The sequence below is a fragment of the Cannabis sativa genome, chromosome 5, assembly GCF_029168945.1.
Source record: "Cannabis sativa cultivar Pink pepper isolate KNU-18-1 chromosome 5, ASM2916894v1, whole genome shotgun sequence".
In the NCBI taxonomy this organism is placed as follows: Eukaryota; Viridiplantae; Streptophyta; class Magnoliopsida; order Rosales; family Cannabaceae; genus Cannabis; species Cannabis sativa.
Window position 1 is genome coordinate 58,172,242 of NC_083605.1, and position 72,089 is coordinate 58,244,330.

The 72,089-nt window shown below is 35.5% G+C and overlaps 2 protein-coding genes across 4 annotated transcripts; both read left to right on the top strand.

The window, feature by feature from the left end:
• The first annotated feature begins 14,210 nt into the window (after positions 1-14,210).
• LOC115710784 (protein FAR1-RELATED SEQUENCE 5-like) lies at positions 14,211-16,535 on the top strand. Its single transcript, XM_030639132.2, has one exon. The coding sequence runs from the start codon at positions 14,211-14,213 to the stop codon at positions 16,533-16,535; it is 2,325 nt and encodes a 774-aa protein (XP_030494992.2).
• A 7,387-nt stretch (positions 16,536-23,922) lies between these two features.
• On the top strand, positions 23,923-50,926 carry LOC115711423 (uncharacterized). Of its 3 annotated transcripts, XM_030639758.2 has the most exons (17): positions 23,925-24,143; positions 24,350-24,422; positions 24,893-25,018; positions 25,208-25,289; positions 27,266-27,419; positions 32,743-32,860; positions 33,413-33,689; positions 33,888-34,071; positions 35,175-35,276; positions 35,374-35,700; positions 35,821-35,904; positions 35,993-36,151; positions 36,896-36,979; positions 38,028-38,165; positions 39,065-39,177; positions 40,086-40,207; positions 50,348-50,926. In XM_030639758.2, the coding sequence occupies exons 3-17, from the start codon at positions 24,988-24,990 to the stop codon at positions 50,455-50,457; spliced, it is 2,085 nt and encodes a 694-aa protein (XP_030495618.2). In that variant the 5' UTR covers positions 23,925-24,143; positions 24,350-24,422; positions 24,893-24,987; the 3' UTR covers positions 50,458-50,926. The 3 variants fall into 3 exon arrangements, with proteins under 3 accessions (XP_060971778.1, XP_030495618.2, XP_030495619.1); XM_061115795.1 differs by lacking the exon at positions 24,893-25,018 and having other exon boundaries at positions 23,923-24,143; positions 24,350-24,412; XM_030639759.2 differs by lacking the exons at positions 23,925-24,143; positions 24,350-24,422; positions 24,893-25,018; positions 25,208-25,289; positions 27,266-27,419 and adding an exon at positions 31,818-31,983.
• The last annotated feature ends 21,163 nt before the right edge of the window (positions 50,927-72,089 follow it).

The window sequence follows — 72,089 nt, forward strand, 5'->3', positions numbered from 1 at the left end:
ATCCACTGAATAGGTAACTTTCACTGGTAGAAAGTGAGCCGACTTTGTGAATCTGTCCACGATAACCCAAACAGAATCATACATTCCCGTAGTTCTAGGCAAACCAGTTACAAAGTCCATAGCGATGTCCTCCCACTTCCATTCTGGAAGGACTAAAGGTTGCAATAACCCTGCCGGCCTCTGATGTTCAGCCTTAATCTGCTGGCAGGTTAAACACTTGGACACGTAGTCCACCACATCTCTTTTCATGCCATACCACCAGAAGTAGGGTTTCAAATCCTGATACATCTTGGTGGTTCCCGGATGCAATGAATAAGGCGTGTTGTGAGCTTCATCAAGTATCTCTTTCTTAAGCTCATCCACACTAGGAACACAAACTCGAGCTTTATATAGCAACATTCCACTGCTCGAGACTAAAAAGCCTCTAGGCCGATCAGCCACTACTTCATCTCGAACTTTAACTAGCTCGGGATCTTCCAGTTGTGCCTTTCTGATTCTCTCCAACAGATCAGATTGGAGTGTTAAATTATGTAATTTCCCGACCACAAACTCAATCTCTGCACTGACCATTTCCGAGGCTAGTTGAGGGGCTATCATAACCATAGTACACACTTGACCGGGACCTTTTCTGCTCAGCGCATCGGCCACAACATTGGCCTTCCCGGGGTGATACAGTATTTCACAATCGTAGTCTTTAACTAACTCCAGCCACCTTCTCTGCCTCATATTCAAATCTTTTTGGGTGAAAAAGTATTTAAGACTTTTATGATCAGTATAAATTTCACACTTTTCACCGTAAAGATAATGTCGCCATATCTTTAAAGCAAAAACCACAGCAGCGAGCTCTAAATCATGAGTTGGGTAACGCTGCTCATAATCCTTCAATTGACGAGAGGCATAAGCTATGACTGCGTCGGCTTGCATCGAACACATCCCGGACCACTGCCGGATGCATCACAATACACAACAAATTTCTCTTGATCTGATGGCAAAGCTAACACCGGAGCTGTTATCAAACGCTGCTTCAACTCTTGAAAACTTGTTTCACACTTATCTGACCACACAAATCTATGATTTTTCTTGGTCAATTCGGTTAGGGGCATAGAAAGTTTAGAGAATCCTTCGACGAAACGTCGATAATACCCTGCTAACCCGAGAAAACTTCGAACTTCCGTCACAGATTTGGGCCTCGGCCAATTCTTCACTGATTCTACCTTGTTTGGATCGACCATAATTCCATTCTTCCCAACAATATGACCCAGAAAGGACACCTCGGACAACCAGAATTCACACTTTTTGAACTTGGCATACAGCTTGTGATCCCTAAGTCGCTGTAACACCATTCGAAGATGATGCTCGTGCTCCTCTTCTGACTGAGAGTATACAAGAATGTCATCGATAAACACTATAACGCAGTTATCGAGGAAATCCTTGAACACCCTATTCATGAGATCCATAAAGGCCGCAGGAGCATTAGTCAATCCGAATGACATTACCAGAAACTCATAGTGCCCATATCTGGTTCTAAAAGCAGTCTTCGGTATGTCCTCCTCCCGAATTCTGAGTTGGTGATAACCCGACCGTAAATCAATCTTTGAAAACACCGTCTTTCCCTGAAGCTGGTCGAACAAATCGTCGATTCTGGGTAACGGGTACTTATTCTTAATCGTTAGCTTGTTAAGTTCCCGATAATCAATACACATTCTGAGGGAACCATCTTTCTTTTTCACAAAAAGAACCGGAGCTCCCTAGGGCGATACACTGGGTCGAATAAACCCAATATCAAGCATCCCTTGAAGTTGCAACTTAAGCTCTTTGAGTTCTGCTGGAGCCATCCTATATGGAGCTTTAGAAACAGGTTCGACTCCAGGTGCCAAATCAATAACAAACTCAATCTCTCGCTGTGGCGGCAATCCCGGCAACTCCTCGGGAAACACATCAAGAAAATCTTTCACCACCCGGACTACCTCAGGCCCAAATGTTTCAGGTCTGCTGGAGTCAAATACTACCGCTAGAAATCCTACACAACCATTGCATAGTAAATCCCTAGCTCTCAGCACAGAAATAACCGGGATCCGAGACCCCTGAACCGATCCAACATAAACAAATGGATCTTCACCTTCCGGCTGAAAAGTCACCATTTTACGCCTACAATCTATACTGGCCGAATACTTGGATAGAAAATCCATTCCCAGTATAATATCAAACTCAGTTAATTTCAATTCTATGAGGTCAGTACTCAATTCTCTATCTTCGATCCTAATCGGCATAGACCTAATGCGCCTATTAGAGATAACCAATTCCCCGCTACGCATTAGGGTTCCAAACCCTCTTTCTAAAATATCACAAGGCCTACCCAAAAGATCAATCACTCTTGTAGCCACATATGAACGTGTAGCTCCCGAGTCAAATAATACTGTAAATAACAAGTTGTTGACGGGAAGCTGACCTGTCACAACGAAGGACCGGGCTGCAGCGTCAGCTTGGGTAATGGCAAACACACGAGCAGGAACCGGTTTCACCTCAGCTTTCGGCTCCTCTTTCTTTGCCTGGGGGCAATCTTTCTTGAAATGCCCCACCATGCCACACAGGAAGCATGTCTTCCGGTTACACTCTCCCGGATGATGTTTCTTGCACCTTGGACACTCAGGATAAGAGTAACCCTGGCGTCCCCCTCTGCCTTGGTTCCCACGGAACCGCTTGCTTTGCCCCGAGCCACCAGAAGCTGGAACAACTTTTCTTTTCTGCTCGGTGGTGGAGTCACCACCATCCCTACCATAAACAGGAGTAGGAATAGTGGGGGTTCCACCAACACTCGGAGTCACCCGGGGCTCCTGAAGGAATTTTACCGCACCCTCGGCTCTCAAAGCCTTTTCAACCATCTCCGCATAAGTGATTGCCTCGAGTAGTAATAACCAGATCATGTCTAATTTTTGCACTCAAACCCGCCAAGTATTTTTCCTTCTTACTGAAGTCAGTTGGCACAATTCCCACTGCCAGCTTGGCCAACCGGTCAAACTTTGTCGTATATTCAGTAACCGACATTCCCTCAGTTTGAACCAACTCGGTAAACTCTTTCCGCTTTGCACTGCGGACCGCTTCGTTATAATACTTGGAGTTAAATAACTCCTTTAATTCTTCCCAGGTCATCAGCGTGACGTCCCGAGTGAGGGTTATCAACTCCCACCACACGAGAGCATCTTCCTGAAATTGGAAAGTGGCACAGGTCACCCGGTCATTTCCAACTACTCCCATGAAGTTGAGAATACGCTCAATCATCGAAAGCCACTGCTCGGCCTTCATCACATTAGGGCCTCCCAGAAACACTGGAGGTGCCTGTTTTCGAAATCTTTCGTACAACGGTTCCATACGGTTGCCAACAGCAGGTTGTTCTGCTGGCACCGCGGGAACTGCAACAGCCTGAACCACTTGAGGAGGCACGGCAGGAGGACCCTGCTGCCTCAATCTTTGGATTTCTTCATCTTGCTGGCGGATTCTATCTTGCATCTCCGCAAATCTTTGCTCCCAATCAGGAGGGGCTTGAGGTGGATTTACAGGGCGACCACCCTGAGCTCTGCCACGGCCATGGCCGCGACCACGAGGATTTTGAGGATTCCTCTGACCGCCTTCGGTCTCAACCATGCCACCCTGACTTCTTGAATTTCGCGGGGCGTCCATTTAATAGGACTTAGCCTGTGAATCCATAAGCCAGGCAGGTTAGACAGCGATCAAAATTAAAACCGCTCTTAATAACTTAAAGGCAACACACTTTCTTTTCTTTTTTTAAGAAAATATATTTAATTTAAATCTAATATGCTTCCTAACATGCTTTCACATTCACATTTATTTAAGGTACTAAACAAGTACAGGCTTACTGAACCGTCAACCGAGCTTTCTCTGATGAAGATTGTACATGTCATAGCAAGCTTCGGTAGACAAACCTGGCGGCTCTGATACCAAAATTGTAACGCCCTAATGCTAAGGCACGCTACAGTGCTTTTTCAATTATTGTGCAATCTTTGCTAATCAAAGAAATTTCTCAAAAAACGTGTCAAATTAAAACTTTTGCATTAAATACTAAACTTTGTAATTTAATAAAATATTTACAAGTGCCGGGATCCCGATTTTTTAAACTTTACAAAATTTACTTTTCAAGCATACATTCCAAAATACACAGAGTTACAGGTCGCACAACGACTTTCAAAATACAACTCCCCAGATTTCCCGAGACCGAACACTCCAGGTCGCGCCGCTTGACATGTACAATCTCACCCGAGCTCAGGTTCACTCCTGTTCAGCTTTCGCATTTCCTTTACCTACACATGGAAGCAGAAACTGTGAGTCAACAGACTCAGTAAGAAATGCATATAACATATCACATAATTTCCGACCTGTAAATAGGCGCCCATACACCTACTTACAGAGCTTAACAGATGTGTATGAACGTTCTAACTAGGACACGACCATGTACCATGTACCACATGCACTCATTATACCTTCGTATTAGTGTAGGTAAGGTATGACCGCACCTTGAGTACTATCTAGTGTTGTACCACAGACACCTTGTACCTTCCCGTACAAGTGCTGGTAACACTATGATGTACTTCGAAACTTCATACACCTTACCAATGCACTCCGTACCACAACCGTACAAGTGTTGGTGGTGTATGGATCACAACAAATAAGCATGTATACATATTAACACATACATACATTCAGATAATCACATCATACATTATACACAGTTCTTACCTGTTTTCCGAATTCAAGTGTGTTGGCCGACCTGAACGGAATTCTCGTGCTAGATGGATGCCCTAATCACATATTGAAACCGGGTAAGCCACATGATTAAAACCCTAATCCCGGTGAAATTAAACCAAAACCCTAGGTTCTGCTATACTCTAAAGGGGTTATTCTAACTCTGGAAATGGGGAAACACCCAACCGAGGCACCGAAATGGCAAAAATTGAGAAAATGAAAGGCCCGGGGAACCCTGCCAAAACCGGCTAGCCGGTTTTTGTGGCACTGCAAACCGGCTAGCCGGTTTGCACCAGTATTCCCCAAGCTTTACATTTGTTGCTCAATTCTTCACCAATTGCCATGAAACCTTCCAGAGCTCCTATTCAATGTACAAACAATATAATCCAACCAGTAATTCACAGAATAAAACAATAAATGTCAACTTGCCATTAAAGCTTAAAGCTTGAACTCAAAGCTTAGAATTTGCACAAAACTTACAACCAACCTCAAAACCAGCTGCTAGGATTTTAAAACAGCTCAAACTAAACTAAAATTCGAACTCCAAATAACCCTAACCCTAACAGCTCCTAAAACTCAAAATCAACTCTTGAAACTAAATAAAACTTGAGAAAAACCATAACTAAAGAGCAACTAGGGTTTACCTTGATTAATTCCTCCTTCAATCTCTGCTGAAAACACAAAATCCAGCAATGAATTCACCCTTGGTTGGCTGGTACGAAAAGAGAGAAGAGAAAGAAAGGGTTTTCTCTTTTTTTTTTAACTTTTTTTCTTATTTTCTCTAAATAGCATAAAGACTAGGAAAACTCCTTTTTCCTTTGCTGAATATTGCTTGGCTAGGTGTCAATTAATTAGAAAGCCACCTATCTATGACTTAACAAAAAGTCCAATTTGCCCTTTGACTCAAACTTAGGGTATTCACCAAAACTAGGGGTAAAATGGTCAAATTCCATAACCCCGCTCAATCCCGATAAAATATTTTCTCTAAAATATTTCCCACTATGAAATAAGGTTCTAAACTTACCCATGTGATCAATCTAGCCATCCATCGCATTTTCCGTTGTCGCCGAACAAAAATTACAAAAATAACATATTACACATATAAGCTAGATAATACCCCTAGAGTTTAATAAAATCTCCGGAATTGAGAAATTATAACTCTAATATTTATTTCTAAATATTGGGGTCCACAATTAAATTAATTCACAAATAATAATAAAATAATTAAAATTAGTGCTAATTGCCTTTACTAATCCATATACTAGAGCGGTCATTACATTTTCGGACCCGATTAATTTCGTGATATTAAAGTATATATTTTTTCGTGTTTTTGTGCATACAATCTATGTGGATCTCTTTATTATTTGATTTAGAACCATTTAGATTTGAAAACACGCATTTTGGTCGTCGGAAACACAATTTCCGATCGGGTTTGGGTCGGGTTCGACGGACCCGCGTGCAGAAAAACGGGTCAAAATCGACCCGGTTTGGCTAAAGAAGACGACGCAAACGACATGTCCTTTGTCAAAAAACGACGTGTCGTTTGCCCAAAAACGATGTGTCGTTTGCCCAAAAACGACGTGTCGTTTGTCAAAAAACGACGTGTCGTTTGTCAAAAACGACGTGTCGTTTGAAAGGCTTCATTTCAGCTGTCGTTTATAGTAAACAACATGTCGTTTTTCACACTGTGAAAAAACGACATGTCGTTTTTCGTCTTTATAGGAGCCTTCAGAGATAAAAAACGACGTGTCGTTTTTCCCCTTGTGGAAAAACGACGTGTCGTTTGCATGCATTTTCAGCCCCTTCAAATTTTGGAAAAACGACGTGTCGTTTTGCTTTTTGCAAAAACGACATGTCGTTCGGCAGTATGGATTTTTCAAAAAAAAAAAAAAAAGAAAGAAAAAAAAGGGAAAAATTCCGAATTTTTTTTATAAATTTTTATTTATTTGGAATATTAATTATTTTCCCATTTCAGTGTTAATTTAGTCAATAAATTGCATTTAGTTAATTTTCCATTTTTGTTTAATACATATATATAGTATAAATTGAAAATGGAAATTTGTTTAAATTTGGTAATTTATTACATGATTTATTTAGGCATGTAAAAATTGTGCTAATTTGTGCATTTAATTATATATTACCAAATTTCTGCAATTTATTGTCTAAATTAATTTTGAAAAATCTGCCATTAATTTCATATTAAGGAATTTGCATTTAATTAATGATCATACATTAATTGTATTATTTTCTATTTAATTGACAGATTTATGTTTAATGCAATTAATTTAGATTTGTATGATTTAAATGCTATACATAAATTCCTTTTATAGTGCTAGATATATTTAGAAATATTCAAACATTAAGATAGGTTGAATATTTTATTTAGCAATTAAGTTTCATAAAACTTCATAAAATTATTCATAAAATATTCATAAAACTTTATAAAATGAATAAAATATGAATAAAACGTAAGTAGTTTTGTGGTTTGACATAAGAAAACATGAACCTGGGACAAATGCTCATATCTAGAACGGTTTTTAATGATCTTCGGACGACCACACTAGGAGCACTAATCTCAGTGATTGTCTATTATGTTAATAACGAAATTACTTTTAGGTAGAGCCCAATACCTAATGTCTAAAGTGAAAATATAATTTTTTATAATTAGGGAGTAGCCACAGCATCTTTAATTATATAAAATTATATATTAATTAAAATTCACCTTAATGGACAAAACTTGTAATTAATTATTTGGATATAATAATTTTACCCCACAGGGATTTTATTATATTTTTATAATTAATTAGGATAATATATTAAGTTAAATTCTCTTAATTTACCCCACAGGGAGTTATGAGGATTTGATTTAATAGTGTTATCACAAATTTTAATTAAAGATAGATTTCATTCCTCCATTAATCTAAATTAAATATTTCATTAAATCTATCATAAAGTTCATATAATTTTATTAGATTTAAAATTTAGCCCACAGGCAATTTTAGATTTAATAAAATTTTCATCTTCATCATGTTTCTACATTGGTAAAACATGAATTCATTAAAGCCTCAATTCTTTTAACATCTAAATTTTTGTAATCCTATTCTTGCAGCTATTTCATCCACCTCTAAATATGCTGAAATCACTAGTGAAATCCCTGAGCTTAGGAGTGACAACTTCAAAATCTGGAAGGAACGAGTTCTTCTCCACCTAGCTTGCACTGACATGGATTATGCAATAAGGAAAGATGAACCAGCTGCTATCACTGATACTAGCACTGCTGCTGAGATTGCACTGCGTGAAAAGTGGGAGCAATCTAATCGTCTCTGCATCATGTTCATTATGTCCAGAATTCCTATGGGAATGCGTGGATCGGTGGAGCCACCTGAGAAGGTGAAAGACTTTATCAAAGTTATGGATGAGCAGTTTGACACTTCAGATAAATCCTTGTTCATCAACCTCATCCAAGAGTTCTCGTCCACAAAACTCACCGGTGTTAAAGGAGTTCGAGAACATATTTCTAAAATGAGGGACATCACTGCTCATTTGAAGAAACTCGACGTTATCATTCCTGATACCTTCCTGGTTCATTACATCCTTCACAATCTTCCTCCACAGTATGGGCCTTTCAAAATTTCCTACAACACACATAAAGAAAAATGGACTATCAATGAATTGATGACCATGTGTGTTCAAGAGGAAGCCAGGCTCCTACAGGAGCAAGGAGAAAGTGTTCACCTGACCACTCAACCTAAGAAACGCAAGCCATTCAAGAAGAACAAAGGGAAAAAGCCCATGGCTCCCAAGGCTGCCATAAAGAAAGATTCCATCAAATGTTTCTTTTGTAAACAAAAGGGACATGCGAAAAGGGAGTGCAGCCAGTTCAAGAAATGGATGGATGACAAAGGTAATCCAATTTCCTTAGTATGTTATGAATCTAATATGGCTAATGTTAATCTTAACACATGGTGGATTGATTCCGGTTCAACAATTCACATAACAAATTCCTTGCAGGATATTCAAAATCTAAGGAAGCCAGTGGCAAGTGAGCAAAGCATCTTATCTGGAAACAAGATGGGCTCACATGTGGAAGCTATTGGAACATGCAATTTAGTTTTAAGTAATGGTTTTGTTTTAAAGTTAGAAAAGACCTTTTATGTACCAAGTTTCTCTAGAAACTTGATTTCAGTTTCAAGACTCATACCCTTTGGTTTTTCCTTTACATTTTCAGACAAATATTTCAATTTATATTATAAATCTGAATGTGTTGGAAATGGTATTTTGTCTGATGGTCTTTACTGCCTTAATTTACAAAATAATACCACTAATAATGTTATGCATGTTCACGCTGGCACTAAAAGATGTGTTATGAAAGAGGATTCCTGTACATTGTGGCACCGAAGATTGGGACATATCTCCATTGATAGAATTAAAAGGTTGGTAAAAGATGGGGTACTCAATACCTTAGATTTTACTGACTTTGATACTTGTGTGGATTGCATTAAGGGAAAGCAAACCTCCAAGTCTGTCAAAACTGGTGTCCATAGGAGTTCTGAAATATTAGAAATCATACATACTGATATATGTAGTCCAGATATGGAGTCACATGGTCAGAAATACTTCATCTCATTCATAGATGATTACTCACGCTACATGTATATCTACTTACTTCATAATAAAAGTGAAGCATTAGATGTCTTTAAGATATTTAAAGCTGAAGTAGAGAAACAATGCAACAAGCAAATTAAGATAGTGAGATCAGATAGAGGAGGTGAGTATTATGGTAGATACACAGAAGATGGACAAGCACCTGGTGCATTTGCGAAGTTTCTTGAAGAAAATGGGATTGTTGCCCATTACACCTTGCCCGGTACACCCGAGCAAAATGGTGTTGCAGAAAGAAGAAACCGAACATTAATGGACATGGTGCGGAGTATGCTTAGTAGCAACTCTAATCTTCCTAAATCCTTGTGGACTGAAGCATTAAAGACATCCGTGTACATATTAAACCGAGTTCCAACAAAGGCAGTCTCAAAAACTCCTTTTGAATTATGGAAAGGTTGGAAACCAAGTTTGAATCATGTACGCATTTGGGGATGTCCATCTGAAGTCAGAATATATAATCCACAAGAGAAGAAATTGGACCCAAGGACCATAAGCGGATTCTTTATAGGGTACGCTGAAAAGTCTAAAGGGTACAAGTTTTATTGTCCATCTCATAGCACAAGAATTGTGGAATCAAGGAATGCAAAATTTCTTGAGAATGCCTTGATCAGTGGGAGTGATCAATCAAAGGACTTAGGTCTTGAGAAAGATCCTTCAGAACCTTCCACTTCAAAAGCAAGATTGATAATGGTTAACACTCCTGTAGTTCAAACGATTGTTGAACAACCATTACCAATCACTGAAGATCCACAAGTTGGTAATGATAATCCAGTAGATCAAAATGTTCAAGAGTTGCCTGCAACTGTTGAACAACCTGCTGAACCTGCTCCCCAAGAGCCTATTGGTGAAGTCTTAAGAAGATCTACTAGACCTATCAAACCAAAGATTTACAAAGACTATGTTGTGTATTTATTAGAATCTGATATTGGAATTGGTAATGATCCAGAAACGTTTTTACAAGCTATGAACAGTAGAGAATCAAAATTGTGGTACAATGCTATGGATGATGAAATGAATTCTATGAGGTGCAACAGAGTCTGGGAACTTGTAAAGTTGCCTAGTGGGGCGAGAGCCATTGGCTGTAAATGGGTCTATAAAACTAAGAAAGACTCATTAGGCAACACTGAGAGGTACAAAGCGAGACTTGTTGCTAAAGGATTCACTCAAGAGGAAGGAATTGACTATACGGAGACTTTTTCTCCTGTATCAAAGAAAGATTCCCTCAGAGTCATCTTGGCATTAGTTGCTCATTTTGATTTAGAGCTGGAGCAGATGGATGTAAAAACTGCTTTTCTGAATGGTGATCTAGAGGAGGAGGTATACATGAAACAACCAGAAGGATTCTCCTCTAGTGAAGGTCAGGATTTGGTATGCAAGCTCAAGAAGTCCATCTATGGATTAAAACAAGCATCCCGTCAATGGTATTTAAAATTTCATGATGTCATCTCTTCCTTTGGATTTGAAGAGAATGTCATGGATCAATGCATATACCTGAAGGAAAGTGGGAGTAAGATCTGTTTTCTTGTTTTATATGTGGACGATATTCTTCTTGCATCCAATGATAAAGGGTTGCTACGTGAAGTGAAACAATTTCTTTCAAAGAACTTTGAGATGAAAGACATGGGTGAAGCATCCTATGTCATAGGCATTAAGATTCATAGAGATAGATACCGAGGTATCTTAGGTTTATCTCAAGAAGCCTACATAAACAGAGTTTTAGAAAGATTTCATATGAAAGATTGTTCACCGAGCGTTGCTCCAATTATGAAGGGTGATAAATTAAATTTGAGCCAGTGCCCAAAGAATGATTTTGAAAGAGAACAAATGAAGAACATTCCTTATGCTTCTGCTGTCGGAAGCCTAATGTATGCTCAGGTGTGCACAAGACCCGACATTGCTTATTCTGTCGGAATGTTAGGAAGATTTCGGAAGTAACCGGGGATAGACCACTGGAAAGCTGCAAAGAAAGTAATGAGGTATCTTCAGGGTACTAAGGATTACAAACTGATGTTCAAACGAACTGACAATCTAGAAGTAGTTGGCTACTCAGACTCAGATTTCGCTGGTTGCAGTGATTCACGTAAATCTACATCTGGTTACGTGTTTATGTTTGCTGGTAGAGCTGTGTCCTGGAGGAGTAACAAACAAACTTTGACTGCTACTTCTACTATGGAGGCTGAGTTCGTTTCTTGTTTTGAGGCTACATCACATGGTGTATGGCTAAAGAGTTTCATTTCAGGCCTTAGAGTGGTTGATTCCATTGCAAGGCCGCTAAAGATGTTCTGTGACAATTCAATTTCTTGTTTTCATGGCTAAGAACAACAAAAGTGGAAGTCGAAGCAAGCACATCGACATTAAGTACTTAGCTATTAGAGAACGTGTTAAGGAAAATAAAGTGGTCATTCAACACATTAGCACTGAATTGATGATTGCCGATCCTATGACAAAAGGCTTGCCACCTCATAAATTCAAGGATCATGTAGAGAACATGGGACTTGGTTCCCTTATGTATTTGTACAAATAAAGTTATTATTAATGAAACTCTTATTTTGATTTTTCTCATATTTATGCGCATCTTAATTTTACATTTGAGAAAAATTTCAGAGGACCTGAATAAACATAAGGTTTAGGGTTTATTCACTTAAGTACATTGCCACATAAAGTACATTGTTATATAATAAATGTATTGTAATACATGGAAGATAATACTCGATTCATAATGAGGACATGTCGCTATGATTCGTATGTTTATTATATAATGAGGAACGTTGGGTTTGAATATTTTAGTTTAAATGCTAACCAAGTGGGAGAATATTAGAATATTTTTATTTTTGAAAATTATTTTCTAATTAAGGAAATGATTTTCTATTTGAGGAAATAAATAAATAATTGATTTTCTGATAAATGAATATTTTATATTCATTGAATCTGGACAAAATCAATTATGTAATATTCTATATATGGTCAGATTTCTATATTCATTACCTGATTTGATTTCCTGAATTAATTGTCAAAATATTCTGACAATTAATGTGGCGCAGATACTGATGGAGTATCTCACCTATAAATATAGGGTCTCGGTCCCCGAGCTCCTCACTCATTCTGAATTCATTCAGCAAATTCCATCTAAAGAGAGTTGAGAAAGCGAGGAAGCCCGAACTCCAATACCGAAGCTATCGCAGGGATTGAAGCTCAAAGATCAATGGCTGGAGGTACATCGATCCTTTCATTGCATATATTATTGATATGATTACAGTTTATTTTCCGCATTTCATATCATTTGTATATGCTATATTACATACACTATATATATAGTCTAACAGAAAGTTTTTACATTTTCTCTTATTTTTTGTTAATTTCATATACACAAATATTTATATGAGTATAAATTTTCATGCACATTATCAACCATCCACTATTAAATTATTATTTTGTTGATAACAGTAAAAGAATACCAAATAATATACTGCAAATAATGTTAGACATTACTCAACAAACAAAAACAAAAATAATAAGGCCCGGCCCATACTAGTAGCATAACTACTCAAAAAATAACTTATAATTTACAAAACTCTAATTAAATGACATTTATGATTACTTGTCAACTTATTAAATTTTTACCTTTTTTGTTTAAAAAACAAAACAAAAGACTTGGCAACCATGTAAATGATATTTATGATTCTTTTTTTTTTCTTTGGCATGTTTCATTTACGATTACTAGCCAACTAAAAAAAGTTATCATATATTCAAGTAAATCTTCATTAATTAGCATTTATAATACGTGAGAAGACCAACCCTTTATATTAAACCTAGCAAAGAGATATACCATTTAAGTTTTCAACTAACATAACATTAAGTTTATTCACCACAAAAAAATGAGAGTTTTTGCTAATTAGCAAAGCATGAGAGTTGGTTGATAAAAAAAATGAGAGTTGAACCTAAGTATTAAGGACCAGAGATTCTCCTAACAAGGTTAGTACAACTTATTGTTTTAAGATTATTTTTTCTTATCACTGTACATATTCTACTAGTTGGACATAATGCAACTTTAATTAATTAGACATATGAGAAGGAAAGACTATAGAAATTTTTTGAGACTTTTATGAGATAAGAGAGATATAATTAATTTTGCTGCTAATAAATTGTTAATATTATTTTACACTTTCTTCCTTCATAATTTTCTTTATTTTTTTTTAAAAATAATATGAAATAACTGCACACTTCCACCCATCAGTCTATAAACGTACTATTTAGCTAATAAATTACATAATATGATATTTTTTTTATAGTTTAATTAACACTACTTTAAAAATCAAACTCAAATTAGGTGTTGAGTTCAAACACAGCAAGAATAAATTATACATTTTTTTTAAAAAAAAAAAAGAAAAAGAAAAAGAAAAAAACCATCATACAAAATTAACTAATCACATTTGAATCTATTATTAAAAATCTAACATTTTTTCTAATTGTCCAACTATTATTAAATCATACTTAATTTATATTTAATAACATTTTTATGATATGACATTTAAATAATAAATGACATTAATTCTTTTAATAACTTCTTCTAACGACATTTTGTTGTAGTGTATGTATATAAATTATTCACCATTTTTTGTTGATGAGGGAATAAATCTGTATACTAATTACCATATATAAAAGATAGAAGATCATTTATAGGCAAGAACATAAATTGGCTTTACTTTATATTATTTGATTATCTATAATTATTGTTATCAAAGTGATAAGATGAATGATGCATTTACACTTGTTATTGTAGGTGTTATAAAATGACAAATGTAGATCCATTATCATTTCCAGAGTGGCCATCAATTCTTGAAGCTTTAGACATCCAAACAACACTTGACAAGATTGGTCCCAAAGATATTTTGGGGAAAAAATTAGAGTCAATAGAGAAATGGGATATATTCTTTCGAACTTATGCAAGGTACACGGGTTTCAGTGTTCGAAACGAAGATGTGAGGCGGGTGGATAATATTATCACAATGAGAAAATGGGTGTGCTCTAAAGAGGGTTATCGAAGAGAAAAGTTCATAAATATGCAAGACAGACAAAGAACAACCAAGCCAATAACAAGAAATGGTTGTAAGGTAGCCTTAAGAGCAGTGCATACTAAGGACGAAACCTCTTACATTGCAAAAGAATTTGTGTCACAACACAATCACGAGACAGCTTCCATTTCGGAAATGAACTTTCTAAGATCCAATCGAGTTGTACCGGACGGTGTAGTTGCTCAAGTAATGTCTATGAATAAGGTAGGGATAAAGACTTCTAATATAGTCTCGCATATGGCATTACAGTCTGGAGGGTTCGAAAATATCCCTTTCCAACTAAAGGATGTTTACAACAAGGTTGGGGAACAAAGAAGATTGGAAAATTCAGAAACGGATTCAGAATGGGCACTTGGTTACTTTGACGCCGCCATAAGGTTAGATCCCTTCTTCTCCGTCGAGTATCAAGTGGATGAAGACAATAGATTGGCAAATATATTCTGGGCAGACGAGAAATGTAGGAGAGACTATTCTGCATTCGGCGATGTAATTGCTTTTTACACTACATACAGAACCAACAAATACAACGAACCTCTTATAATAATAATAGGGGTTAACAATCACTTCAACAGTTGTGTTTTTGGTTTTGGGTTGCTCCTCCATGAGAAGGGAGATACATTCCATTGGATACTGACAAAATTCATCAAATGTATGGACGATAAACAACCTTCTGTTGTCATAACTGATAGCGATCAAGGAATGCAACTTGCAATTAAGAGTGTCATGTCAAATGCATTTCATCGCACATGCACATGGCATTTAAGCAATAACGTCACCAAAAATTTGAAAGATCCAAATTTTACCCGTGCATTCACTCGTCTAATGTACAAGTACATGTCTCCAGAAGAATTTGAAATAAAATGGAGAGACTTAATCGATGAGTTTGATCTACATGATGTAGAATGGTGTGCCAAAGCTTATAGTTCTAAACTCATGTGGGGAGAAGCCTTTGTAAGAGGTCATTTTTGCGCTGGAATGAGAACAACACAAAGAAATGAATCTATGAATGCAACTTTGAAAAAATTTCTCCTGGCGAGCTATCCCCTTAGAGAATTTATCCAATGTATTGATATTGGTGTCAGTAAGCTACGCTACAATGAAGCCCAAAAGATGTTTAAGAATAAGCACACTTCTCCTCAACTACCATCGTTAACTGATCCAGTCAGACCTTATTACAAGAATGCATCTGAAATTTACACTTATGAATTGTATATTAAAGTTGCAAACGAGATAAGAAAAGAGGCGGGATATAGAATTAGTCACTTTGATGACTGTGGGGATCACCTTCTTCTTTCCCTAATTCGATTTCAACATGGAGAAATAAGTTATAAGGTCCGATACTACAAGATTAACAATCACTTCAAGTGTGATTGCTTGTTATTCGAAACAGAAGGTTATCCTTGCAAGCACATATGGGCATCCATGAAACACTTCAACATAAGTCGTTTGCCACCCTCACTCATTTTGAAACAATGGACCAAGGAGGCAACAACATCATCAACTCCACCCGAACAAGGTGTCTCCAATAATCAAGAACAACTGACACAAATGGAAAGGTATGACTCTCTTACTTCTGACACAAACATGTTAAATTTTTATGCTTCAAGAATGGATTCAAATTTCATATTTGCTAAGCAAGAGATAGCACGCATCACTGCATACTGTAAAGATGCCTTTGAACAAAACTTAGGCTCACCAACACCAGTCCAAGTACCACACATGGGACACCAAAACAACCCAAATATTGTGAGAGATCCAGTCATTGTAAAAACGAAAGGAATGAGAAATCATCATGGAGGTCAAGTTGAGGGACTTGGTGGCCTTGATGGTAAGAAAAGTAGAAAATGTCGTATGTGTTCTAGTGTTGAACATGATTATCATAAATGCCCTCACAAACTAAGACCAAACACAAGAGGACAAAGTGCATCATCTAGTCAACTTGCTTCCTTCTTTGGTCCTACTACAACAAACAATCATGAAAACACTGAGTACTTTGTGGATGATTCAACACAAGAATCTTTTCAATCATTCCCATTTATGTAGTATCATACAATCTAAATTTTTATTTTGATGCTTATTAAGTCTTTTTCTATTAAAAAAATTTTAAGTCATTTTGCACTTTATAAATGTATTTCAAAGTACCTTCTTCGGTAGTTTATTTGCATTTACTTAGCACCAATCTAATGTGCACTCGTTTATTTAAATAGGCAATTTTTGTTTGTAAGTGAAGACTAAAATTGTTTAATTGCAATAGTAGTATATGTTTGACATTAAAATTTAAAAATAGTTAATTACGTGTTTTTTTTTTGTGTAAAGATTAATTAGAACTTCTTGTTAGGTTTTATGCCCAAAATAAAACTCCATTTCAATGTAATCTATTTTATTCAACATCAATAAAGAAACAGAAGTATTTTTCATTCATTTGTGTATGTTTTGGTTCACTTTATCAATTGCTTGTCTATTTGATTTATAAATTCATCTTAAACCCTTTTCACATACTTGATCATGTTTATTGTGCTGTCATCACATTGGAAAGTAAACATGACTATGTGAATAAAGTTTCCTAGATTTATCAGACACAGGGTTTTACTGATATGATAATCTACAACAAGAGTTTACTTGTATTTGGAGAAATACTATGTTCTTTCCAGAACATTGGTTAAAGTAAAGCTCAGGTTGGATGCATGGAGTATGCATCGGAAGGGACCGATATTGAACTTTGACTTAGATTTAATTAAACTTACCGTAAAATCTATTCAAGTCAATATCGCCAAGTTGATCCTAGATCAAATGATCTTAATCCTGTTATGTTTAGGCTCAATCTTGAAAGGCTATTCATGTTCTTTGATTTGTTAGTTAAGCCTACTTTTAGGTCAGGGTGATACGTACATTTTGGGAACACGGTAGTGCAATTGAGTGGGAGCGCTAGCATAAACATGGAATCTATAGCTTCTATCTGGCGAATAGTAAGCAAAGGATGATCTCCTTCGAGCTTGACCAAACGAAAATAAATGGTGGAGATCTCATTTCACATAAGCTGAAATATCATTTATACGGGGTCAAGTGTTTTAAGGATAAAATACATAGTAGGGTGTTACGGTAATCTAATCCCTTTACTGTGTAGATCATTCATATAGAGGATCATTGATCAAATTAGGATTATAACAATGGATAACTAATGATGTGTCTATATGGTGGAACATATAGAACATTCTATATACTGAGAGTGCAATTCTAAGTTCTATGCGTGGATTCAATGAAGAATTAATAAGTTAGTGAATTTTAGTGCTAAATTCTTGATCTACTTATTGGAAGCTCGGTTATATAGACCCATGGTCCCCGCACTAGTTGAGATAATATTGTTTGTAAGACTCATATAATTGGTTTTGATTAATCAATTATAATTCACAAATTAGACTATGTCTATTTGTGAAATTTTCACTAAGTAAGGGCGAAATTGTAAAGAAAGAGTTAATAGGGGCATATTTGTTAATTATGATACTTTGTATGGTTCAATTAATAAATATGATAAATGACAATATTATTTAATAATTATTTATAGTTATTAAATAGTTAGAATTGGCATTTAAATGGTTGAATTAAGAAATTGGCATTTTTGAGAAAATCAGATACAAAAGGTGTTAAAATTGCAAAATTGCAAAAAGCAAGGCCCAATCCACTAAGCCATGGCCGGCCACCTTTGTAGGCTTTTTAAGTTGATATTTTCATTATTTTAATGCCAAATAATTCAAACCTAACCCTAGTGGAATGCTATAAATAGATAGTGAAGGCTTCAGGAAAATTACACTTTCTGAATCAGAAAAACCTGAGCCTCCTATCTCTCTTCCCTAGCCGCCACTCACTCTCTCTTTTCTTCCTTTGATTTTCGAACTTACCCTAGTGATTAGAGTAGTGCCCACACACAGCAAACAATACCTCAATCATAGTGAGGAAGATCGTGAAGAAAGATCATCAGCAAAGGAGATTCAGCATCAAGGATTCAGAGAAAGAGATCCAGGTTCAGATCTTGATAATACTCTGCTACAGAAAGGATACAAGGGTTAGAGATCTGAACGAAAGGAGTCATTTAATTCCGCAGCACCCAATGTAAGGTTTCTTAAACTTTATATGTGTTTAATTTATCGTTTTAGAAAGTTCTTATTTAGGATGTTAATAAACATACTTGTGAGTAGATCTAAGATCCTGGTAAAATAATTCCAACACTTCTTCCAATGATTATAAGAAAAAAATATTAATTAATAATTTTTTTGAAAAGGTGGGGTCGTGGGGATAACCTAAATAACCATGTTCTATATGGATTATGAGAAATTATAATTTTTTAGTAATATTAAATTTAAAATAATCATTAGTTGTCTTATAATTAGCTAGGGTGTTAAATAATTTTTTTTTTATTATTTTGAGTTCATTAGTTTGCTAGTTCCATGCATGGAAAAATAAATGCATACATCAAAAAAGTGATTGTATTTTTTTTTTCTTTTTGAGATAGAAAAGTGATGGGAAATTTGAATTATTATGATTGTTTTAATACAAAATTGGTTTGGAGAACATTTAGTGTAGGTAATTTTTAAAATAGGACCAATTTTCAAAAAACCCCAAAATAGCCTTGTCAAAAATCCCAATCCCTTTCTCTCTCTTCCACTCAAACTCTCTCTCGGTCCCTCTTCCTTCATGCCCGATCCCAGCCCAGCCGCCTCACACAAGCGACTCCGACTTCGCCCGAACCCCAGCCACCTCACACAACCACCGCGCCGTCGCCCAGTCGACTCCGACCGAGACCCACACCCACTATCCGACCGTCATCACCGCCGCACGGAGGAGGAGAACCACCCAGGATAACCGCACCATGTCTAAGGTAATTCGGATATGAGAAACCATTGGGGAAGAAGGGGGTCCGATGGGTCCGACGGGGTGGGTCCGATGGGTCCGACGGGCTGGGTCCGATGGTCCCGATGCATGGGTCCGATGGTCCGATGGGTTGGGTCCGATGGTCATGTTGGGTTGGGTCTGATGGTCCGATGGTCCGATTTGTTGAGGTCCGATTGGACCGATAGGGTCCGATGGCTACCATATTGGGCCAATCGGACCCGAGGGGGTTTTTTATTTTCTGTCGTACGCGGTGGAGATCGTCAGGTCATAGGCGGTGGTGAGGGGGTGACGGCGCGATGGTTGTGTGAGGTGGCTGGGGTTCGGGCGAAGCCGGAGTCGCTTGTGTGAGGCGGCTGGGCTGGGATCGGACATGAAGGAAAGATGGGACCGAGAGAGAGTTTGAGTGGAAGAGAGAGAAAGGGATTGGGATTTTTGACAAGGCTATTTTGGGGTTTTTTTTTGAAAATTTGTCCTATTTTAAAAATTACCTACACTAAGTGTTCTCCAAACTAATTTTGTATTAAAAAAATGCATAATAATTCAAATTTCCCAAAGTGATTGTATCTTAAATATGATAACTTGTCAAAATTTAATGTGCAAGTGGTCTTTCAATTTTGTTGTTTGTTCACCAACATGTGATGTTGTCAAATTTATGCATTGCACAAAAATTACAAAATTTTTAATTTGTGTGTAAATACAAACTTACCCTTCATTAAGTGATTTGAAACTCCAAAAATACCCTCATAAATTTTTATCTTTTTCTTCATCCGGTTACAAAACCTACAATTATAAGTATCAATTATTTTTAAAAACTAAAAATAAAATAAATATCAACAAAATAGTACACATGACAATATTACAAAGACCAATGCTTGCCCAACGTCAAGGGACCATCCCTTAAATTGTTAACAATGGGACTACAGCCAAAGCCTACTAATATATATATACTATACTAACCAAATTATATACCATAATTAAAATATATAAACCATGACCATTATATATAATAAAATAAAAAATAATTAAATATTATTTAGAATAAATAATCATACAATCAAAAAATATAAAAAATAATAATTAAATATATGTATCATGACAATAAAATTATATACATACATTAAAATATTTTTATTATTATTCTAATAAAATTATATACCACTATTATACAAATCATAATAAAAAATAAATATCATCTAAGAATAATAGTATACCATACAATAATATAGAAATATACCGTACAACAAAATTTATATACCAACAACCCAAAACAACTCATAAAAAATTAAAAAAATTGACATTACTTTAAAATAAAAAAGATTTTAACAAAACTAATATAGTTATACCATAATGTTTAAATAATTTGCTTCTAATTCTAAAAAAAATAAAAAAAAAATTAATAATTTTAAAATGAGGACATTTATTAACATAGTCTTATGATTTAAGGTCATTTGTTATATTTTTTTTTTGAAATAAGGACATAAACTAACATAGTCTTATGATTTAAGGACATTTACTATAATTTCCCTATTTTTTATTATTTTTGTGAAAATTACATGAAATATGGGATTTTGTAAAAAAGTTACAAAAATATGGCATTTATAGGTTTGCCACTCTTCTATAGCATTTTTTCATATTTAAGACTTTTTATGGTATTTGATATGCCATATTTTTGTAAACCTTTTATCCAAACCCATATTTCATGTTTTTGTTTCTAACTTAAATAGTTTTATTTTTTTTAGTTTATTTTACATTTACATTTTAGGGTTTCTTTCTATTTGAAAAATTTACACCAAATACTAATTTTTTTTTCAAACATTACTTTTATAATTTGACAAAGATATTTTTACATTTATACTTTTCTTTATTTTTTTTTCTATTTTATTGTTTTTTACTTATTTAAATTTTAAAAAGTTTTTTTTTTTGTCTTTTTTATATATTTTATAGTCAATTTTGGCTCTTTTTTTTTCTTTTCATTTTTAAGTCTGACTTCTTTTTTTTTTCTTTCTCTTCTCTCTCTAATTTTCTCTTTTATTTTATTTTTTCTAATTTCTCTTTCTGTCTCTCTCTCTCTCTCTCTCTCTCTCTCTCTCTCTCTCTTTTTTTCCTCAAACTATTTTTTTTTTCTCTTTGTATATATAAAAATATATATATATAATTAGTGTACATTTTGGTATCTCATTTTTTTTTTATAGAAATTAAACTTATTTTTTTTTTCTATTTAAACTACTATTTATTTATTTATTTTTTGTTTTTTTGTTAACAACTAATTATTTTATTAAAAACAGTAAAAAAAAAACCAGTTTAATCAACATCATCATGAAAAAAAAATAATATAAAAAATCATAATCTAAAAAGAATGCAAACTTTAAAAACTACTTTTATCAACATTGAAAATAACTAATAATTTCATTAAAAGATTAAAAAAAATAGTTTCATCAACAAGATAATGAAAAAAAATTACAATCTAAAACGATACTAACTTTAAAAACCAGTTTCATCAATATTAAAAAAAACTAATTACTTCATTAAAAGAGGCAAAAAATAAAATAAAAATAGTTTCATCAATAACATACTGAAAAATACACAATGCCTAATAACTAAACTTTTACAAACGATACTAAATTTAAAAACCAGTTTTGAATATATAAATTTTATATCAATACCTAATAACCAAACTTCTAACTTCATTCTTTATTTTGGCATTTAATTTTTATTTGCTTGCTCAAAAAATAGAATTAATTTAAACATACGTTATGTAGCGAATATAGCAAAGAGAAACAGAAATTAAAATCAAAGAGAAAAAAAGAAACAAAGAAAATTAAAGAGACAAAATGCAATATAAACCATAAAAGAATAACAAAAAAAAAAAAACAGTGGATTGTAAGAAACTAGTTAGTAAAACAACCAAAATAAAAACAAACAAATAAAAACCAGTTTCTTGAAATAATCAAATAAAAAATTGAAACTTAAAACTCAATTATGAACAACAATAAAAAAACCAGTTATGAAAACTAGTTACTTAGAAAAAAAACCAGTTATGAAAATAATAAAATAATATGTGTGTCAGAAACTAATTATTTAAAATAAAATAAAAATTGTTGTTCAAATATCATACAATAATAAAACTGGTTTTATACAAACTAAAAAAAATACAATAATATCATAAAAATGGAGCAACCCCATTACAGAACAGTTAAAACATGTGAAACCAGTTTCGACCTATGAAACCAGTTTTGACGCTATAAAAATTCATAACAAAATACAAATATTAATTATAAAGTTAACTGAAACTAGTTTCATCAGACAATCAAATAAAAAAAAAAAATACACACACAAAAATACAAAAAAAAAAAAAATACTAATCACAAATATAATCAAAACAACACACCATGCATACAAATATTAAAGAAAAATATAAGTGTAAAACAACCATAAAAACCATAAAAACAAAAAAAAAAAACCATAAAACTCGAATAAAAACCATAAAAGAATAACAAAAAAAATAGTGGAATGTGAGAAACCAGTTAGTAAAACAACCAAAATAAAAACAAACAAATAAAAACCAGTTTCTTGAAATAATCAAATAAAAAATTGAAACTTAAAACTCAATTATGAACAACAATAAAAAAAACCAGTTATGAAAACTAGTTACTTAGAAAAAAAACCAGTTATGAAAATAATAAAATAATATGTGTGTCAGAAACTGATTATTTAAAATAAAATAAAAATTGTTGTTCAAATATCATACAATAATAAAACTGGGTTTATACAAACTAAAAAAATACAATAATATCATAACAATGGAGCAACCCCATTACAGAACAGTTAAAACATGTGAAACCAGTTTCGACCTATGAAACCAGTTTTGACGCTATAAAAAATCATAACAAAATATAAATATTAATTATAAAGTTAACTGAAACTAGTTTCATCAGACAATCAAATAAAAAAAATACACACACACAAAAATACAAAAAAAAAATATTAATCACAAATATAATCAAAACAACACACCATGCATACAAATATTAAAAACAAAATGTAAGTGTAAGTTTCCAACCTAGAAACAAAATAATAAAAAAGTAACTTAAAATAAAAAATTTGTAATAACATAATGAAACTATTTTTTTATTTTTTTAATGAAATTATTAGTTTCTTTCAATGTTGATGAAACTGGTTTTTTTTCAGGATGATGTTGATGAAACTGGTTTTTTTTTTTGCTGCTTTTAATGAAATAATTAATTTTTAACAAAAAAAAAACAGTAGTTTAAATAAAAAAAACAACTTTAATTTCTGTAATAAAAAAACAACATCTGCAGTTGAGATCATTTTTTCTTTATTTTAGTGTTTTATTTTTTAAAAAAAGAAAAAAAAAATAAAAAGAAACACAAATTTAAAGTTTTTTATGGCATTCCTCATTACTTTTTCCATATTTATAAGTTTTTTTTAAAAAATGCCATATTTAAGGTAATTAAATTTTTATGCCATATATATCAAAACATATATTCATTTTCCTATAATTTTTCAAAATATTTGGGCCCAGTTCAATTCAAGGGTGCTAACGGGTCGGATAAGTGGCATTACCCGAACCGTTTGCCATTCCTTGAAAATAAATTCCTCTCAAAATTTGAACGTGCATGACGTTCAGACTTCCGCGCTAAGGCTCCCTTAAACTCTGACAACTTCTTTCTTTTCAAGTACAGAGTGTTCCACACTGACACCATCTTTGCTTCCGCGCTACCTCCTCTTGGCTTCGCCATTCCTGTACAGACTTCTTCCACCATTTTCATTCATTAATCTCTCTCTCTCCCCCTGTATCTATTTTATATATGTACATATTTGGGTCTCATTCGAAATGGATTTTCGATTTTAGGAAATATGCCCTTTCGATTCGAAATGTATCTTAATGGCCTTGTACTCTCTCTCGCTCTAAATTTTGGCTTGGTTTTTCTATGTTAATCATTCTGCAGGAGAAGCCTACTGTTCAAATTGCATGCTTGCGGCTACTGTAGGAAAGACCTTCAAGATTCAAGGTCCGAGTAGGTACTCAATGTCCTCGTTTACAGACCTTTCATTTTTCGTTTATTTATTTATTCATCAAGATTGCGATTTTGATTCTTGAGCTTATCCTTAGCGTTTATAAACCTGGTTGGCCGTTTTCCCTTATTAGCTTAAAATTTTTGGGTATTTATTTTGGAGTTGTCGTTAGATTCACTTGATGATCTTTTTTTCTTTTTTTCTTTTCAAGTAATACTTGTAGTTGTATATTTGTGTATATTGAAGACATGCTGATCCATATTTAGCAATTTTTAAGTGTGAAAACCCATAATGTCTTTTAATATGATTAAACTATCTTATTACTTTGGTTTTTCGAACTTTCTTATTCTTCCTGTTCTTCTTTTTGTTTTTAGAGTGGTAAAGAATTTCTTGATTCGTTTACAAATGTCCTTGTTCTTTTCAAAATGTGAAAAGTCTAGGAATGAAAATACATAAATTGAATTTTTCTGAAACAGATAAAAAAAAAACTTATTTTCTGATCCAACGGAGATTAGGCAGTTGTGGGTGCTGACATGTAGATAAGGTTTGGCTCAATTTTACTTTTTTACAAATGGGGGACTATTTACTCGAGACTAGAAAAGGTTAGTTTTCATTTCTCAAATGTTTTGAAGCACAAGATTAATGTTTTCTTTAATCAACGAGAACATTAGTTTGTAGCTGCTCGTCATTTTCAAGTATATTATCTAATTAGGCTCTTTGTTTTAGTTTTTTGTTTATTTTTTGGCTATGAAGGCTCTATCTTTGTTGCTACTGACTTTCGATGTCTGTAGGTATTTCGAAGCAATATGTTCTACTTACTAAAGATAACAAGCCCATATGTCGGACACGATGTAGTAACCCACCTTTCCAACTGTATGATTTATTTCTTTCATGTTCACATCACTTTTTTCATCCGTGCACTTCTGTCTTCTTTTACAAGTTATGGTTACTGCCTTTGAAGTGTTACTATATTTCATTTCCTTAAAAATTATTTTGAAAAGTATGTATGTTGACGTATGTCTTTTGTCAGTATAAATGAATTGACTTCCCTACTTGGTTTTATGTTGCCATTTTCTGTTTTCCCACCCTGAAGAAAGTACAAAGACAACCTTCCCATTTGAAATGGCAGATAATAGATGGAACATTGTGTAGCTAAACTGTAAAAGCTGTTTTCTTATACATATTGAAATTAATGAAAAGATTGTGAGGACCTAGCAAGTCATACTTTCACATAATGCCTTTGATATGATGATAGTTTTATTGTGGAAAAACTTTGCTTCCTTTCTTATGTCCCCTTTCCTTGCATTTTGTCTATGATGGTTTAATTGTTTTCCATAATTGAGTTTAGTTGGAAGCATGATTAGATTTTTGAAGAACGTGAGGAAAATAGAACGGAGTTTCTCAAATATGCTTTTCTTGAATTAGCAGTATTATCTTCTGAAAGAACTCATGAGCATATGCATTTTAGATTTCTTAGTAAGAGAGAATGAGAGAGGAAGCAACTTTGCTGGAAGCCTGGAACTTCCATTTTATAAGAAATCCGAATGATAAAAAACTCCCTATTTTTTTTATAGATACCGTCTTTTGTTGGAAAGGATAATTACTTGTAGGTTTAGTTATGCGGAAGGTTGGAGAGTGTGGTTGGGTGATAGATCTGAGGTGTTTTCCAGATCGACTATTGAGTTCTTTGCCAATGTTTTTTTCCCCATGGAAAAGTTCAGTCCATCTAAAGTTAGTTTTTTCCTAGATTAGGAGTATAACAATAATAACACACAAGAATACTAAAAGATCCCACTAGAACTCTTCGAGAATACTAGAAATCCATTATTAAATCTTCAAGAATTACACAATCAAGCTCTTGAGAGGCTTTCTCTCCTATTTTTAACCTTTCAAGAGGGCTAGATCTCTCCTACTTGATATTATTCTCTATTCTCATCCAACATAAGGTATCTGCCAAATTCCCTTACTCTAATTTTAGAGTATAGAACTTGCAACATCAGCAGCCTAATTGCAAGCTAATAACCAATGAAAATAGAACACGTCACCCTAGACAATTAAACACCTAGTACAAGTTAAATAAAACTTTCTAAGACTAATCCCTCGATAAACAAACTAAATAGGAGGCTTATCATCTTTGTTTCATTGATATGTTGGGATGTTTAAGTATGCATATTACAAAAAAAAAAAAAAAAAAAACGAAAAGAAAAATCTGTAGTTCATATCTCCATCACTTATTTCTGCGTTATAAGCTCTCATTGAACTTTTGGTTAAGAGAGTTCATATTGAAATGGTGCATGCCACAATATCGTATAAAATTATTGGCTTTTGTAGTAGTGGGAATCGGATGTAAAACCAAACAACTTTTATGGATGGTAGCATTAATGGCAGCATGTATAGCCATATGGTTGGAAAGCAACAGAGGGGTTTTCACAGTAGTTTAGTTTAATGGGGAAGATTATGGGAAAAAAATCATATATAGAGTGGTGACTTGGTCATTCATACAATCTTAAATATCTTAAGAGCATTTTGTTCTCTGACCCAATTTGGGACTGAAATTATTCTTCGTAATTTTCTTTGTTGTTGGTGTGTTTTCTCTCACACTATCTTTGTAATACAAGTTTTTAGTTCTGCATAAAAAGAAGAAGTTTAGGTTGTATAGTGTTCTGCCCTGTTTAGTCACAACTATTTCTAACTTCACCTTTTTGGACACTTGTTGGCTCATTCTGAGTTTCAATGTCTAGTCTACATTTTATTATTTATTTGTCCATATTCTGATAGAGATGTGAAGAAGTAAGTAACAATTTTCTTATCGTTTTTCTTTGTTTGCATGCTTTGAATTTTCATGATAGGCCATGTACCTGGAGCTTGAATGAATTTGTTCGAAGAAAGAAGTTATCTTTTCTTGATGAGTTACCACAATTTGTTCTTTCTCCGGCGGCTGAGAATCGTCGTGATAAAACTGAATGGGGTATATTTTTGAGACATATTAAAGATAATAACAAGGTAAGCAATGATCCAAGTGTTTATGCGTTGCATAAGAGTTCAAAACTCCTAAAATGCTTTAGTTGGTTCCTACAATTACTTTTTAAATGATCAAGTATTTAAAAAGTTTAGGGATATTGTAACAAAGATGATAAAAAGATAGAAAAACTTGTGTTGTTTTACAATAATGAGGATAAGTTTGTGGTTGAAGTACGATCTTTGGTTGCTAATTCTTAGCTTTTGATTATTGGTGATAATCAGATAATGTTGAAATAATTTTATTTCATTAAACTCTATTGACAAGTAATTCTCTAGTTATGCCATTGTTAGTCAAAATGCAATGAATGCACACTCAAAATCCGTTTCTTTTAGAAAATAACTTTTGGATGTTTAATTCACAAATAATAGTTTCCTTTTGTTGAGTGACAAAGTGAAGTAATTCATTACACAAAATATTTTCTCTCTCCATTTATTCCATTTTTTTTTATTTCTTCTAATATTTATTGTTGAAGGAAAAGCTGGTTTATCTAGATTGGCTCTAGGTTTGATTTATTAAACCTAAATAGGCTAGGTTTGGCTTAGAATCTAGAAACATTTTATTTCTTTTTGTTTTCTCACTGATGTTGTTTGTAATGGGTTTTTTTAACTTCTCTGTAGAGATATTTGATAAGCCACCAAATTAAACCAAACTTTAGTCTTAGTTCTTAACTCTCGTTGTTTTAATTAATAGTTGATGTGTATTAGTGGCTGAGTTGTATAAGTTTTAGGGGTGAAGTGGTAATTATTTTAGGGCACCGTAAAGTATATAAGGGGAGGGCGTCTGTTAGAAAGGTATGGAGAAAATTGGTAAGAGTTGAGACTCATTGTGGAGAGCTCCAATCCTCTGGGTGGAACCTTTACTTTTCGAGAATTTGCTTCATAGGGAAATGAAAAACTTACTAGAATTGCTGCACATTCTTGAACACAAACCAGTTTTTAATCTTATTGTTAGAATATTAGTTGTATATTAGTTGTAAAAGAATTAGGGTAACTGATATTTAGTAGTTTCCTATTTTGTTATTGGCAGTTTCCCATTTAGTCTCCTAGCTTTGTATATAAATATGTACTATTCTATGAAATATATACACAATTCGATTCACTATTTTCTACATGGTATCAGAGCTTTGTGATTCGAAATTAGGTTTCATAAAAAAAAAAAGAGAGATTAGGGTTTGAGTTTAGGGTTCTTTTTCGAAAATCTTTTTTGGAGTGCGAATTTATTCTCATCGCCCACTCAGCAGTGTTGCCCAGCCGCCGATCTACGAAACCCCGAAGTCCGGTCGCCGGATTCCTTGCACGTGGGGCTCACGCGCCGCCTGAAGCTTTTGCACGTCTTCCCACGCGCCGGCGCGTGTGACGGTGTCTTCGACGACGTTCTTTTGCCGGTTTTTTACTTTGTTCTTCTAAGTCCACTCGCATCTGTTTAAGGTTGTAATTCGGTATTTTCTTGCCTTCTTTGTGTTTGGGTGTTCATTCTTTGGTGTTCGTTTTGTTCGTTTTGTTTCTGATGTGGTTCCCGTGATGTCTAAAATCACGGAGCATAAATTGATTGTTTCGAATTATTTGGAATTGAGTAAGACAATTCGACTGTATTTGAGGAGTATTGACAAAGATGATCACTTGACTGACGATCCTCCCAAAGAAACAGACGATTCAAGGAAAATATGGCTCCGTGAGGATGCTCGCTTGTTCCTTCAAATTTGAAATTCTATCGATAATGAGGTAATTGGTTTGATTAATCATTGTGAATTGGTTAAAGACCTAATGGATTACTTGGAGTTTTTGTATTCTAGCAAAGACAACATATCTCGCATATATGATGTTTGCAAAGCCTTTTATCATGCGGAGAAACAAGATAAGTCTCTTATGAATTATTTTATGGCTTTCAAGAAAACGTACGAAGAACTTAGTGTGCTTTTTGTGCTGAGATTCAAAATCAATTCAATGTATCTGTTCGTACTTTGAGAAGTGATAATGCCAACGAGTACACTTCTGCTCAATTCAATCTTACATGACCTTTAATGGCATGCTTCGTGAAACTTCTTGTGTTAATACTGCACCTCAAAATGGTGTCGCAGAACATAAAAACAGACATCTTCTTGAAACTGCACGTGCCCTCTTGTTTCAAATGAAAGTTCCTAAACCTTTGGGCGATGCAATTTCCACGGTATGCTTTCTTATTAATAGCATGCCATCCTCTATCCTTAATGGTGAAATTCCATTTAAAATTCTTTTTCCTAATAAGTCATTGTTTCTAGTTGCTCCTCGAGTATTTGGCAGTGTTTGTTTTGCTCGCGATGTCTGCCTATCTGTCACCAAATTAGATCCTAAGGCACTAAAGTGTGTCTTTCTTGGTTATTCTCGTCTTCAGAAAGGGTGTAGGTGTTATTGTTCCGATCTTAACAAATATCTTGTTTCTATTGATGTTACTTTTGTAGAAAATATACCTTATTTTTCATCTTCCAATACTCTTACTAGTCAGGGGGAGGATGATGATTTGTTGGTATATTCTGTCACAACCTCTATGCCTGCTACATGTTCTGACGAGTCTCTTGTTCCTTCACCTACCTCGGTCATAACCCCTACAATGTCTACACCTCCACCCCCTCCACCACCTCCTCCACCTCTCCCACTACCTTGGCCTCCTATAGTGTACACTAGGCGCCCCTCCTCCACCCCTGTTTCATGTCCTCCACCTGCATCTTCGTCATCAGATCCGGAAATCAAAGATGATCTTCCCATTGCACTACGTAAAGGTAAACGCCAATGTACTTTTGCTATTTCTTCTTTTGTGTCTTATAAGCATCTCTCCTCTTCTTCTTGCTCTTTTATTGCTTCTCTTGATTCTATCACTATTCCTAAAACTGTTCGTGAAGCAATGTCTCATCCTGGTTGGCTTGCTGCAATGATAGAAGAGATGAATGCTTTAGTTGCAAATGGTACTTGGGTCTTGGTTAATTTACCTTCCGAAAAATAGGCCATAGGATGCAAATGGGTGTTTACGATTAAACTCAATCCAGATGGCACAATTGCTCGCTTAAAGGCCCGTCTTGTTGCCAAGGCTACTCATCATTGGCCTTTGCATCAGCTAGATATTAAAAATGCTTTTCTTCATGGAAATCATGAGGAAGAAGTATATATGGAGCAACCTCCTGGGTTTGTTGCTCCGGGGGAGTTAGGGCGAGTTTGTCATCTTCGCAAATCTTTATATGGATTGAAACAAAGCCCACGTGCTTGGTTTGATAAATTTAGTCAGGCTGTTGAGAAATTTGGTTTGTTGAAAAGTAAGTCAGATCATTCTGTGTTTTATAAAAGATCAACTGCAGGGATCATTTTGTTAGTGGTGTATGTTGATAACATCGTTATTACTGGAAATGATACTGAAGGCATCTCATCCCTTAAGTTTTTCATTCACACCCAGTTTCACACGTAAGATATAGGGGAGCTCAAGTATTTCTTGGGTATTGAAGTTACTCAGAGTAAACAAGGTATTTTTCTGTCTCAAAGAAAGTGTGTACTTGATTTGTTAATTGAGACGGGAAAATTGGGAGCAAAACCTTGTAATGCTCCAATGAATCTAGCTGTACATCTTACACGTGATGGGAAACCATTTGAAGATCCTGAGAAATATCACAGGTTAGTTGGAAAGTTGAATTATCTAACTGTGACTCGTCTAGATATTGCATTCCCGGTTAGTGTCATTAGTCAGTTCATGTCTTCTCCAACAATTCATCATTGGGCAGCATTAGAGCAAATTTTATGTTACTTGAAAGGAGCACCAGGACGAGGTATAATTTACAAGGATCATGGACATACCCAGATTGAGTGTTTTTTAATGCAGATTGGGCAGGCTCCAAGGTAGATAGACGATCCACTTTAGGATATTGTGTATTTGTTGGGGGCAATCTGGTCTCTTGGAAGAGTAAGAAACAAAATGTTGTATCTAGATCCAGTGCTGAATCAGAATATAGAGCTATTGTGGTGTTGCATCAAATCCCGTATTCCACGAGTGAACTAAGCACATTGAGATCGATTGTCATTTTGTTCGTGAGAAAATTCAACAAGGTCTGATCTCCACAGGATATGTGAAGACCGGAGAACAACTAGGAGATATTTTTACAAAGGCTTTGAATGGGGTGCGGGTTGATTATCTTTGTAACAAGCTGGGCATGATTAACATCTATGCTCCAGCTTGAGGGGGAGTGTTAGAATATTAGCTGTATATTAGTTGTAAAAGAATTAGGGTAATTGATATTTAGTAGTTTCCTATTTTGTCATTGGTAGTTTCCCATTTAGTCTCCTAGCTTTGTATATAGAATTTCCTTAATAGGAAAATGAAAAACTTACTAGAATTGTTGCACATTCTTGAACACAAACCAATTTTTAATCTTATAAAGGATTCAAGACGATGGAAACCAGACTTGCAGGGAATTTTCTCTTATAAGTCTGCTTTTAATGCTCTCACTTTTCATCACTTGGAAGCAGGTGGAGATTGGTCCAAATGAGTCTGGAAAAGTTATGCTTCATGCAAGATCAAAGTTTTCAGGTTTTCAGCTGGATTCTAGTTTTAGATAAAGCTGAATGTTCATGAAATTTTATTTTACAACGGAAAAAATCTTTTCAACTTTCAAATCTTATCCCTGGGCTGGTGTGTGTTCTGCAAAAAGTATGGGGAAACATCTTCCCATCTATTTTTGGAATGCTTTCTTAGTCAGCGATTGTGGGTTAGATTGTTCGAATAGTTTGGGATCATTGGTGCATGCCCAGTTGTGTAGTCAGCTATTATTGTGTAAAATTAATGGGGATGAGAGGAGTTCTAGATTACAGATAGAAACCATTTTGGCTAGAAAGAAATAGTAGGATTTTTGAAGTCATTGAAACAAAGTTGATGTCCTTTGGGAGAAGGTTAAAGTTTGGACTGCAACATATGGGTTTACAAGACATAAAGCTTTGAGGATCTATCTTTTCAAGACCTGACTAGGGAATGGGGTTCTATTTTGTATTAGTGCATCGGTATGGGGATATAGACATAGGCCTAAATGTATCATGTTTTGAGCTTATTTTGTATTTTATGCTTTTAATTTTTCATGTTTAGCATGGTACCACGGCTTTCCTCTGCCATAGGTTAGGCTCCCTAGTAGATATTGGGACTAGGTCATTTTAAGACAAGCAACCTCTGTCTTTTTTAAAAAATCTAAAATAAAATAATAATTCGTATATTTTCTAAGTTTGATGTGTACTTTTCTTAAATCTTCACAAGGTTATTAATTAGAGCTCAGTTGACTTGTTTAGCTTTTGTTTGCAGGTTGCAGTAGCAAAATGTGACTTGTGTGAATTTTATGTACTTCCTCCATCTGAAGTCTTGGATCTTGGCCATGTTGTAGTTGCATATCGAATGGTAAAATCACATAGCATTGATCATGGTACAAATCTCACTTAACCAACAAAGTTTCTTATTTTTGTTTGTGTGACTGTGAATACCTTTCTTGGGTTTTTTTTTTTTATTCTTAACAAAATTTATTTAATCGGAGAAGGAAAATAAATACACCACACAAAGCAAAATCCTGAAAGGAAACCTCTACAGAAAAAATATAAACTCACACACATATCTCCATTCCCTAAAATTATAAAGCAAACTCACAAGGCGACCCAAAAAGGTTCTCCACTTATATCCCATGTATGTTCCTCTTATAAACATCTTCAAAGATTCTAGCATTGCTAAGGGTTTCTTTCTACCCATAACAGCTGAACCTTGATAGTAATCCTAAATTATCTTTCCTCTTTTTCTTTTGGCTCCCAAAAATGAAAGAAAATTCAGCAATAATACATATACTGGCTAACTTCATGCTAGAAAAATGAGCCTTATTTTTGGTTACTTCTCTAAAAGGACCTTGAGACTAATGTTTACCTGTGCTGTAAGTGAAGATTCTCTTACCTGTATTCATTTTGCTGAGGTGAGCTTTCTGGCACTACAGAAATACATGTTGGGAGACAAGATTCCGTCATAAAGGGAGAAATGCATCCTTCTGATGATAAGTTTTCACCAGCATTTAGAGACCGGTCCCGCTTGTCAAAGATTGAAACTTGTGGCATACCTGTGCCTCGTGTAACAAAGCAGAATGAGCTTTTGGAGAAAAACTACGTGAGAGCAGACCCAAGTTATTTGAAAACACTTGGTCAAGCTCATTCCGGATGGATATTTGGTGCGATAGCAGAGCTCGTTGATAATGCCAGAGATGCTAATGCAACTAAGTGAGTTCACTTGCTTGTATCTTAATTTACACCGTTTTTAACTACCATTTACTTATATATCAGTTGTCATACTTTTGACCAGGAATATTACTATCTCTTTACTTCCTGCTCTGTTATTACACTTTTCAGTCTCTATGGAGATAACATAATTGCATCGTGATGTGTCAGATTAACTAGTCTACCAATCTCTTATTGCAGACTGGACATCTCTGTTGAAATGATATACTGTAAAAAGTCTGAAAAACATATTCCATTGCTGTCCATAATTGATGATGGACATGGTATGAGTCATCAGGATGTTATGATTATGGCATGTTTCGGTCATAAACAACCCGAAGAAGATTTAAGAGAGCGAATTGGAAGATTTGGTATTGGGTTCAAGGTAAAATCAGGCTTGAGCGTACATGCTTCTTTTTCACCATTTAACTTTGCCAAGGCATATTGGAAGGTTTGAAATGATAAGGATTCAATAGTATTAATGATATGTCATTATGTATAAACTTGGGGTTTTGCTTTTTTTTTTTTTTTTTTTTTTTTGAGAGGATACTGTATCTTGTTTAATGGTCCAATTTACCAAGTATAACTGTCACCAATTGTGCTTTTCTGCATATGCTATTTGACTCTTCCCTAATTTCATTTATATAGTTTAAATGTCTTTAGATGTTGGAACTAATTAGGGAAGAAATGAAAAACTGCATAGAAACAAAAGGAAAGATATCATGAGATCAGATTGCCCAACATATAATCTTATTGCATTAATGGAAGGTAAACTGGACAGCTTTGTAGAAGCATATTGGTTCTCTATAATTCTCAAGATTCACGTAAAAGTGCATCTTTTTTCTTTCTTTATTTCTTTTCAATAGGTAATATGAAAAGCCTTATTGTTCAGATCATGGGGTTTAGAATCCACATGCACCTTGAAAAGTTCAAAATAACAGTGTGCGTGGCCCCTTGAGAAGTAAAAGTATGGACCACTCACTCATAAGGTGAAGTCCATGGCCTAATAAGCTTTCTTGTCATTTAGCTATGTGTAAATCATATAAGATTAGAGATCTTTGTTGCATATGCTAATTGATTGATTGTTTTAGTGTTTTAATTCATTTGGTGTCTCCTTCTTTGAAAGCCAAAGTAGATGGTCTATATGAATATATGATTAATACCTCTAAATCTTTTATAATATAAATATAAATATAGATTTTTTCTCCTTTTCTTAATTGGGTGATCAGCAATCTATACCGAGCAAGAATTATTATCCTATTCTGTGTATTTTTATGGACTTGTTTGGCTTCCTATTATTTCCCATTGAATGTTGTATAAGGAAGGTGGAAGCTAAAGGAAATGGCTGGTTATAATTACTTTTGATTGTCTGAGTTTCTTATGTTCGAGTAGAGTGTTAGTTTTTGCAGTAATTATTTTATTCTACTACGTGTCTACTCAGGTTTTCACAATATTGAAATCTAAGTCACTGATTATCTGTCTTCTTAGACTGGAGCAATGAGGCTTGGTAGGGATGCTTTGGTTCTTACCCAGACTGCTGATTCCAGATCACTAGCTTTTCTTTCTCAGTCTTTGAATGAAAATAAAGATGTATGGCACTACTTTCACTATAAATTTCCATACACAATTTTCTTGACATAATTGCTTACAGTTAACATCACTTTTATGACCATTTGTTGCAATGCAGAATCTTGAGATTCCTATTGTAAGCTACCAAAGGCACGGGCAGGTTATGGAAGTAGATACAAATGTGCAGCCTGAAGCTTTAGCAAAGTACAATTTAAAAACCATTAAAGAGTTTTCACCATTTAACAAGTATCTTATTGGTGAAAAGGCTGCCCTTTTTCATGAGCGGACAGGAACACAAATATATATATGGAATTTAGATGAGTGGGGTTCAAATTATAGTCTTGAATGGTGTACTGGGTTGAATGATAAGAGCACTGTTTGCGAAAGTGACATATACATCCGTTCTAGAAGGATTAGATGTCGTCCTGGTCAAGTCAGCCAACAGGTGTGTCATCCGTACCTTGTTGTAAGCTTGTTCAATTTCCCAAGAAGTGAACAAGCCTGTTGTAAGCTTGTTCCTGATCAAGTCATCCATGGCTTATAATTTGTTCTTTTTGGTTTTCAGGTTCCGTTAGATTATTCACTTCGATCTTATCTGGAAGTTCTTTTTTTCGTCCCAAGAATGAAGATATATGTTCAAGGTTCACTGGTAACATATCCTTCTGGTTTTTTGGTTCTTGGATGATTTTAGCTTTCCCCCAAGATTCTTTTTAAATCTTAGCTTCTAACCAAAACAGGTTAAAAGTCGACCTTTGGCAAAGTCTCTCAATAAAACTCGTGTAGAAAGTGGAATTATAATGGGAAAAAGTGTTCAGTTGACTCTTGGTAGGAGCCAAATAGAATGGGACCGGGCAAACTGTGGTATGTTTTTGTATTGGCATGGTCGTTTGATTGAGGTGAGCAGCTTTTTCATTAATTGATTTCTATTTGCCTTTTCACTTTTCTCAGTCACGTTGTTCATTGATATACAATGTGGAAACAAGAAACTATCTTTTTTGTTTGTGTAAGAAAGAAGTGTAGACCATGAATTTTTAGTTTTACTGTTTAAGTCTACTTTAGAAGAGAGCTTATCATGCATTTCTTTTTGTTTTTGGTGTGGCAATGACACTTTTCATGCATTGATGCAAATTTAGGAAGACGAAATTTAATTAGAACCCGATACAAGCAGTTATGTTGGATCTGAATAACATTTGACTTTGTATACATCAGATTTCCCAAGTGATACGATGTCATGTAAAGGGCAAAGGGGAGTGATAGTTTAGTTGAAAAATAGGAAGTTAATCGTTCAACTTCAAGTATTGTATCTGTTAAAATACTTGAAGTTGAACGATGAACTTCCTGTTTTTAATTAAACTATCACTCCCCTTTGCCCTTCTACATGACCTGCTACAAATAGCATATGACATGCTGTAATTATGAATGTAGAGCAAAGTATTGGATCAGATTTCCCAAGTGCATTTGAGGCATAGTTGTATTATAAAAGTATTCTAATTTATATGTCAATTCATTTAGCTGTTCTTTCATGCTTGTTTATTTCTTCTGCCATTTTATTTCTCTCTCTCACTCTCTCTCTCTCTCTCTATATATATATCTATATATCTATATATATATAAATACACACACACTGGAAATTCTTGCAGGCTTACAAGAGAGTTGGTGGGGCGATTCATAATGCAGATATGGGCCGTGGTGTCATAGGCGTCATTGATGTTACCGATGTAGTGGTAACATTTCTTTTGTTTTGACAATTTCCATGAAATAATATAAATTGTATCATTAACTATGTTATTTTAAATTTAATAAGGAGACAAAGGTCAAATGTCTAGGACTGACCTCCTCCCGAGTTTATTAAATAGTCTTCAGTTATAGGCTTTAGCAGAGGAAAACCTTGTAACATGAGAACAAGGGAAAATGATAGACCCGCTAATATTTGAGTCCTAACAAAAAACTTGAAAATAAAACAAAAACTCTAATCAGAGTCATAAACATGGTCTCCTAAGTTATAAACTACCAATAAACATATGGAAACTAATACAACATGCTTTCTCATACTCTATGGCGGCGCATGGGGAACGTTGCCTGAACTTATGGTGGCACGTGGGGATCACGCCCTGGGTTTCTGGCCACAAAATTTTGTGGTTTTGTAGATCGACGACCGGACAATCTGTTAGTGCTTGTCCGTCATTATCGGCTGTGAGAGTCCAAGTGCTCTGTGTAGAAAATGGTGAATTGAATTGTGTGTTTATTCATGTAAATAACATATATTTATACAAACTTAGAGAAACTAAACTAGGAAAGGAGAGAAAATAAGAAAAGAAATAATTACAATTGACCCTATTTTCTGGCTAATCTACAATTAATATTCTAACCCTCTACAAATAGCGCTTCCGAAAAGTGGAACCCTAAAAAAGATAAATTTCAAATCCTAGTTTCAAATACCAATTTTGTGATAAACCCTAATTCAAATTTTGAATTCTAATATATGCTCTGATATCATGTGTTTTGTGAAGAAAAAATCAAGCTGTATTTCATTGAAATAGTATACACATATATATACAAATATAGGAATCTATGTTAGATAACTTATACAATTGGGACACTAGAATTAACTCTTAATATACAGCTAACAGAATCTAATTTTGATTTTTCATTCAACTACAATTTAACTATAATCTTGTGAAGCTTTTTCAAGATTAACGTTTGGGCTTCTAATATTGTGGTTTTTTGCCATTTGATGCATGTGTGGAACGAAACTTCCCCATCTCCTAACAGAATGATGGAAAAGGGCGTGTGTGGGTGCTTAACAACAAGCAAGGATTTCAGGACTGTGAGCCTTATGCAATTTTGGAAAAATGGTTAGGTCAAAAAGCAGATGAATATTGGGATGATAACTATGATGCACTGCAGCTGGTATAATTGCTTTTTTTTTTTTTTGATAAGAAGCTGGTATAATTGCTTGGTTTCACATTTTTGAAACAGAAGGAAATTTTCTTTTCACTATCTGATCCTCTTCTTAAAAAGAATTAAAATAATTGAAATCCTGTTCACTGTGGGGATTATTTTCATTTCTTAGGGGCTCCTTGTCAATTTTTCTGTAGTCAAGTATATTTTGTTGCTAGGGGACTGATTTTCCTATTAATATTGTGTACCATGCTAATATTTTATGCTTTTTTTTCCTTCCCTTTTTGCCTTTCACTTTGGATCTAGTTTTAATATTATAATATATGAAATGTCTAACAGAGTTTACTTAAATCATGATAAAAACTTTAAATTTATAATTTAGAGTATTGCTATGGACTATGGAGCCTGTGGTGTTGAGCTCTACACACTAATTTGGTGGTTTTACAATATTAATTTATCCATGTGGTTACCACACCAGTATCACTTTTCGTGTCAAGCATCTGCGGTGGCTCTTAACCTATAATATTTGGTGTTGCTATTGCATTGTCCATTTACCAAAACTATTAATGTTTGTAAATGTTTACATTGTTGTAGTTTCCAAATAGGATATTCAGAAGTAATGACATGAAAAAATAACAACCAAGTATCTGTCTCTTTTGTCTTCTTCATCAAACTTGTAGCTTGCTGATTACAATGTCTGTGATCCATGTTCAATTTACTGTGGAAAGGCATATCCCCTGGAGCATATGCCTTTCCACAGTAAATTGAACATGGATCACAGACATTGTAATCAGCAAGCTACAAGTCCCTCTAATTTTGAAATGGAAGTGTTCTGAGGATTTAATATTTCTTTGTATTTTGAGTTCAACTATGTGCCTTAGTTGGTGTTTTTTTCCACTTGTGTCTAGAGCAAGAACGGCATTCTTTACAAGCCTGATCAAGAATGGGTGCAGTGTGATAAATGCAGAAAGTGGAGAATGTTGGACTTTGAGTTTGACTCCAATAACTTACCTCCAGAATGGTACATGTACTTTTTATGCTATCTTTACTTTTATGTACTCTATATACAGTTTACTTGCATTTCATTGGTATACTTTGGAGTGTTCATGTCTGTCAGGTTCAAACAATTCACTCAACTAAAGATGTCAAAAAAAAAAAAAACTGTCATAAAGAATAGCTAGTGATCAGGCTTTGTGGTTTACTCCTCTTAGAAGTTACAATTCCATCTAGGGAGCAACCATGAGTTTCGTGCTCCAAAGCTTTTAGTATATTGAAAGGTTTTAATTCAAAGCATAAAGCCCAATGAGCAAGTTCAAGAGATCTTAGCTATATGTACATAATCCGACTTTCACTTGAACCAAAATAATAAAAGATACATAAATAAATGTAGAGTACTAGTTCCTTTCAGGTGTTGGATGGACACGGTATTAGTCTTAGGCTACCATGTTTTTTTTTTTCAATTGTATCTTGCATAGTGCAAAGTATGTTACTCAGATATGCAATAAATGTTTGAACTTGGATTTTCCATGTAAATAGGGAAATTGAACTTGTATTTTCCATGTAAATAGGGAAATTGAACTTGGATTTTCCATGTATGATACTCTAGAGCCATGTAACAAATATACACATACCTTGAGTTAGCACAAGCTGTTGCATTTAGAGTGATGATATGTGCACCCTAAGATTAAACATATGTCTCTGTTTGTAATGTTTGGGTGCATATTTTTGGTGCACATATCTTTACTCATTGCATTTAATAACCATTCGAGTGTAGAAAATAATGAAAGATTTGATTTATTTATAACTGTTGAAGCTTTACTAGAAATCATTTGTTGGTTATTTCAACTTCTGGCATTTTTTAGTATTCTGTCACTACATTTGTACACTGATTATATCACTGCTTTTTTCCTTGAAAATAAATAATGGCAGGTTTTGTCATATGAAACCTTTTGAGCGAAGCTGTGATGTCCTGGAGCAAAAATCATCGGGATTGATTACAGTATCTGCAAAGCGATCTGGATACGAATTTGGTGTCTCTATCAAATCTGAGGGTGAGCTCGTGAACAATCTCTATTATTATAATTTTTGCTGTGGAATTTATGCTTTTATTCTTAAATTCATATAAATGTATGTTTGTGCATATATCACTAATGTAGAAAAGAAACTTGTGTATATAGGAAAGATTACAATTTTTCTTTTTTTGTGAATGAGAAAGCAGCCATTGTCTTAGACTGGCTACTTCCCGTTATATATTGAGAGGCCTCACTTGTGGCGGTAGAAAACCGTGGTCTCAATATTTTAGCGACAAATTACACTAAAAGACACCATAACCAACAAAAAACTAAGAATATGTAATAAACCATAAAGTTTCCAATCTCTACATCAATGATTTCCATTCCCCTCAAATACAAAATGGTTGGTTTTGAAAACTCAAGTAGCTGTCCAGAATTTAATTTTATCCTAGATATCCGCTTCAAAACATTCAGATCCTTCAAATATTCTCGTGTTTCTTTCTATCCAAACAACCCAAAATGTAGCCAAGATCACAGTCCTCCAAAGCTTTGTCTTTGCGTTTTGCAACCAACCACTTACTCACTATCATTTGTTTAATAGAGCCTGGGAAAATCCAAAACAACTCAAATTCCTTCGGCAATTTAAACCGTAATCTACGGATGAAAAAACAATCCATAAACAAGTGTTCCACATCTTCTTTACTCCTTTTGCAGCAAACACACCAGCCAGGGGATAACGATAAAAAGGGGCGTCTCTTTTGCATCCTCCCGTAAACATTCACTTTGCCCAAAGCCACTAATCATCCAAATACTTTAATTTTTGAAAGCAAACTTCTTTTCCACAATATCTTAGGCCACTCTAGCCCTCTATAACTCGGGTTTGATGTTGTAGAAAATAGTGATTCGAATTATGTGTCTCGATTTCATAGAATAATACATATTTATATACAAAGCTAGGAGACTAAATATCTACTAAATATCTACTAAATATCTAATTCTTTTACAGCTAATATACATCTAATATCTAACACTCCCCCTCAAGCTGGAGCATAGATGTTAATCATGCCCAGCTTGTTACAAAGATAATCAACCCGCACCCCATTCAAAGCCTTTGTAAAAATATCTCCTAGTTGTTCTCCGGTCTTCACATATCCTGTGGAGATCAGACCTTGTTGAATTTTCTCACGAACAAAATGACAATCAATCTCAATGTGCTTAGTTCGCTCGTGGAATACGGGATTCGAGGCAATATGAAGAGCAACTTGATTATCACACCATAATTTTGCTGGAATAGAAGTCTTAAACCCGAATTCAGTCAAAAGCTGATAAATCCATATTACCTCACACACAGCCCGGGCCATAGCTCTATATTCTGATTCAGCACTGGATCTAGATGCAACATTTTGTTTCTTACTCTTCCAAGAGACCAGATTGCCCCCAACAAATACACAATATCCTGAAGTGGATCGTCTATCTACCTTGGAGCACCTTGATACTGCATCAGAAAAACACTCAATCTGGGTATGTCCATGATCCTTGTAAACTATACCTCGTCCTGGTGCTCCTTTTAAATAACATAAAATTTGTTCTAATGCTGCCCAATGATGAATTGTTGGAGAAGACATGAACTGACTGATAACACTAACCGGGAATGCAATATCTGGACGAGTCACAGTTAAATAATTCAACTTTCCAACTAACCTGCGATATTTCTCAGGATCTTCAAATGGTTTCCCATCACGTGTAAGATGCACAGCTGGATTCATTGGAGCATTGCAGGGTTTTGATCCCAATTTCCCTGTCTCAGTTAGCAAATCAAGTACATACTTTCTTTGAGACAGAAAAATACCTTGTTTACTTCGAGTAACTTCAATCCCCAAGAAATACTTGAGCTCTCCTAAATCTTTCGTGTTAAACTGGGTGTGAATGAAAGACTTAAGGGATGAGATGCCTTCAGTATCACTTCCAGTAATAACGATGTCATCAACATACACCACTAACAAAATGATACCAACAGTTGATCTTTTATAAAACACAGAATGATCTGACTTACTTTTCAACAAACCAAACTTCTCAACAGCCTGACTAAATTTACCAAACCAAGCATGAGGGCTTTGTTTCAATCCATATAAAGATTTGCGAAGATGACAAACTCGCCCTAACTCCCCCTGAGCAACAAACCCAGGAGGTTGCTCCATATATACTTCTTCCTCAAGATCTCCATGAAGAAAAGCATTTTTAATATCAAGCTGATGCAAAGGCCAATGATGAGTAGCTGCCATGGAAATGAACAGTCGAACAGATGTGAGTTTAGCAACAGGAGAAAAAGTATCACAATAGTCCACTCCATAGGTTTGAGCATAACCCTTGGCAACAAGACGGGCCTTTAAGCGAGCAACTATGCAGTCTGGATTGAATTTAACCGTGAACACCCATTTACGCCCGATGGCCTGTTTTCCGGAAGGTAAATCAACCAAGACCCAAGTACCATTCGCAACCAAAGCATTCATCTCTTCTATCATTGCAGCAAGCCAACCAGGATGAGACATCGCTTCTCGAACAGTTTTAGGAATAGTGATAGAATCAAGAGAAGCAATAAAAGAACAAGAAGAAGAGGAGAGATGATTATAAGACACAAAAGAAGTAATAGGAAAAGTACATTGGCGTTTACCTTTACGTAGTGCAATGGGAAGATCATCTGAGATTTCCGGATCTGATGACGAAGATGCAGGTGCAGGACATGAAACAGGAGGTGGAGGAGGGGGGCGCCTGGTGTACACTATAGGAGGCCGAGGGAGTGGTGGAGGTGGTAGAGGTGGTGGAGGTGGTGGAGGTGTAGACATTGTGGGGGTGACGACCGAGGCAGGTGAAGGAACAAGAGACCCGCCAGAACATGTAGCAGGCGCATAAGATGTGACAGAATAAACCAACAAATCATCATCCTCCCCCTGACTAGTAGAAGTAGTGGAAGATGAAAAATAAGGTGTATTTTCTACAAAAGTAACATCAATAGAAACAAGATATTTGTTGAGATCAGGACAATAACACCTATACCCTTTCTGAAGACGAGAATAACCAAGAAAGACACACTTTAGTGCCTTAGGGTCTAATTTGGTGACAGATGGACGGACATCGCGAGCAAAACAAACACTACCAAACACTCGCGGAGCAACTGGAAATAATGACTTATTAGGAAAAAGAATTTTAAATGGAATTTCACCATTAAGAACAGAGGATGGCATGCGATTAATAAGAAAGCATGCCGTGGAAATTGCATCGGCCCAAAAAGGTTTAGGGACTTTCATTTGAAACAAGAGAGCACGTGCAGTTTCAAGAAGATGTCTGTTTTTACGTTCTGCAACACCATTCTGAGGTGCCGTATCAACACAAGAAGTTTCATGAAGCATGCCATTAGAGGTCATATAAGATTGAAATTGAGCAGACATGTACTCTTTGGCATTATCACTTCTCAAAGTACGAATAGATACATTAAATTGAGTTTGAATCTCAGCACAAAAAGCACAGAATATAGAAAACAACTCAGAACGATTTTTCATTAAATATAACCAAGTTACACGAGAATAATCATCCACAAAAGTAACAAAATACCTGAATCCAGGTTGAGACAAAATAGGAGAAGGACCCCAAACATCAGAATGAACTAACTCAAAAGGATCACTAGCACGTTTATTGACACGTGGACTCAAACTAACACGATGATGTTTGGCAAACTGACATGACTCACAATCTAACGAAGATAAACTACTATATTGGGGACACAGTTTCTTGAGCAAAGGAAGGGATGGATGACCTAAACGACAATGAGCCTCAAAAGCGGAAGCAACACTCGAACAAGCAATAGAGGTTGGCGGAAGTGGGTCAAGAACATACAAGCCACCAGATTCATGTCCTTTACCAATAATCTTCTTCGTCATAAGATCCTGAAACAAACAATGATCAGGAAAGAATGAGATGCAACAATTTAGATTACGAGTGAGTTGACTAACAGAAAGCAAATTAAAGGACAAATCAGGTAAATGTAAGACTGATGACAAAGATAGCATAGGTGTAGGAACAATAGTGCCAGATCCAAGAACAGAAGCTGTTGACCCATCAGCTAAGGTGACAACAGAAGTGGGACTGTGAGACTGAAAAGTGGAAAAGAGACGGGAATTACCTGTCATATGATCTGTGGCACCAGAATCAATGACCCATTTTGAGGATTTGGAAAGAAGGCATGCATTAGAGTTACCTGAATCAGCAATCGCAGTGACAGAAGAAGATGAAGACTTAAGTGTTTCCTGATACCTTGAGAACTTGGCAAATTCATCAGCAGAAATAAGGACCGATTTGTCAGATGCATCACTAGTGCTTGCAATATTGGTAGAGTGTTGTTGTCGATTCTTAAATTGTAACTTCCTACACTCAAACTTGGTGTGGCCTGGTTTCTTACAATAATTGCACATGATGCTCCCAGAATTTGGTGTGCAGTTATCAGGTCCTTGTGAATTACCTCCTTTAAATCCACTTGGAGTAGAGTTTCTTTCCGGTGCAGAATTATTATGACTCACCAAGACGCTATTCAGAGGAGTTGAAGAGGTAGTCTCTGTGCGAAGAACACGAGTAAACACATCTTGTAAAGAGGAGACATCAGAACCAGAGAGAACTTGTGACTTTGCAGAGTCAAATTCAGATGAGAGTCCTGCAAGAAAACTCATAATAGCCATCTGTTCTCGTTGGCGCTGTTGAACTTTTACATCAGGACTAAACGGTAATAGCACATTAAGTTTTTCATATGTTTTCTTGAAAGCCATAAAATAATTCATAAGAGACTTATCTTGTTTCTCCGCGCGATAAAAAGCTTTGCAAACATCATATATGCGAGATATGTTGTCTTTGCCAGAATACAAAAACTCCAAGTAACCCATTAGTTCTTTAACCAATTCACAATGATTAATCAAACTAATTACCTCATTATCGATAGAATTTCGAATTTGAAGGAACAAGCGAGCATCCTCACGGAGCCAAATTTTCCTTGAATCATTTGTTTCTTCAGGAGGATCGTCAGTCAAGTGATCATCTTTGTCAATACTCCTCAAATACAGTCGAATCGTCTTACTCCATTCCAAATAATTCGAACCAATCAACTTATGATCCGTGATTTTAGACATCACGGGAACAACATCAGAAACAACAACTGATTTTGAATCTGATCTTATCTCTGCCATAATCTCAAAAGCAAACACAAAGACAGAGAAAAAGAACAAAAGAACACCAAAGAATGAACACCCAACACGAAGAAGACAAACAAATACCGAATTACAACCTAGAACAGATGCGAGTGGGCTTAGAAGAACCCAGTGAAGAATCGGCAACAGAACGCCGTCGAAGGTGCCGTCACACGCGCCTCCACGCGCCGGCGCGTGAGCCCCACGCGCAGAAGCTTCAGGCGGCACGTGAGCCACACGCGCGAGGAATCCGGCGACCGGACTTCGGGGGTTCGTAGATCGGCGGCTGGGCAGTCCTCCTATGTGGGCGGTGAGAAACAATGTTCACTCCAAATAGGATTTTCGAAAAAACAACCCTAAACTCAAACCCTAATTTTTTTTTTAGTTTTTTTTTCAGAACCCTAATTTCGAATTTCGAATTTTGAATCACAATGCTCTGATACCATGTAGAAAATAGTGATTCGAATTGTGTGTTGATTTCATAGAATAATACATATTTATATACAGAGTTAGGAGACTAAACATCTACTAAATATCTACTAAATATCTAACTCTCTTACAGCTAATATACATCTAATATCTAACACTTGGCATTATCACTTCGCATAGTACGAACCAATGTTTAAAAAAATGCAAATGAGCCTTGAGGCGTTTTTTTTTTAAGGCGAGGCGTAAGCCTCGAGGCGTATGAGGCGTAAGCCTCAAAAATTAATAGAATCAATATTTTTAGGGCACTAAAAATAAATAAATTGTCACATAAATTTTAAACATACTATAAAATATCTCATAAAAATAATAACCATAAAACTTCTCATAAAGTTCAACAATACCAACAGATATGTCTCATAAAACTCAAACTAAAATAAAAATAATTATGTTTCTAGAATTAGAATCCTAAACTCTACTATGCTAGCACACATTTGAAGGAAGCAAGCATCAAGGTTTTTTTTTTTTGTTGGTTGAAGAAATAAGTAGCTGCACGTGAAGAAGAGAAAGAAAGAGATAGGAAGAAGATAGAATTAGGGTTTTTATTTTTAAGTTTTATTTGGGCTTGCTTAAATATTTCATTGGGCTTTTTCATTAATGTTTATGGGGTTTTTTAAAAGTTTTTTAGGTTTTTTAAGTTGGGCAGCAGAAAAACAAATATAAAATTACAATCTGGGCCTTTTTTTAAGGCTCAAATAGCCCATTTAACTTTCAAAATTTGATGCGTATGCCTCTTACGCCTCAACGCCTCACGCCTCAATTCAGCGCCTCACCCATTAAGGCGTACACCTCTCTTCTCCTCAACAAGGCGCACGCCTTGGTGCAATCTTTAAACGCCTCAGCTTGAGGCGCGCCTTGAGCCTCAAAAACGCCTTTTTAAACATTGGTACGAACGGACACATAAAATTAATTCTGAATCTTAACGCAAAAAATATAAAATATAGAAAATAACTTAGAACAATTTTTCAATAAATATAACCAAGTCACACGAAAATAATCATCCACAAAAGTAACAAAATATTATATCCAAATTTAGACAAAATAGGAAAAGGACACCAGACATCATTATGAACTAACTCAAAAGGAGCACTAGCACGTTTATTGACTTGAAGACTTAAACTAACACAACTAACAATCTAACGAAGAGACCTTATCATATTGGGGACAAAGTTTCTTGAGCAAAGGAAGGGATAAATGACCCAAATGACAATGAGCCTCAAAAGCGGAAGCGACACTCGGACAAGCAATCAGGGTTAAGGGTAGTGGATCAAGAACATATATTCGTCAGATTCATGTCCTTTAGCAATAATCTTCTTCATCATAAGATTCTGAGATAAACAATGACTGCGAAAGAAAGAGATGCAACAATTCAAATTACGAGTGAATTAACTAATAGAAAGCAAATTAAAGGATAAATTAAGTAAATGTAAGAATGATGACAAAATAAGCACATGTGTAGGAGTAATAGTACCAGATTCAAGAACAGAAGAAGTTGATACATCAGCTAAGGTAACAGAAGACGTGGGACTATAAGATTGAAGAGTGGAAAAGAGATTGGAATTACTTGTCAAATGATCTATAGTACCAGAATCAATAATCCATGGTGGAAAGAAGGCATGAATTAGATTTACCTGAATCAACAATTGTAGTGACAAAAATGAGATGAAGACTTGAGTGGTTTCTGGTACCTTGAGAACTTGGCAAATTCATCTGCAGAAATGACGTCCGATTTGTTAGATGCATCACTAGTGCTAGCAACATTAGGATAGTGTTTTTGCTGATTTTTAAAGTGTAGCTTATTACACTTGAACTTGGTATGACTTGGTTTCTTACAATAGTTGCACATAGTGTTCCTGGATTCCAGTGTTCGATTGTCATGCCCTTGTGAATTGCTTTCTTTGTAACCACTTGGAGTAGAGTTTTTTCATGGTGCATGATTATTATGACTAGCCAAAGCACTATTAACAGAAATAGATGGAGTAGTTTCTATGCTAAGAATGGGACTAAAGGCATCCTGTAAAAAGGATACATCAGACTCAAAAAGAACTTGTGACTTTGCAGAGTCAAATTAAGATGAGAGTCCTGCTAGGAAGCTCATGATAATCATCTGCTCTCGCTGGTGCTGCTGAATCTTCACATCAGGACTACGTGGCAACAACACATTAAACTCTTCATATGTCCTCTGAAATGCCATAAAATAGTTCATAAATGACTAATCTTGTTTCTTCGCAAGATAAAAGGCTTTGCAAACATAATGCATACGACATAGATTGTCTTTTTCAGAATACAAAAACTCCAAGTAATTAGTTAGGTTTTTAACAAATTCACATTAATTAATCAAACTAATTACCTCATTATCAATATAATTTTGAATTTGAAGAAACAAGCGATCATCTTCACGTAACCACACGTTTCTTGAATTGTCTTTTTCTTTGGGAGGATCATCAGTCAAGTGTTTATCTTTGTCAATACTCATTAGATAAAGTTGAATTGTCTTACTCCATTTTAAATAATCTGATCCAATAAATTTATGGTCCGTGATTTTAGACATCACGAGAACCACATCAGAAACAATTGTTGGTTTTGGATTCGATTTCGTCTCTAACATAACCTCAAACAAATATCGGAAGAGACAAGACATAAATGAACATCGATGAACAAATAAAGAACACCAAAATACGAAGAAGGGAGAAATACCAAACTACAATTTGAGATAGATGCAAGTAGGCTTAAGAGGAGCCGAAAAATGAATCGGAGAAGATTTGCCCTTGATATCTCCATTGCACGTGCCTCCACGTGCCATCGTGTGGGGTAGGTGGCAGTGACAACATGTGGTACGTGAGACACAGGTGCGAGGAATTTGGCGAACGGACTTCAAGTTTTGGCAGATTAGTAGCTGGGCAATCTTTATAAGTGGGCGGTGAGAACAAATTATTACTCTAAACACCCAGGAGGTTGCTCCATATATACTTCTTCCTCAAGATCTCCATGAAGAAAAGTATTTTTAATATCAAGTTGATGCAAAAGCCAGTGATGAGTAGTTGCCATGGAAATGAATAGTCGAACAGATGTGAGTTTAGCAATAGGAGAAAAATTATCACAATATTCCACTCCATAGGTTTGAGCATAACCCCTGGCAACAAGACAAGCCTTTAAGTGAGCAATTGTTCCATCTTGATTGAATTTAACCGTAAATACTCATTTGCACTCCATGACCCGTTTTTTTGAAGGTAAATTAACCAAGACTCAAATACCATTTGCAATTAAAGCATTCATCTCTTCTATCATTACAGCAAGGCAACCAGGTTAAGATATTGCTTCACGAACTGTTATAGGAATAGTGATAGAATCAATAGAAGCAATAAAATAGCAAGAAGAAGAGGAAAGTACATTAGCATATACCTTTACATAGTGCAATAGGAAGATCATTTTGTGAGTTTCGAATTTGACGACGAAGATGCAAGTGACATCGATAGAAACAAGATATTTGTTAACATCGGGACAATAACACCTATACTCTTTCTGGAGACTAGACAATTAAAAAATACACACATCAATGACTTGGGATCTAATTATTGACATGTGGACGAACATCACGAACAAAGCAAGTGCTACCAAATTTTTTTGGCTCAATAGAAAATAATAGCTTATTGGGAAAAGAATTTTGTGAGGGATTTCATCATGAAGAATAGAAGATGGCATGCGATTAATCAAAAGACAAGTAGTAGAAACTGTATCGGCCCAAAATGGTTTAGGAACATTAGTTTGAAATAAGAGAGCTCTAGCTGTTTCAAGCAGATGTCTATTTTTCCGTTCGGCTACACCATTTTGAGATGGAGTATTAACACAAGAAGTTTCATGAAGTATGCCGTTTTAACCCATGTAAGATTGAAAGACACCAGATTTGTACTCTTTTGCATTATCACTTCTCAAAGTACGAATAGACACATTAAAGTGATTTTGAATTTCAACACAAAAGTACAAAAATAGAGAACAATTCAGAACGATTCTTCCTAAAAAACAACCAAGTGACACGAGAATAATCATTTGTAATGCCTACAAAAATTAGATACCTCAGGTCTGAAATTGTTCATTTGGAATTTATGGAATAATGAAGTCGGGTATTTGGCTTGTCACATAAATGATTGTTAAAGAAATATTATCTTGAAATATTTTTGTATGTTAATGATTAAAGCAAAATAATCATTGGCATCTGTTTCTTCCTGTGATCTTTATTTACTTGTACTTTTATGTCATTCAACTTATATTTGAAGGATAATTAAATTCCAATAACCATAACCTTATCTCTGCTTCCGATGCTCATTAAGTGTCATTGTTCAAGTTTAGTTAATTTTGATCAATGCAAGTAAAGTTCATTAAGGGCTAGTGTTCCTTAATTTACCAATTGCCATTTCGTTAAAAGTGAGCATCTATCTTATTTATTTATTTTTTCGGGATCTTTCAGGAGACATGAAGGACTCAGCACCAAGCACGGATGGTGTTTCATTTTTCCATCTCGAAGGGATGAGAAAGGGAAGTCAAGGGACCAGAAAGATGGCTCGCAGAATAGCTTAGTGGTGGCACCTTTTTGTGCTTCGCTATTCAATTACCAAAACCCTATCATAGAATTATGGCTTGGCATCATGGGGTTATGGCTACCTTGTAAATTCTTAGTTTCTTAATCCTAGTAAAGATCTCTTCTCCTGGGTTGAACAAATGTGAAGGCTCGCAAAGACTTAATGGTAAAATGCTTAGCTGAGTAGGAATTTAAGGGCATAACAAATATAATTTTTTTTTGACTTTTTAACCTATCTTCTAACAAATATTTTTTTCCTTTAAAATTGATGGAAATAGATGTTTATAATGTTAGCACAGGGATAAAGAATCAAGAGATGGAAAATTTTGAAATGAAAAAAAAAATCATTACTTTTTTTTCCGAACAAGAAGGAAAAAGTAGTTCTTATAAGAAAGATTACTGTTTTGTTTGTTTACTTTTGATTGTAATAACTATTAACGAGGGTAATATAATAATTTATTGTCCCTATTCTCTACTTTTGGCAAGATAAATTATAAAGGGTTTTTCTTTTTATTTTTCTATCTTCATTTCAATCTTACATAATCTCCAATGGTTATATTATTTTGATGTACATTTTTTACTAATGCGAGGCAGAATATATTACTTTTTGTGCAACAAGTCAAATGGTTTAACACTAGACATCACATGAAGTACGACACCCAAAAAAATTATTTAGTTAAACATCTCACAATTTATATTACTTACATTTTTTTTGGTATAAAGCTTAACACATTAATCAAATGACTAATGAATCTTTCTTCAAAAATATTGCATTTCCAATGATTTAGACTTGTTATTCTCTGTTGAAGTACTCTTGACTTTCTGTTGGATATACAAGACAGTGCGAGTAACCATCATGAACACATTAATTTTTGTTCATGCATATGCAATACATATCGCTGCAACGGTAGCATTAATAATATCAGCTTTCATTCAATTTCTTTTAGAGTTTAACCATATTTTCAAATTATTAAAATCTAGAGGCCAAGCCGAAAAACTAATCCAAGCAAAAAACAAGCACACTACTCTTTGAGAAAAGGAACACTCAAAGAGCAAATGAGCATAACTCTTATTCACCAAAACAGATACTAGACAAAGCAAAGAATCAATAAGAATATGGAACTCGGGAAGGTCTCGTGTTAAGAGATGGAAATTCACTACATGCCAGATTATAAACCTTTGTTTGGAAAGAATAAGTCTACACTGCAATGCACTCTTGTGGCTCACTGGAATCTAATGCAGAAGATTGTTATACAATTTTTCAATTTTGAACTTACCATGATTCCCAGCAACAACAATGCTTTTCTTGTCAAATATTTATCTGAAATGGCACAGGTTAGATCAATACCAGCTTGTATCTGGTTTAAGTTGTCCTCCCAAATCTAATCCCTTAAGATAGATAGCGTTGACCCATTTAATCCATAAAATATCAAGCTTTTCAGTCACAACCCATAAATACTTGGCAAGGATTCCTTTATTCCACTTCAAACCTTCCTTAAAGCCAAGACCTCCAAGCGACTTAGGAAGGCATACGCTCTCCCAAAGAAGCAATGTGTATCTTGCTTCTATTTCCATTCTAACTTCAAAGGAAATCTCGACAAACCTCTCAACCTCTTTAAGAACACTTTGAGGAAGCACATAAATACTCATCCAATAATTTTGAAGCCTAAGAAGCACGAAATGGATAAGCTGAATTCTACCAGTAAACGATAAATGCCTACTAGCCCTAGTATGAACTCTAAGCTTAATTTCTTGATAATAACATCATAATCTTTCATTCTCCATTTAGTAGGCCTCATAGGGACCTCTTAAGTCATATACAAAGCTGGGACTTATGAATTCAAAATTTTGCACATAGAGTGATACTTAAAGCTTTTCTTGTTATTGCTAGTTGAAGCCTTCTTGTAAGATATTTCATGATTAGAACACAAAGCAAAGGGGATATTAGATAGTCAACAACCTAAGAAGGGTTATTAATTTTTGGGACCAAAGATATAACAATTCATTGATTTTTAGGTGGGATCATACCTGTTTTAAAGAAATGGACAATGTCATTGCTATTTTCTTGACCAATCTCAGGCCACATCTCCTTCAAAAAACTTAACAAAAACCATTAGGGCCAGGACTTTTAGTGTTGGGGATGCTGAAACCAACCTTCTTAATTTCTCTAAAAGAAAAAGGATTTGTCAATTGAACCCATTGATCCAGGAAAAACTTATAACCAAGGTCAATGCATTGACTTAATTTTAATAGTTGCTGAACTTTGGCTGCCCATAATGCTCCTAAAATGTGATAAAAAATGATCCACCGCATCAGAATATTCATCAACAATTGTACCTTGGTCATTTATGAAATTAAAAATTTTGTTGCCTTCTCTTCTTTTCTTGATACTAACATGAAAATATTGTTAACCTAAGATATGTTTCCAAGAAGGGGTGAATTAGAAAATTAAGCTAATTTCGGTAAATTAATACTTTTGACACAACATTATGCAATTAATCAACTTACTCAAGTAAACACAAACAATATGGCAAACAAATATATAGATCAAATAATCAAGCTTGTAAAGTTAAGAGTTTAAGGGTAAGAAATTGCAAACTCTCAATTTTTACAAGGTTTGATAGAACTAAGCCACCTACTTTCTTGATTTTCAAAGCTGTAGACTTAGCTTTGAGTTCCACTATCGAGCCAAGTTAACGGGCTTGACTAACCCTTACAACCATGAATTTTTCACCAAGGTGTTTACAAACCTCTTACAATAGTTTTGTACCGCCAAAGACTATCAACCTCTTCCTCAGATTATTTTAGTGAAAATCTCACTCTAACTGGGTTGTTTACAATTCCAGTGCCAACCTCACCTCAGTCACAATTTGAAAATATGTTAGGAATTACAAACAAACTCACTCTAGAAGTATGATCATACAATGAAGAACCTAGAGTGATTAGCAAGTACACTTAGAGGAAATAAATTCAAATTTTAGCTCAAAGTATTTTGTTGGATTTTAAACTTGGGAGCTCATTAAAATCACTTGAATAGATTTGGTATATGAACAAAATGCTTAGCTAACTTAAATTTTTGAGTGAAAAATGAGTTTTTATAGTGAATAAATAAAAAGTAGCCGTTTATAGCAATTAGCACACTTTTAAAAAGAATTTTTGAAAAAATAGTCTACCATTTTCCAAACGGTCTTCCATTTCCATGAAAAATGGTCTGCCATTTAAAAATGGGAGATCAAAAATCAACCGGGCTTCTCGAAAAAATCCTTTCCACGCCTGTAAGCAGAATGATTTCGAAGGTAGAATAAACATAGCCCCTTATTATCCTGTCTTCTTGGATAGTAAAGGAAAATGTGGTTTGAAAGAAAATAAAAGCTTCATCCTTTCATTTGGAAAGAAGCGGCAAGAGAAGGACCAGTCAAACATTTTAGAAAGTGAAAAAGCCGATTAGGTTGCCACTTGAGAACTTGAACACCCTACCTTCACCTACTTTGGCAAGAGGTGGCAGGAGCGCAACGATCTACCCCAAACAAACCTACTTAAACAACCTACCTAAAGGCTTGGCCCGGTCTGAAGGAAGAAGAAAGTAGACCCTGACAGGGGCGAAATCTCATTTTTTCGGCTTTAAAACGTGCATGACTCTTTACTTATTTATCCGATTTCAGACTTTCTAGTTTTTTTCCTTAGTTAAATGATATATGATCTTAAAGATCAATTTAGAATTTTTAGATATCATTTTTGTAAAATAATTTATCGCACAAGTTAGTGGACCAAAATTTATACTTAAAACTTTTTAAGCATGAACTTGAAAATCACTGTACAAGACTAAGAAATGTAAATAAACTTTCATGGAGTCTTATCTTGAGTTCTTTGAGCCTTTGAGTTTGCTTCGGGTCACTTTCAAAATTTTTAGTAAAAGTACCATTTTGCCTTTGGAGTTAATTTTGCCTTAAAAAAATCTTATTTTATCTTTAACTGCGCTACAAAATCAACAACTTATTATTGACAAATAATAATCAAATATTTGTTAATCACCAAAACAATGAGACTTAAGAGATTGAGTCAACAATCTTCCCCTTTTTGATGATATCAAATATTTAATTATTTTGAAAAGGGAAAGAATATAAAATTAAAACAATATATTAGATTAGCTTCCCTTTAATATGTGCAAGGGTTAAAAAAAATAAAATTTTACCTTGTATGATTTTGTAAACTCTCCCTCAATTTATTACTTATATTCAGATATCATTAAAAGTTGCATATTTGAGTTGTTGCCAAAAAAAAAAAATCACTATGGAATTTTTCCCCCTTTTGATTCATCAAAAAGGGTGGCAAAGGAATTCAAAAAATAAATGGCAAATAAAATGAAAATAATAAAATCATAACACACCATTCATTTAAACATATAACCATAAACCATAGATATTCAAGTTCAAATAACCATATCATCCAAGTATAAAGAGAAAGTACAAATAACTAAAACATAACACACCAACATATAGAACGTCAAGCACACTAAGCATATTAAAAAATGAAAAACATAAACATGAAAAATGATGCAAGTGACTAAGATAGTGGGAGTCCAATGGGGTCCATGTATGCTCTCCATTGTGCCATCTCATCTTGAACATTTTCAAACCCATGCACCATGTCACTCCTCATGGTGGTCATTTCATTGTGGAGCTTGGTGAATTGTGAGTGCATGTCAATTTGAAATTGAGTACCAACCGAAGTGTGAAGACGAAGAAATGCCTCTTCAATGTTGAAATGAGGAACTTAAGGCATTAGAGGTGCTTGAGGTTGCACTTTTTCTTCTTCTTCACTAGCACTATAAAGCACTTGGGCTTCTCCATGAGCTTGTAGATCTTGTTTGGAGTGAACCTATTCTTCCTCCTTGTAAGACATACCTTAAAATGTGATTGTGCCTAAAATGTCATAATCCTTGAATCTAAGACCTCAGTTTCATTTTTGGTGGCGATGCCTAGAAAAGGAAACAAGTATCTAAGGAGAGCACCAGGGTAAGGTTTTTCTTTGCTTAGGCTTGTAGACTTCATTGATGGTTCTAATTATGAGATACCCTAAGTTAATGCTCTTGCTTTGGATAATGATATTAAAAAGGAGAATTTGGTCAAGTGCACTAACTTCATCTTGGTGTCCCTTTCTAGGAGCTAGGTTGTTACAAATGAAAGAGTGTATGATTTTTTTTCTTGAAGAGTAAGATTATTGCGCTTTAGATTATCAAGAAAACCTTCTCCTACACAAATTTTATTAGAAAAGAGGGTATATTTATATGAGGCATCATTTGTAAGTCTAGGCGTAGGGTCAAGTAAGAAACCTTCGTTTGGGGCATCTAGGAATGCATTCAAAGAGTCAACTGTTAAGATGAATCTAACTCCCTTGAGGGTTCCCTTGATACTATATGGATTACAAGAAATTTCAATGCAAGCATAAAAAGCCTCACTAGCCTAAGGTAAATATATGTTTGAATACCTATCAAAGTTTTCCACCCCTAATCTCTAAAAAGATCGCAAAAATTAACATAATCAAGGACATATAGATCACATTTTTACCAAGGAGTACTTCTCTAGACGAAAAATCTTCATGAAATCTATTTGCAAATCTTCCATGAGAGAAGAGCTCATGCCAAACCTTGGTTCTTTGCTCTTCTTGTTGCATGGAAAGTCTTGTCCTCTTGCCTAGATTATGAAGCAATCACTGAAGATAGAAGAGAGATGGAGAGTATTGAGATTTAAGAAGAAGATGGGTTTTGAGAAAAAGATGAAAGGAATTTGGTTTAAAGAGTGAGAAAGGGTTAGAGAGAAAATGGAGGCTGCTATTTAGTGTTAGAAGATCAGAATGGGGAGTTGTAAGAGATTAGAATAGGTTTTATAGGAAGAAATTTGAGTTTTAAATGACTAAAAACCCTACAGCCACAAGATCCTATAGAAAATGGTAGACCGTTTTTGACTGTTTTCTCAGGTACTAGAAAACGGACTAGGGTTGCGTAGCTTAAACTCGTAGATGAGCTCCGAAGACAAGCCAACATACTTGTCCTTTATGGCCTATTGGCCATCGAGGGCAGCCTTCAGTTTCTCCTAACACCTCTTGAGTTCAATCCTCAACCTGGAGTTGCCATGCAAAAAGCTAAGCTTCATAAAGGCCTAAAAAAATAAGCGAGCAAAGTTAATGGCCAGCTAGCTTCATACAACAACCACTATGGTCGACCAACTTATAATTATTGGGTTTTGTGCCCTAAATAAAGCCCTTTACAATCTGATTAGTTATCAATATAAGAAATTTAAAGTGATTTATGTTTGCATGAATTTTACATGCTTATGGTTTAATATGTTTATACACAAAATCTGTTAAGTCCAGATCATATGTTTATTCACAATTACAGTATTGTCAACACAGTGGAATGTGATTGTGATTATATGATTCAAAAGACTAAGTCCCTGTTTCATCAGTGTTTTGGATTTACACTGATGTGATAATCAGCGATGATGTGTACTTACACTTGGAGTAAGTGTTATGTTCTTTCCAGGACATTGGTAAAGTATACTAGTTTTGAATGTATGGAGTATACATTGGACTGGACCGATATTGAACTTAGTTAAGATATTATAAACTTACCGTTGTATCTTTCCAAGTCAATATCAGTAGTTGATCTTAAGATTAAAAGAATCTAAATCCTGATATGCTTAGGCTAAACTCAGGAGTGCTATTCATGCTCTTTGATTTATTAGTTAAGCCTACTTTTGGGTCAGGGTGATACGTATATTTTGGGAACATGATAGTATGATTGAGTGGGAGTGCTGAACATAAATATGGAATCTATAACTTCTACTGGTGTATAGAAGTCAAGTGATGATTCCCTTTGAGCTTAGCTAAATAGAGGTAAATGGATGAGCTCTTGTTTAAGTGACTAATTCTTAGATTACTAAACATCATTTACAGGTAGCTAAGTGTTTTAAGGGGCCAAATACGTTGAGGGGTGAAAACGGTAAAATTATCCCATCTCGATGTAAATCATCTATATAGAGGATCTTTGATCACAATAAGATTATAACAATGGTTAAATGAGATAGCATATCTATATCGTGGAACATATAATATGCTCTATATAAGTTTGAGAGTGCAATTCTAAGTTCTAAGAGTGGATTCAACGAGGAATTAATAAGTAGGGATTTACTTAGTAAATTCGGTTCACTTATTGGAAGCTCAGCATATAGATCCATGGTCCCCATTCTAGTTGAGACTATACTGCTTGTAAGACTCAATAATTGATTTGTAATTAATCAATTATAATTCTAAAGTTAGACTATGTCTAATTTGTGAATTTTTACTAAGCAGGGGTGAAATTGTAAAGAAAAGAGATTCTAGGTTTATTTATTAATTAAGAGACTCTATATGTCTAATTAATAATTAAATTAAATGACAATATTATTTAATAATCTATTTTAGTTATTAAATAATTAGTTTTGGCATTTAAAAGGTTAGAATTGGAAAATTGGCGTTTTTGAGAAAATAGAAATAAAAATTGTGAAAACTGCAAAATCCAAGTGGGGCCCAATAACACCTGTGGCCGGCCACTTAAGCAAATATTTCCAGTTGATATTTTCATTATTTTAATGCCAAATAATTGCTAACCTAAACCTAGTAGTTGCCTATAAATAGAAAGTGGTGGCTCAGTTCAACATATGCCTTTTGGTCAGAAAATCAGAGATTGCATTTCAGAAAAACTTAGCCTTCCACTTCTCTCTCTATAGCCGACCCTATCCCTCTCTCTTTTCCTCTTCTCAATTTTGAAACCTTAGTGATAGAGTAGTGCCCACACACATCAAGTGGTACCTCAATCATAGATTGGAAGATTGTGAAGGATCACACACAAAGAGAAGGACATTCGGGCTCAGATCTTGATAATACTCTGCGACAGAAAGGATACAAGGGTTAGAGATCTGAGTGGAAGGAGACATTATTCCGCTGCCATCAATGTAAGGTTTTCTTAACTTTATATGTGTTTAATTATCGTTTTAGAAAGTTCATATTTAGGGTGTTAAACAACATACTTGTGAGTAGATCTAAGATCCTGGTAAAATAAATTCCAACAATAATAACACAAAATAAGTGGGAAAAGTTAAATGTGCAACTTACTGAGGCCAACTCCTAAAGACCGACAGAAGAGAGCCTTTGCAGCTTACCATTACCAAGCTTCTGCAGCTCGTTATCCACAGTAGGAAAGGCTCTAACAAGACACTTATGAACTACTTCCATGGCTCTCTGCCCCATGGTTGAGCCTACTCCCTGACTAGGATTCTGAGCATTCTTGCCCGAAGGCTGATCCCTTCTCACTAGAGGGTCATCTATCATGGGTTTCCCAGGTGGCACAGGCCCAGGAGGAGAAGGAGGAAGAGATGACTCCGCGGCGTCACCAGAATGGGTGGTTTGGGCCACCTTGGCCCTTGGACGACCCGAAGGCTCATCTGAAGGTCCACCAGCTAAACATCTGAATCCAGAAGACATATCTGCAAGAAGAAAGTAACAAAGTCAGAATACAAGTTACAAATATTCAATGCAAGACAAGAATATAAAAGATGGTGCAATCAACGATCGAATACCATCATCCTTAGAAGAGGAATCATCTGAATCTTCAAAGTTTCCTTGTCCTTGCCTCTAGATGAAGGCAAGGGGCAAGTAGGCCTAGTGAAACCCTAGCCTCCAAGCCTGATCTGCAGAGTAGCACCCCCAACGGTGCCCTCGCAAGCTAAGTGTTGGCAGAGGGCCCTCTCTCTCCTCTCCAAACCCTGGGCTATTTGGGATAGAGGCACATCATCATCTATCTAAGGAGCATGCCCAGCACTAGGAGGTTGAATTCCTAAGCAACTGGGCTCCATCTACACCACCAAATGGGCCCTTAGCCCCCACAACTTCAGAAGCAGAAGGATACAGGTCGTACTTCTGAAAGTTAGCAACACTGGACAAACTTACTATGTTCCTTTTTGCTACGGGGAGGAACAAGATGTGGTTTGCTGTATCCCTCATTTATAGGGTAGGGATGGAGCGCTTGTAGGTAGGCACTCGTTGGAAGAAATGGTGTCGAATCTCTAGACATCCCAATCAATGAAGTAATTCTGGTCATATCCACTAACTTTGAATAGAGGCATATTGTTGGTGTCACCCAACCACTGGAGGCCAACCTGACTAAAGTAGAAGTACCCCATCTAGTTCTGCTTTGGAGCAGACTTCAAATCAAAAATATTATCCAATCTCGTATGGAGTAGGCTGAGGCCAGCCTAGCTCCGCATAGAGAACAAACATTGCCGAAAGGTATTTTATAATTCTTAGGGTGATTTGTGTGTTGGGAATATTTTACCAAGATCTAGATTTACTAAGAAGTATGTTGAATTAACATCCTAAATATGAATGCTCTAAAACAATGAAAATAAACAAAGGGTTTAAGAAAACCTTGCATTGATTGCAGCGGAATATAATGACTCCTTCCGTTCAAGATCTCTAGCCCTTGATTCCTCTCTTTCGCAAAGCATTATCAAGATCTGAACCTGGAACTCTTTCTCTCCTTCGAGTTTGGTTACCACCGTCTTACTCACTATGATTGAGTACTTGACTTGCTATATGTGGGCACGCCACTCATTCACTATAGGTTTCGAAAGTGAAGAACAATGAAGGAGGTGAAATCTCTATAGAAGGAACTCTCTCATCTAAGTTGGTTGAATAGTCAAGATGACATTAGTTTGACAAAGTGTCAAGTGGATGAGATGAGAGCATCATGTTCCTTTTATAGTGTTTCAACTAGGGCTTAGGTTTGAATTATATGGATTAAAAAAGAATAAAATATTGGCCAAAAATAACTCTAAGGCCGTACAATTAAACTGGACCAATCTCTAGTTACAATTTTGCCACTTTATTTCAACCACTTATTCTTCTTTTTAATAATACCATATTTTCCAATTCAATCCTATAAATGCCAAAACTATTTATTTAATAATTATAATTAATTACTAAATAAAATTATCATTTATCTAATTTATTAATTAGACCATGCAAAATCTCTTAATTAACAAATTGACCCTAAAACCTCTTTTCTACACAATTAAACCATTGCTTAGTGAAATTTCGTAAATAAGACATAGTCTAATTTTAGAATTATAATTGATTAATTAAAATCAATTAACTGAGTCTGTAAGCAGTATTATCTCAACTAGTTCAGGGGACCATGGCCCTATATAACTGAGCTTTCAATAAGTAGATCTGGAATTTACCAAGTAAATTCCCTAACTTATAGTTCTGCCTTGCGCAACTATAGATTTGGAATTGAATACACTCTCAGTTATACAAACGCTCTATATGTACCACGACATAGATACGTTATGATTATCCATTGTTACAATCTTAATTGTCAAGGATCTTCTATAGATGATCTACACTGAATAGGGACAAATATATTGTTCTACCCTTCATTGTATTTTATCCTTAAAACACTTAGCAACCTATAAATGATATTTTAGTAAACTAATATAATTACTGAAATGAGATCTCAATCATTTATTTCTATCAAGCCAAGCTCGAAGGAAATCATCGTTTCACTTCTAAATACCTATAGAAGCTATAGATTCCATATTTATGATCAGCGCTCCCACTCAATTGAACTACCATGTTCCCGAGATGTAAGTATCCACCAGAACCAAAAGTTAGCTTTCACGAACAACTCAAAGAACATAAATAATACAACTAAGTTGAACCTAACCATATCAGGATTAAGATCCATAGACCTAAGATCAACCATTGATATTGACTTAGAAAGATATAACGGTAAATTTATGATATCTTATCTAAGATCAATATCGGTCCCTTCCAATGTATACTCCATACATCTGATACTGGTAAACTTTGCCAATACCCTGAAAAGGACATAACACTTATCCAAGGTGTAAGTATACCTTATCGCTGATTATCATGCCAGTCTAAATCCAGTGAACTAACAAATCATGGGAATTAAACTTTTGAACATATAATCATGATTATATTCTACTGTACTGATGACACTAAAATTATGAACAAATAAATACATATTTATATATGTTCTGGACTTAATAGAATTTATACATTAAATATAATCATAAATAAATCATGTGAACCATGCAACATAAAAGTGAATTCTGATCTTTATTAATTAGGAAATCTGATTATATTGAAATGAGTTTTATTTAGGGCACAAAACCCAACATTGTGTTGGACACATCTTGAAGTAAGCGACTATATCTCTAAAATATAGGTGTAACAGTAATACTAGCCCCTGCTAGATGTGGCACTCTGACCATGCCATCCAACCGAAGGTAAGTTGGCATGCTCTCTAATCCCTCGAGGGCACCTCTTAGTGGATGCCTCTCACTAGTCCACTCGCCAGTATCCTATCAAAAGCCTCGACAAGGATAACAGATGAAGGAGAGACCCACCGGTCTCCCTGTGACCCAGCATTAAGAACCTGAGGCTTTGAAGACTGTACCAAGACATGGTCTCTAACTGAGGGCTGACCAAGCCTATTCAATGGTTGCCTATCAACATCATATGAGTCCAAAGGGTAGTTGGGGAGGACATCACAAGTCCTGCACGTCTTCCTCCTAGCAGGCGGAGCCTCCACCTCAGACTTGGTGTTCAGACTCTCAGCACCTTAGTTAACCATAGGAATCTCTACCTGGCTGACCTCTAGATCTCTATCGTTAAGGGGTTATGCGACCTCCTCTACTATGCCAACTCTACCCATCGTTACCACCCTGGCAACATGAGGATCATATGGTGGCACACTATAGCACGACCGTTTAGTTTTGGCCACACTATATCATTATCGGTCCAAAGGTCACTCAAAAGGAGGCAAGGGACAAACTGGATGCTACCTCTCAAAAGTAAGACTAACTGAACCTATGACATAGCGGTTGTCACCTCCCCAGACCAACACTAAAAATCACATGCATAGAAGAGATAAGGGGAGGTGAGCAACCCGAAAAAGCTACAAGATATAGATTGAGTTCCAACCAATCGTACCCAAGGGTACTTGCCAGATAAATTACATTATACAAGACTGGTATCAGCGAAGTACTGTCTCAAGTATATTTACTTAGATAAATTGAGTCCTAAATTGTGCACTTGACTATAATGGACTCACTATCAAGAGTTATACAGAGTTCCTAAGGGAACCACATCTGAGATTATAGTTGTACATGCATACAAGGCCGTCATGAACCCCTTGCTGAGGTCAAAAGGGGACAAAAAATTTGCTGCTCGCTTAGACACTTGGCCTTGCTCGACTAGGGTTCCCAAGCTAAGAGAGGGTCAGCCAAGTTCCCTGACCTAGCCAAGGGCCGGCCAGGGTCCTTATGCCTGGGCGTGGGCCGGCGAACTTTTGGGATATCACCCTATGGACGGCCAGACCCCATGATGAAGACCCATGGTCGGCCAGGTCTTGAACAAGACCCCCATGCTGACCAAGGTGTATGTTAGATCTAAACGTGTATTTTACGTGTATTTTTCAAGAACTTGAACACGTTCTTTGTGTTCTTCATGACTCAAAGAGCCAAGAATCACAACAAAGCTCAAAATCATATCTTTTTTGTCATGAAATCACACATTATACATCCTAAAACTATCATGCAGATTAAAATACCGAAAAGATTACAATCTAACATGGGAATTGAAAAACATTCAAAGCGAAGAAAAGCTTCATGCAACCATGAAAAAATCAACTAAATCAAGCAAATAGCAGGAATAGAAAGCTTACCCACTACAAGAAACCTTTGGTGTAAAGATTGGGAAGCTTGGATTGTCAAAATGGCACGAAAATCTTGGGAGTTGAAGAAATGTGGGGCTTCGACCTATAGAGAAAAGGAGGAGCTTTTATTTTTCTCTAGAGAGAGAAGAGAGGTTTCCCTCCATTAAGCTTATATAGCTTTTGTGGGACCGCATCTTTACTTGGCATGCAGTGTTTAACTAAAAAGCATGTAGAAGTATAATGCAATTAACTTACTGCAAGAAATGAGATCAGGAAGTCAAGAGCAGGAGACTAAATATGCAGTAAGATTTACCCAGTTAAGGCTACATCAGTCCCAGCTAAGCTGGAAAGTCCTTATCTACATAGACGTCAACATAGAGACTTGGGAGCAAATGTTATCCTGATTTCCCACTTGACGCGGCTTGTCAACGTGGCCAATATTAGTGCCATGTGGTTGTATAGCTTGCCAATAAGAAGGCCAAGTCATCTACTCAGCACTTCAACTAACGAGGAGTATGAAGACTTAAACAGGACGACAAATGACGAACCAACCACCTCAAGGGACTGGATAGCCACCCCTAGCCAGCCCTATGGCCAGCATAGGCTAGCTAAATTCTAGACATCGTAGGGTCTGCCAGTATGCATCCTGTAGGTGCATGGTCAGCCAGACATTGGCCTGACAGGATTTTGGTGCACAACTTCACACGTGGACAACATGACAAACTCTGAATTGGGCCTTCACAGCCCACAAAAATAGAGGGAAAATATCTATTTTCAAGGGGCATTTTAGTTATTTATATTTTACTAATTTAATATGTAAATAACAGTTTATTTTACATTTTTTTAAGGATTTTAAGGGTGTAAGATCTCTTAAAGAGCCTTAATCAAACCCTAAAACCCTAAGTCTGAAGTCATTAAGTGCAAGTCAGAAACCCTAGCTCTAAGTCTGATAACTCATCTCTCTCTCTCTCTCACACGCCCACTTGCTATACTCATACTTGAGATTTGCAAACTCTAATTCCTACATTGTAACCTTTAGAGAGCTACTTCAGATCTCATCACTATAGTGATCTGAGTAGTATTATCTCTAAGTATCAATACAACTAAAAGGGGAGTAGGTCATTACTTGCTAACTAAAGGGGTCGAACCTCTATAAAATCTTGTGTTCATTTACTTTATTATTGTTATTGTGTAACACGTGACAAGCATCAATATTAAATACGACTCTGCTATTGGTTGGCCGAATCTGAGGTCAGCAGAAAGATTCAACCTTTTTTAGGCAGAACCCCTGCATTCATCTATCCTAGTGCAACCATACAATCCACGGAGGGTGGATATTCCTAAAACCATGACATGGAGGTTTCTACCTCCAACAATGGCATAAAAATAAAAATGAAAAAAGCTTTTAAAGAGAGGAGTTTTAGAGAACTTACCCATTGAGTAGAATGGTGAATCAAGACTCTTTGATTTTTAGTCCACACGACAAAAAGCTCCATGGCAGCAACAAAAGTATGGCATTCTTGAAGACTTTAAAAAATTTCTAGTTTTTCTGAAAGCTTTTCTTAAGGAAGAAGAAAGTGGAAACTGGAGTGAAAAGGGAGAGACCTTTATATAGGCTTTGAAATGATCTTTTCTCCAAAAAAAAAAACATTAAATGGGAAGTTAATTTTTATAAAATTAGCATAGAGGGAAGAGAAAAGCCTAAAAGATTAAAACCTGCGAAAGTGTGCAGCTGTCAGCACGTCTCCCCACAATTTATGACACAAAGGTATCATTATGATAGCTGACTCCTAAGGGATAGCTTAATGGACGAAAAGTTGACCGTTCACCCTTGCATATATACTTTGCCAAAACAGCCACATGGTAGTTAAACATGTGGTGCCTTTTGAGCGAAGACTAAGTCCCCATCCGGACAAGTGTTTACACAAGGACTTGGGGGCAAATGTTATCCTAAATTTTAACCACCTGATGTGGCACCTACACGTAGCTTAATTCACTTGACACTCGACATAATATGGGACTTCCGGGCAGGAGCATGCCGGGGAGATCCCACATGAGGATGATATTTATGAATTACATATTGCACGCGTGACTCTTTTATTTTATACTCTTATGAAATAGATTATTTGGACACTGCTCTCTATATTGTAAATTATTCGAAATTTCTTAAAATTTTACAGGATATTTTAAATAACTATAACTTACACGATTATGAAAAAAATTAGACTAAAAAATTATTCTCAATGTCAAAACAGATAAGAAATGCATCAATAGACGTTTTTTCAAGAATGTACATTGTAGAAGCATTCTATAATATTTTTAAAATAATTTTAGAAATGCTTATCTTTAAAATATTTTAGAACAAAAAATACTAAAAATTACGGAAAAATGAATGAAATAAAATATTATATTTTGTAAGTGGTTATGAAATTTTTGATTATGTGCTCTAAGAGCACTCCTAATAACTTTTCTACTCTATTTTTTAAAATACATTAGTAAAACTCCACTTTATCTATTTTACCACTAACTTTTATATTTTATCATACATAAACTTCTCTATTTTTTGTCTATATCATTTAAATATTATATTTTTTTTTATATATTTTATTCATTTTATATTAATAATTCATATAATATTACACACATATATAGAAAAGTTAAAGAAAATAATATTAAACTATGTTTAGCTCAATAAATAGTTATCTCTACATTTAGCTAAGCACTCTTCATTGACCTAAAAAATATGTAAAATAGTTAAAGTTTACCTCACTTGTTGAAAAGATCAATTTTATAATTTTTTTTTTCTATAATTTAAACATCTATTGAGAGATCAGTAATTGGAAGAAGGTTTCAGATTGAGAACTCAAATTGCCCTTTGTGTGGCTTAGGGGAGGAATCCATTGAGCATTTATTTCTTTCATGCGAGGTGGTGCAACACTTATGGCGAGCTTCACCTTGGGGTATCTACCCTGTGTGCGAGACTGGAATTTGTGTTTGGGACTGGGTTAAATTTATATGGGATCTTAGGCATAGGGGGATCTGTGCTGAGGATGTATTTCTCTTTGCTTCGATTGTTGTTGACACTATCTGGAGGATGCGCAATGAAATGGTAAACAATAACACTCCTCTAGATGTGGTGAAATGTATTGGCAATATTTGTACTTCTTTTGCAGAGTTACATGATTCTTTCTTACCTGCTCATAATCCGATCTCGAGAGAGATGTGGAATCCTCCTCCTCAGGATTGGATTAAACCGAATTGTGATGTTAGAGTGGGCTTAGAGACTATGTGCATTGCAGTTGTAACAAGTAATCATCTGGGCAAGGTGGTTTGGGTTAACACTACTCGGTTGGACTTCTCGGATGCTTTATGTGGAGAAGCTGCAGCCTGCTGCTTGGTTGTTTCGCTGGCTATGGATTTAAGGTATAAGTATGTCATTGTAGAGAGTGTCTTGAGACAAGTTATCAATGCGCTTAATGGGAAGATATCTCTTTGGGCTCTTGAGAACTATGTCTCGTTTTGTACCAAGTCATCTCACTCTTTTATTTGTTGTATCTTTTCTAATGTTAGTAGGTATTGTAACTATGTTGCCCGTAATATGGCTAAGTGGGCCTTCTCCCACCAACTGTTTGGATCTATTCTGATCTCTTCTTTACTGGAGAATCTATTTTACAATGATCGCGAGGTCTAACTGTTTTATTTGATTGGTTTAGGATTTGAAAACTATTTTATGTTTTTGAAAATTAAAATGGTGGGGGTCCACTGTTGTGTTAAAATTAGATACGCAAGTGCACGTAGTCACAAACAAGTAATACAGTGATAAGTAATGAGTATCGTCTCCACAAGGACTGTGAAAATAAAATTTTTATTGCAAAAATTAATTACCAAGCAACAAGCCTAAAAACTAAAATTAAATGATTTATGAATCAACTAAAGGAGTAAGAAAATAAGTAAATTAACTCAAAAGTAGATGCAAGATGAAAATAAAATTTAGTTGTAAGCTTTTGAAATGTGAAAGGCTTGAACTATTGAATCCCCCTATGTTTAGCAAAAACTGTGCGTTTTTGCTGCAGCAAAAAGTTAGCAAATCTTTAGCAAAAATCCCAGGTTAACAAGAACTCCATTAAAGTGCACAAAACTCTTCCAAATTTTATGCAATCAATCCTTGGACTTGTTCAAACATATTCCTATGCCAAGCAAGCTCAAGAATACCATTTCAAGCATAGTTCTCAATTGTTACACAAGGATATAACATATTCCTATGTTATTTCAAATCTAACCTAAAAAAGATTAAGAACTTGTGTCATTCAAGCTAAGTCCATTACATTTAACCTTTCCAGAATTAAATATAACTCAATAATCAAGCTATTGGTGGCCAAACAATATCAAGAAATTAGCAATACACACACTTGAATGAACATGAGAATTTTTACTAAATATTTGCATAAGAAAATTACTCAACTAAACATAGGGTTCTTCAACAATTCAAACCATTAAAAAGTTTAGCTCATAGCTAACTTAAGAACCACCATTACAAGATAAAACTTAGACATAGAGTTTGAATGTTAAGTTAAAGAAATTAAAAGAGAGAAGAAAGAAATAGCAAACAATAATAGAGGAGTTTTCCAAAGGGATGGATGTTGAATCTCGTTGTGCTTCTCCTCTTTCCTCCTTCTTCTTCTTCTTCTTTCAATCTTCTTTTTTTTCTGTGTAAAAATGGCAGCTCCAAGTCTATTTTCGTTCAGCCCCTTTTTTCTCTAAATGGAGGCCCTCTTCTTTCTTCTCTCTCCTTAGGTTTTGTACCTTTTTGCCCCAAATAAACCCGACACATGTCATGTTGATAGCCTCTCCATGTAATAGCTCCAGCTACCACTCTTATATTGCCACGTCATCTCCACAAATGCCACCTCTTTTAATGAAATGCCAACTCACCCTTTTTCTAAGAAAATAAAACACATCAGCCACAAATCTGTTTGCTGCAGCAAAAACTTCACAGAATTTCAGCAAAATTAAGAACATGACTAACTTGCTATTTTCTTTGCCAATTTATGCACAAGAGTTATTGATTTTAACTAACAACTTCAAAATACACACAAAGACATAAATCACTGAAACTTTCACAAATTAAGAGACAAACATAATTTAAATGACACACAATTACATAAAAAAAAATGCTTAAAGTGATATCAAATAACTCTTTACTCAAGATTTATCAAATACCCCCAAACTTATGACATTGCTCGTCCTCGAGTGATGAGAACAAAACCACACAAACTAGAACAACAAACAGCCCACAGAATTTCAAAACAAACGTCACTGAATTGAACAAAGATATTCAACAAAAACAAAAACAGGATGCAACTTGTCTTGTCAATGCACACACCTAGGGGAAATAGCTCTCAGGAATAATGTTTTGCAAAAGGCAACTGAATGAAGATCTTGTTCAAGCGTTAAACCAAATTCTTTAAGTTTAAATGTCGCTGCCCAAAGTAGGTGTCAAGTGCCCCTCTCTCTCTCTTTTTTTTTTTTTTTTAAGCATAGCTTTTCCTAAACAATTTCGATCAACTAACATTTAAACTAAACATTGGTCCTCAAGTTCAAATGATGCCTCCATAGGTTACCTAGCAACTTCCTCTCCACTAATGTAGACACACACCACTCCAAGGATCAATAGGACTTTGCCAAGCTTGTAATGATAGGCTAGGGTGAAGGTAAGATAAGGAAAATTAGTTTCGGTTCGAACCACCCTAAACACATTGATCTTTATAGGACCTAAGCAATGCACAATAAATTTTTCCCTTAAGAAGCCCCACAAACCAAATATAACTCTTGCCACTAGCTTTAATTCTTTACTAATATATATATATATACATGCATATATATATATATATATTTTTTTTGGCACCCCCAAACTTATTTTTGACTTTGATCTCTCTTTTTTTTTTTCAAGAAAGGGGGGACAATTCTAAGTACAAACTTTTTTTTTTTTTTGAATAATAAACTTATATAAACTAAATAGAAATGACATAAACTAGCTAGATAGCAAGATAACAATAAAGGTGAGAACCACTCCCCCCCAAACTTAAAGAACAACATTGTCCTCAATGTTTAGAAAAAGAGAAAAAGAAAATTGGCAAATACTCACCCAATTGACACTCACTCCCTACGCTCCCCATTAGTATCTTATAAAGACCAATGCGTCTTGGGGTGAGGTGAAAAAGAGAATGTATCTCTAGCTAGGCTATGTAGTGGCTAAGAAAAGAGAATGCTAATATCAAGCTCAAGGGGGAAAACTAGGGATAAAATATTCATAAGGGTAGGCTTCAAGGTTCAAACGGTCCAAACACGGCCTATATCACTTCCTTGGGGTAGGGATGTCTAGGATTTCGCCTCAAGGAAAAATTGCTAAGTAATTCGAGAGACTTAAACTCTCACAAAGGTTTAGTTCAAACTAATTAGTGACACAAACCATTTAGTCAAGCTATGAGCACAATCAAGAGAGGCAAACTTTCAACAACGAAGGGCAACCAACATGTTAACTTAAAACAGGCAGCTTAAAACTCAAAAAGAAAAACATTCAATTTCAAGAACTAAGTGGAAACACGACATCGTCATCGAGCCCCCCTAGGCAACACTAACAAAAACAAGATACAACCCGAACATAAAACAACAAGACAAACAACAACAACTATAACAGAAAAAACAAGAACACAAATAGAAAAGACAATTGAAAAATAAATACTGAAGCTGAAAGAAAAAAAAGTACTCCCTCTGTCTATCCCTTGGGGTCAACCTCTGAAGTGCTAGAGTCTTCCGGAGTTTCTGGATCAGCCCATCGAGCAAACACTTCTTGTGGGAACACTGGGAAGTCAACTATTGGCCTTGGTGCCATTCGCTTTAGAGATTTTGCTAATGCAGTGTCACGCGCCTGAACATAGCAAAAGTAGGTAAGTTGCTTCTCCTCAAGGTGTGCTAGGCGATTCATGATTTGTTCTTGCTGAGTGCGAGGAAGATTGGCGGAAGTCGTCTGACTGCTAGATGGCTGGTGACGTTTGGGAGGAGCAGTCGAGGGTGTGCAATGAGTGGCAACACGCTGAATCGAGACCAAATCAATGTTGATCCGCTCTCTTAGAAGTTCTTCATCGTCCCCAATAGCGGCATTACCCGCTAGGCAAATCTGAGTGATGAGAGTTGGGAAAAATAACTTGCCGCCTTTTTTCTGAAAACACTTCCAAATTTCCTCATAAATGATCTTGCCCACATTTATTTTCTTGCCTGCCAGGATGCAATACAATAAACAGAGGCGTGTTTGACTCACTGTGGTGTCATGTGTTGTGGGCATCAAAGAGCACTTAATAAAAGCAAGCCAAACACTCGCTTCAGGCCGTAAAGATGAGTGTAACAAGGTGCGGTGGCCGGAAGACGAGATAGACCATTCAGAACCCGGGTGAGCAACAGCACGAAGCACGGCGTCATATGGAATAGAGGCTGGGTTAATCCTCCAAAGAGCAAACTCATCCTCAAGCGGAGCTCTCAATCCATATAAGTCGTTAATCACATCAGGAGAAAAGGGGACACTCTGACCCCTCACTCTAACGACATCAGGAAACTTTGGATCAAGAGCAGCATAAAATGCAGCGACAACCGAGGCCACAACGGGCTTAGGAATTGCACAAAATTTCTCCCACTTGTGCTCCGCAATCAAATTGGTAATATATGCAGGTAAAGCTTCCGGGGCAGGGAGAAAGCCGCGCTCGGCCAACTGGCTGCGGGTTCGTAATATCTCAAACCTCTCTTGATGACGGACGGGGTCGGCTTTGGCTTTAGGACGAGTAGTGGGGTTCTGTTTAGGTTGTGGAAATGTGGAAGTGGTGCGCTGAGGCTTGGGTTGGCCCTTGGAGGTTGAGGGAGCGGCTTTGGCGGGTGGAGCTTTGGGTTTAGGTGAGGAGGCATTACGGGGACGAGTACGGGGTGGTGAGTGTGTGGTGGAGGAAGGCAAGGCAAGAGTTGGTGGGATTGGGTGGGTTGGTTGTTGTGGTGGAGGTTTGGGTGATGTGTTGGCCGGAGCTTTACGCTTACGCGATTTGGATTTGGTGGTTGCCATGGCTCAATCTCACAATAATAAGCTCGAAAATATCTGCTAAACAAGTCACAACTCAACAGAATATTAGTAACCAAAATTAATCACATCAAGTTCAGCATCCTATCAACACATTTCGGTGAAAAAAAAAAAATTATTCAGCTTGAATATCCACCAATAGACGCAAAATCAGAATTCAGCACAATGAGCCCTAGAGCATTCAACTATTCAACCGACTAAACACTGTGAATTCTTAAAATGCAATCTTCTAACACAAGAATTGTCACACATAATCAAAAATGGGCAGCACTGTTAAGATTATTTACACCACAGAACAAAGATGCATCCCAATAACATCACAAACCAATTCTTGAATAAAATCTCACCACACATAGTCACTGACAATTCTAATTAAGCACAAGACTCAAGATAGCACAACATATTGCAGACTAATTTTCAGATTTAGCATGTATCTAATCAAGGTCATTGTGCTGCAAAAAAAAAAATTCTCAAAACTTACAGAGATTTCAACGAGCAATGGCGCGCGAGATTGGGTTGCTAAGATGGGGAAATTGATTGTGGGTGTCGGCTGTTGTGTATTGCTGAGATGGGGGAGTTGATGGTGGGGGTCGGGTCCGAGCAAATGGAGGAAAAAGGGGGGTGCGACTGGGGAAATCGGAGCAAGGGGCGGAGATTGGAGAGGAGCGGCTGTTCGTGGGGTGCGGTCGGGTCTGGAGAAGAGTGACGGCGGCTGTGGAGGCGGGTTCGCC

Bases quoted from the DNA above. Each gene is read 5' to 3' on its own strand.
- LOC115710784 (XM_030639132.2), top strand. From the start codon at position 14,211: ATGACAAATGTAGATCCATTATCATTTCCAGAGTGGCCATCAATTCTT.
- LOC115711423 (XM_061115795.1), top strand. From the start codon at position 24,373: ATGCTTGCGGCTACTGTAGGAAAGACCTTCAAGATTCAAG. The intron at 36,980-38,027 runs GTAACATTTCTT...ATCTCCTAACAG, and splicing joins TTGATGTTACCGATGTAGTG to AATGATGGAAAAGGGCGTGT. The intron at 39,178-40,085 runs GTACATGTACTT...AAATAATGGCAG, and splicing joins AATAACTTACCTCCAGAATG to GTTTTGTCATATGAAACCTT.